The sequence below is a fragment of the Populus alba genome, chromosome 10 (assembly GCF_005239225.2).
Source record: "Populus alba chromosome 10, ASM523922v2, whole genome shotgun sequence".
In the NCBI taxonomy this organism is placed as follows: domain Eukaryota; kingdom Viridiplantae; phylum Streptophyta; class Magnoliopsida; order Malpighiales; family Salicaceae; genus Populus; species Populus alba.
The window spans coordinates 7,690,882-7,761,497 of NC_133293.1; the positions used below are offsets into that span (position 1 = coordinate 7,690,882).

Consider the following 70,616-nt stretch of genomic DNA (forward strand, 5'->3'; position numbering starts at 1 on the left):
TGGATTCGTTTTCCGAAACATGGCTTCTGCTGAAAGACAGTGAACAAGGTACATGGTTAAAAGGATCAAAATTACGACACCATTACCATAAATAAAAGAGGAAATCAACGACATGAAAATTACATGGGAGATGCTGAGATGTCTTGAGTGAGGAGACAAACAAAATCCAAAACGATCCATCAGAGAAAATCTCTTTGCAATTAACCCCATTCAAATCTATCGTTATTAATAAAAAAGCAAAATTCACACCCACAAAAAAGTTTCACTTTTACACAATAAAACATATATATGATACATGCAAATAAGAAATGAGATCAAAGTGTTGGTAAAACACGACCAAAACTAAAATCAAGACAGTTCCTTAAATCACCTGTGTGATCTGTAGCTTCTTCATGTGACGCTCTAAATATCAAATACGAATAAAAATTAACAAAATTTACTAGTTTTTCCCTCTCCATTATAAATGTGAGTTCAGCTATTAGCTCTTGGCCTTACCCAGTATATAGTCCCCCCAGCAAACAGCAGAGTTGTCAGCTACATTGCTACACAATGATATCATACCCTGAACATCTTGACGTTGGGAACCAGAAAAGAGAAATCGGGCATGGATCCATGAGAATATCAAACTCATAACACATAATGACCATCTTGCCACTCCGAGACCAGTCAATGAAATTGAATAATTTTATACAACATATGGATAACACTATCTCTAGCCGGAAGATGTTAAGGTGGGTATAGCTCAGGGAACAAGGACTGCTTCACTACTCGCGGCTTTTGTTGCCGCAATCTCTTCTAAGCGTTTCCAGGTCGCTTCTTGTTTTGTTTTGATCTCCTCTGCCTTCGCTTCATTTTCTTGAAACTGGCGTAAGCACTCCTCGAACAGCTCAGGGTCAATATCAGCAAAGATCTTGCGAACATTAACTGTTAAGCTCTGCACCACCTGATTCCAGTGGTTACGTCCATTTTTTTCCAGGGCAGGAAAGATAATGGGGAGTATAACTTTGCGGTTCTGTCTAATTAAGTTCTCAATATGATCATTGTTCCACAAGTACAAAGCCCTTTCTGCCACCTGTAAGAGCAAGAATCAGTAAACTTACCTTTGAATTAGGAAACAAGTGCCATGAAAGATACGCACATTATAAAGAGTCAACCTGAATCTCAATATTTGAAAAAAAAATGATAACAGTAGATAACCAAGACTACAATAAGAGCAGAAAACATTTACAGTAAGCCCCTCAGCCAAGACTTTTATGTATTCCAAAAAATAGGAAAATAATTCAGAAATGAACACCTTAGTTGAATCCAAATTGATTTAATTAATTAAAGTTCAAAGCTTTGGAAGTCATGGCTATAGCATTGATCAGACTGCAATTTATTAAGCCTAATTTAAAAAGAAACTAGACATACTATTTGCATTTGGTGATTATGAAGAGATAATATATGAAGATGGCCTAATCACTAGCAGAACCAGCACTACAGCCTCTTGCCTTAAAGTTGTCCCTGCCAATGATAAAGCAATTCCCGAACTCGAAACAGGGGATCAAAACAGTTCTGTAGAAACTAGTTTATAATATAATGTGACTGATCTCCACATGCATCATTAATCTTTTAACATCCAGACCAATGAATAAACAACAAGCACCACAAGCACAATCTGAAATAGTCACCTTCACCACTAGCACATTACCCTAGTCGCCACTTGCCACTCAATCAACCTAACACCACAAACTATTACCCCCGGCACCAAAATTGCATACACACCTACAATGCCACCAAATTAATAACTCACGCCATCTGGCACCATCACTGGCATCACTCATAATACCATCATTGGCACACATAACATCATCTTTGTCAAGCCTAACTTCAAGGCTGCAACTGATGTGGAACCTATAAATCATATATGGCCTAGTGTTGAAATAAGCACATTTAGTGTGTCTGGACTGCTTGAAGACGTATGCCATGGAGAATGTAAGGCACAAAGCAAAATCCAGACAAGGACAAGGAGAGATCAGAGAATGGTCCCACATCAAGTGCTTCCAAAATTGGCATGACACCGGCACCCTAGGTTAACACCTGCCAATTCCTATTCCTTAAATATAGAGATCCTGAAATCTTCTATTTACTACACTTCTGTTGCAAGTGCTGCAGCTTCTTTTGTTTTTTGATCTACATGTATTCAAACAAATAGTACGTGATAACCAGTAATTGATTGATTCAATCCACTTTATACGGCATTTCATTAGCAATAAAAAATTGGCTTTTCAACTATTCATATTTCATTTATCTGCAACATAAGTTGAAAACCCAAGTCTGACTCGAGACATAAGAGCAAAAACAACACTCCACGAGAACAAAAACAGCACCCTAGGATGACACCTGCCAATTGCTATTCCTTAAATATAGAGATCCTGAAATCTTCTATTTACTACACTTCGGTTGCAAGTGCTTCAGCTTCTTTTGTTTTTTGATCTACATGTATTCGAACAAATAGTACGCGATAACCATTAATTGATTGATTCAATCCACTTTATACGACATTCCATTAGCAATAAAAAATTAGCTTTTCAACAATTCATCTTTCATTTAAGCGCAACATAAGTTGAAAACCTAAGTCTGAAACGTGACAAAAGAGCAAAATTGGCACTCCATATACAGTTCTTAGGAGCTGGGACCAAGCTGCCAGAGCATTCCAAAATATTGGCTACCCCTGAGTAGCACATGGGTCCATCAATCATCCATGGGATGAGAGACATGCTATGGAAGACTGCATAGGCTACAATCCCTTTAAATATCTGCTAAAGAACTGCCCTAAGAAGCAGCATGTCCCCATTAGGAAATTAGAAAAACAATCCTAACCCATAAGAACTGCCTGAACTAACATTGAAGTAGCAGTGTTCCCTCTCAACATAGGGTACTAATTTATAATATAGCTTGTGCACAGAGGAAAACTGACTCAACACAGAAGAAAAGGCTTATATTCACTCCTATGTTTTTGGTTCTCAACTACGGCATGTTTAATTATAGGTGGTTAAAAAGAGAATATAGCTCAACAGTCGAGAAGTATTGCAGTACACACCACATGAAGACACGCACAGAAAGGAAAATCTTGAGAACAGCTGAATATGTTTCTTCAAGTCTTAGATGTTAACAACATTCATAGTCTCATTCTTGATAGGCTATATTTGTTTACTTGGCAATACCAGTTTCGCAACCAACCATTGTATCAGCTTAAATTTTATTTAAGTTTTGAGTACAGCACCAAGTAACACAGCTTCTGCATGATTTGCAGTCACCACAGACAGTTTCCTAAGAACTATACGCTTCTAGAGAGGCCATCACCCCATATTGAATGCATGTGATTCCTTATTGGTGGCTATTATTGGCAACTAGATTTTTTTATTATAATTACTTGTCTTGAATGTTTTCAGAACCAGCACCATCATCAAACAAAGGAAGGAGAGGACAAGAAACAAAAGTTGAACCAAGGTTAAACTAGGATTGAAAAACTATATATATTTATTAAAATTTGTCAGAGAATAAGGTAAGTTTTCGGGAACAAATCCAGAAAAAAGAAGTGTGAAACTTGGATTCAGTTCAAATGTTATTATAAGCCAAAGACCAACCTGCAAGTGACCAACAGTGTAAATGAAAGAGTATCCATCTTACTATCAAATATAGTCTAGTCAAGGAATTAATTCCTTTATTTTCCTATTATACCAGTTAAACTTCTAAATACAACTACTTCTCAAAAAGAACAGAGCAGTTTTTGAAAATGTGCAAAAAAAAAATGCACTGGCATTGTGTTGTATTTATTGAGATTTCTAAAACTGTATGAAAAGTTAAACAAGACATTCTTCGTGGCACAAAGGGAATAAGTATTACTTACCATCATACTTGTCAAGCCCAGGCCATTTACCGATTCATGTCAGCCAGTTTTTCACCCAATTCGCAAAATGGTTATTAAATTCAACTAGAACTGTAACCCAATGACAAATTCCCGGTTACAGCAGCTCCAATTGTGGAAAGCATGCTTTTATAATTCCAGTTTCTATATTTGACAGGTAAATACAATTATAGCCCATGTGTTTTCATAATTTTCTATTTGCATACCACTAGTTCAACTTTTGTTGATCAATAACATGAAAATTCTTTACAAAACTCGCAATGAGAAGCCAAATCATCAACCAGTTAAGAAGTCAACCTATTAACTAATAGCATAAGCATTTGCCCAGTAACACACATCGCACCAAAGACATCAAATGGTACGGAATCTGGTCACTACATCAGTGGCTAACATGAAATAGTTGCCAAGTCAACTCTTTTAAAACCTTAAAAAATTAAATAATTTATTGAAGATAAAATGGAAATAGTTACAAAAAAAACTGAGGCCAAGTACAAAATTCTTAAGCCTACCACCAAAGCAAAAGAAATAAATCTGGCTCAAAGTTCTGAAAATTGCACAATTGTATCATAACAAAATTACGCTGCATAAAAAAGCAAGATGAAGAGAACTTTGATATTTGAAGACTGGACGACAGCAGTAAAAACAGACCAGAAGCTAACCGATGCAATAGGCAGATACCCTAGAAATTCTCAACAACTCAACCATGCTTCATCATGGCTTGAATAAAACATTAAATTCTTGTCAAATCAAAGATGAGAACGAGATAACTTTAATTGTTCTTCATGGAGAGGTAACTTTAATGATCCTTTATCTAGCATAGAGAGAGAGAGAGAGAGAGAGAGAGAGAGAGAGCGAACATATTTACAGTATATTACCTGGAAGTGTGAACTGCTCAAGCAACGAGCTATTTGACGAAACAGGGGTACCATACATCTTTGGAATTCTGCTGGTTGAGTTGCTTCTAAGACTTCCTCCAACTCACTTAGGAACATGACCTCCTTGGAACTATTAGTAATTGGCCAGTACTTTGATAAACCTCTTATAACAGTGTCAGCAAGCTTGCAGTCTTTCTCCACAAACTGTGTAATGCAGTATGATAATTGCTGATGGTACATAGGTAAACACTTTGGCTTGTGAAGGGGGATCAGTGCCCGAACAAGGAACAATTTGTGTTCTTCTTTTAGAGGTAAAGCAAACCCATTGATTATGCTACCCAACACCTCTAAAAGCTCAGCAATCCCATTATGCTTCTCCGTTTCAAAAATAAAACGGAAGAAGATATTATTGATAGCCTTCCTGATGAATGGGCGATGCACCATAAACTTTCCATAGATGCGATGTAGAATTGTCTTCAGATACTCTCTCTCCCTTGGATCCTCAGAATCAAAGAGATCTAACAACTTGAGAACAAAAGAGTGATCGACATACCTCTTAGCCAACTTTGCATCTGTCTCAGGTGATGCAACAAATCTAAGAAAGAATTCATACACAATTTGCAAGTGAGGCCATGCTGGGTCCATCATGGGCTCCTCCTCTTCCAAATCAAAGGCCTCTAATACCTTATTCTCCCGGGTCTGTGGAGTACGCGGCCTAAATAAATTAACAGATACCACCTTTATAACTTCTTGCATGACAGTTTCCGTGAACTTCCCGTTTGCAGAAGTAACATAATCCACGAGCTCAAGCAACGTCTGGCGCTTGATATCCTTTTCTTTCAAATTTTTAGTGGGGTCAGAAAAGTCAAACACCACACAGCACAAGTTGAGCTTTCTAATAAACAAGTTTTGCTTCTCAGAATTCGGGACATCCCTAAATGTAGGCAATGCTTCATACGGTGGAGGCACTGAACTGCCATTCAGCTTTGGATTCCCAGCCTGGGTAGGCTTCATTCCATGACTAAAACCTAAATGAGGAGCAGAATCAAGACCAGGAGGAGACGAGTTGTTTAAAGTTCCAAGCCTGTTGCTCTGGAAATCACTGGTGCTTTTAGAAGCTGAGGAAGTATTTGAAGGGGCAATAGATGGACCCCCAAATTCACGATTCTCGGATGACTTGGAAGGCTTCTTGGGAAGCCTACCAAGTATTTGTTTGATCATAACTTTAAAAAAAAAAAAATTCTACGCGCACAAGGATCAAAGTTGCTGTTAAACCCACGCGCATACAGATTGTCCCCTAAAGCAGATTTCAGTCCATTAAAGGACAACACAAACCCAACTTCAGAATCAGAGAAGAGTAACCAGATGCATAGAATCCATATCAAAGGAAACCACAGAAGAAAACAAACCCAGGATTGCTATCAGAAATCAAACAAAACCCAGAAGCATTTTTTATTGCAGAAATCACCATCGACTTGGCTGTCCTTTATGGCTTTTTGAAAAGCTAAAAAATTCCAAAGATGGGAATCGAGAGAGACCCTTTAACTTGAAATTCAAAAAATTAAAGAAAGCAGATGCAGAAACTGAAGCAATAGAAAATCATGCATACACACACCAGTAGTATCTCCTTCGTTGAGTTCTTGTAGACCAAAAACCAGCTGATTCAGACAGTGATACGATCTCATCTGGGCTTGATCACAAACAACAACAAAAAAAAAGTAGCTTTTTTATCATATTAGACAGAATCGAAATCAATAAATTATGGGGATGGGAAATACGAAAGTTAAAACAGAAAAACAAAGAGGAGAAGAAGAAACAAGAATGTTTAATATTACTTACAGAAGAAGCAGAGACTTCAAAAAGAAGAAGCAGAGCAACGAAAAGCTTTTATTTTTATTTTTCTTTTTCTTTTTCCTCGATTACTTTGGGCCAGAGAAGAGACAGGGAGAGAATGAGACCAAAGTGACCAAACCAACCCTCTAGACATTCACAGTTTCTAATCCTAAAGCAATGCCACTCTCTCCATCCATTCGGACAACAGTTTTAACTTTTAAGGATAATAATTATGATAATAATTACGATAAGATATCTTTAACTTGCGTTATGGTTGATATTAAACGGGGAGGAGAAGTAAAATAAATTTATTTTTAAAATAATTGTAAAGTGAATTTTTATTTTTTTTAAAATAATAAATATAAAAAATATCTCATTTTAATCTTTTATATTTTTATCTCTTACGATCTTAAACAATAAATTAAATATTATCTAAATGTGTTTTTATTAGTATATTGATAAAATCATGTTACATTTAAGCCTCTTTAGGAGTGTGGTTACGATTATTTTTTAAAGTATTTTTTACTTAGAAATATATCAAAATAAAATTTTATTACTATTTTTTAAAAAATAATTTTTGATACTAGTATATCATTAAAATGATTTAAAAATACCAAAAAATATTAATTTAAAACAAATAAAAAAAATAAAAATATTTTTAATTTTTTAAAAAAATATTTTTAAAATACAAAAACAAACATTACCTAACAAAATTTTTATATTTATCATAATATCATCCTTCTTTTGTGATCTTACTTTTCTTTTTGTTATTCGTCCCTTTTTCTTTCAAATTATCGGTGGAAAATTAAGGCCCCAGCCAAAAGTAAGAATCTATATCCGGATTATATAATTTTCCCAGCCAACCAAAAACAATTACCGTATAATAGATGCAGGATTTGAAAACTAGAAAAGAGTACTTACAGTGGTTTTTTATATGTATATCAATATCCTAAATTATCACAAATATTTTAGTTCTAATCTAATTATGTTCTCAAAATAGTAATGTGTTCAAGAAACACGGAAAGATGTTTTTCAAAATGTATTTTTATTTTGTATACATATATTTCTCTTAATAATTTTATTATAATAATGTGGAGATCATTAGAAATATTTAAGATATTGGTCAAACTAAAACATATTTTTGCGCGAGGATTAATAGGAACTCAAGCTCAAAACTATATATCCTCTTACTGAGGATTCTTTTACTGCTAATATTTCAGGATAATGATGGACAGCAGAGTGACAACTGTGTTGTGTATTGTTTTTATCTAGAAATGATTTTTAATTTAATTTAGAAATATGCTTGAATTATCCATAACAATGGTAGCTAGGTCTGTCAAACCCAACCCAGGTGCCAGTTGCAAAGGCGAGGAGGGAAGGTTCGAGGACTGGATCCAAATTCGTGTGGAATCAAATTACCATTAGTTATGAGATGATATTTACCCTTTTGTGTCTGTGATTAACACAGATGATGACAATTCCTACAGTCATATGGTGGATATGGCATCATTGCACCTTCATCGAAAGAGGGTATTTCCATCATTGCCACCCTACTGTTTCACTATCTATAATGATGATAGCTCCTTGCACCAGAAGAATTGGCTAATCCATGGAAATGGGATTTCTTTCAGCATTTTCTGGCTAGCATTTCAAGCTAAAATGTAATTTGGGAAACTATAAAGTAATTTGCCTTTCAACTTTCTACCAGAGGCGATTACGTTTGACTTTTTAAGCTAAAAAAAAAAAAAAAAAGAGCAAGACTTGGTGAGAATGGAAGGATCAATATACAAAATGTTTATTAGGCAGTAAAGGAATTTTAAACCATATCAAACACCTACGAGAAGCATTATCAATATAATTAATCCATCTCAACAAAAATTGACAGTCCATGTTGATACCAACAAACATCTAAGCTTCAGCAAACAGCTAACCTGACGCGGTGCAAGTGATTGTTTAGCAAGGAACAACCACCTTGTCATCACTTGCAGTTTTCTGAGCAGCAATCTCTTCTAACCGTTTCCATGCAGCTTCACTTCTTGCTTTAATTTCAACTTCCTTCTTTTCATCTTCCTGAAACTTTAGTAGGCATTCATTGAACAGCTCATGATCAAGATCTTCAAAGATCTTGCGTACATTTAAAGTCAAGCTACGGACAGCTTGATTCCAGTGGTTTCTAGCATTTTTCTCCAGAGCAGGAAAGATAATGGGCAGTATAACCTTGCGATTTTGTATGATCAAGTTCTCAATGGGATCATTGTTCCACAAGAACAATGCTCTCTCTGCCACCTGCAAAGCATCAGTCGCATATACTGATTTTAACAACTTAAATAGAAGAATGGAAGCTATCATATCACAGTGAAAAACTAAACACCATAGATTAAAGGAAAACCATTCACTTGTATGGAACATGTTTCCACAATAAATTTAGTGATTCAATCCACAACAGCTTTGAACATACTAATGGCAAGTTCATCATAATGGCTGGCATTTTTCTCAACAGTTATGGCCATAGTTGTATTTCAACATTTTATGTCTAGCATGTAGAACTGAACATAGCACATTATCATGTGCATCATCCTAGGGCAAACAAACACTCAAACATGACCAGAAATGGAATTCAGAATATAATTCTGGATGGGATTCACATTCTAGTCTTATTTTATTCAATTACTTGTAGTAGGGTCTCAATATTGCCAGAGAAACAGGGTAATTTATCACTGTTAAAATACCAAATCTCACTACATACAGAATTCTAATCATTTATTGCAAAACAAACCATGTTACACAAGAAATGGAAAGGCCCCAATCAATTCCAATACTAAAGTTATCTATTCTTTAACTTCTTTTTTAACCTAAAAAATAAAAGGAGAAGGAAAAAACACAATAGGAAAGATGGGGGGGGGGGGACAATAATGCTGCTGAAACTTGAAACAGAATGTCATCATACATGAGGATGCAGGTTACCAGACTCAGATTTAGAACCAAATGAATGATTAACATCCAGGGAAGAAACATTTGGCCATTCATGACCTCTCATTCAAGCAAAAAAGAGCACACCTTAATTTTACAAATTTAAAATTTTACCATATAGTTGTAAACCAATAAAATTGCTTGATTTTCTCAGAGATACTTTAGCAATCTATTATGAGCCAAAAAGCATGATAAAACTCTAGAACCTATATTGCTTTTGACAAACGGATACTAAACTGTTGCTTCACCATCTGATGTATGTTTTCAATAAGAACATATAGAATTAACAAGATTTAGCATCGACCAACTTTGATAGTCTCCAGCAATTTTCTTACTTTGACATGGGCCTAATTTGAACCTCCTACAACCAAGAAATAAACTATCAGTTGCTTTAATGGATGGCTAAGCACCAAATTTTTACATCCAGTTTTACCCTCTATATAGTTTTCCTTTTTGTCTCAGATAAGTTTCCTGATGGAACACTCATGTCTAACATCGTCTTCAACATTCTGTTTCTTTACAGAAAACATAAGAAACCTTTATACTTCTCTCTTTTCATATCTGCCCAGCCAATTTAACAGGTGATGATAATATTATGATATGAATTCTGAAAGAAAAACATAACAAGAGCAACATACAAATTCTAAGTAGATGAGACTTGAGAGAATGATTTGCAACAACACTAACCGACTTACTAAACAAAGAAGAGAGGAAATAGTAGTAAAAAAAAAAATCACACAAACTTCTAGAATCTGACTGCAGAGATTTCTTCGCTGATATAATGACTAAAGCAATACTGAAGTTAATAACAATCTTGCTGATACGAAGCATTTTCACAGAAGTTCATATTTTTCCATAAATAAATAATGGGAAGCATGTTACAATAGCGAAATGAGTTGTGCATTTATGAAGTATTAGGTATTAGAATCTTATTACCTGAAAGTGTGAACTGTTCAAACACCGAGCAAGTTGCTGAAACAAGGGCACTATACAGCGCTGGAATTCCGATGGCTGGGTTGCTTCTAAAACCTCCTCCAGCTCATTTAGGAACATGACTTCCTTTGAACTATTAGTGACAGGCCAGTACTTCAACAATCCCTGTATTACAGTATCAGCAAGCTTGCAGTCTTTCTCCACAAACTGTGTAATGCAGTAAGATAATTGTTGGTGATACATCGCTAAGCATCTTGGCTTGTGCAGAGGAATCATAGCACGAACAAGAAACATTTTATGTTCTTCTTTCAATGGCAGAGCAAACCCATTAATGATACTGCCCAGAATTTCTAAAAGCTCAGCAATACCATTGTACTTCTCAGTCTCAAAAATAAACTGATAGAAAATGTTATTGATAGATTTCCTGATGAATGGACGATGCACCATGAATTTTCCATAGATGCGGTGAAGAATTGTTTTCAAGTATTCCCTTTCTCTGGGATCTTCAGAGTCAAATAAGTCCAGCAACTTAAGAACAAAGGGTTGATCGATATATCTTTTTGCCAATTTTGCATCTGTCTCAGTAGATGATACAAACCTTAAGAAAAGTTCATACACAATTTGCAAGTGCGGCCATGCTGAATCCATTGAAGGCTCATCCTCCTCCAAATCAACACCATCTATAACTTTGTTCTCACGTGGTTGAGGGGTGAATGTCCGAAACAAGTTTGCAGACACCATTTTCATAACCTCTTGCATAGCAGTTTCAGAGAATTTACCACTAATGGAAGTTACATAATCCACCAACTCCAGTAACGTCTGTCGCTTTGTCTCCTTTTCCTTGAGGTTCTTTGTAGGATCAGTAAAGTCAAATATGAAACAACACATGTTCAACTTTTTAATAAACAAACTCTGCTTCTCAGAATTCGGAACATCCTTGAATCCAGGCAGTCCTTCATACTGAGAAAACCCTAGAGTTCCATTCAACTTCGAATTCACTCCATGATGAATTGCTACATCTGGGACAGAACTATTTACTGCTATGGATGAGATGCTTGAATTGGCGGACTTGCCACCACTGCTTCTAGAGCCACTAGAAGCATTTGAATTGGCAGCATGATTACCACTGTGGTCACGATTTGCAGTTGACTTAGATGACTTTCGCGGAAGCTTACTAAGTATTTGTTTGAGCATAATTTATAAATACAACACAGAATGCCTCCCCAGCCTAACACAACAACAACAATGTTTCCCGAAATATCCAATCCAAAATATATCAGAATTCATCAACCGAAACCAAAATCTGCAATCCCTAGTATCAAAAAAACCCACTTCAAGATAAGCTATAGAATAAAACCATTGTGTTGTACCCAACCAAAGGCCCACTCTATCTCCAATCTATACTTCCAAAAGTCAAGGAAAGAACAGAGATGAAAAGCCCTCCCTATTTACAAAATCAAAAGCAAACACACAAAATCATTTAATTCCCCAATCTCAATCAACCAATACAAAAAACCCTTATTAGTAACACTTTTTTACTTCTCCAAAGATCTGAAAACCCCTCCTCTCTCTTCGCCAAAAGCCCAGCACCGAAAATCAAAACTTTTTTACAGCTATTACAAAAACCCAAAAGTGAAAAATAACTCTAAAAACAGGAGGAGGAACAACTTTCTAAATTGAATTCAAGAAAGTAGAAGGAGAAAAAAAGAACCCTTTTCTTCTCTGAACGTATTCCTTTCTCTACTAGAAAAGGAGAAAACTATATAGCATACTCAACACTTTCCGTCATCAAATTATATACTTCAAAACCTGAATTAAATGCAAAAAAAATAATAATCAGAGTTCTGCTCTTGAACAAAATTCCAGTAAAAAGAGAGTTGCGAGGAAGAGAAAAAGAGAAACCCAAATCTAGAAACCAAATAAAGATGCAGATAGTATGAACCTTACAGAGACGGGAGAACACAAAATTTTGCTGCTTGATGTTCTCGATGTTGTTTGTTGACTGGGAAAATTTCTTTCACTTATTTTTCTCGCTTATGAGATGGGATGGGCTGCGTATTTTAATTTATTCTCTTAATACACAGTTATTTTTTATTATTATATAATGTATATTTCTACTTTGGGGTACAGTCAAAATACGAACATACGCGGTCGCTGCAATTTCAAAACCGAAGGCCCGTTTTTCTCCATAAACGTCACTGTGTCATGTCGTTTTAGGAAAATTATCCTAGGCTGCTTAAACCGAAAGATAATTAGGCGCATTTGCGATCGCGAGAGCCCCTATGTTTTAACATCGCAGCCGTCCCTAAATTTTCAATTATGCATATAGTTAATTATAAAAAAATATATATATACAGGGTTTTTTCATAAAAATAATATATATATACACACACACGCTTGCTATTACTATGCTATAGAAATATTAGATGGTGTTTCAGACAGCAGTAATAATTATTTGTTAAAGTATTTTTTATTTTAAAATAATATTTTTTTAAATTTATTTTTAATATCAGTACATTAAAAAATATATAAAAATATTATTAAAATTAATTTAAAATAAAAAAAATCAAAATTTTTAAAATCTTCAGTTGAAATACTGTCCTGAACGTACACTAATACTAGCCATCATTCACTAGGAAAAATCTTCTTTCAAGTCCCCTGTAACAAAGTGTTTTTCTAGTGTAGAATTACCTGGTATTTTTGGTTAACTTGTAGATAAATATGTAAGTAACTTCATATATCTAGGTTTGAATCTGGGCATTTATTTGTTCTGGTAAATTTCAATCACAGGAATTAATTTTTTTTTTTTTTTTGGGTACGGCACAAGAAGCTTGTTTGTGTCTGTAACAAAGAGATTATGCTATCAATGATGAGCCTTGCCATGCCTGAACATTATAAGATGGGGAGTGGCCTTATCACATGCAACGTGTGAAGATAATACAGGGATGAGAGAAAGTAGCCTATTTGAATTTAATTAAAAGTCAATAACCTTCTGAACAAAGGGTCACATGAAAGCATGGCATCCAGCTTAAACAGGTGTCAGAAAAATAAAAATAAAGAGGCCATTGTTGTATTAAGTTTTTAATGAAAGTCTTTAGTGATTTAAGAATGAGATGTTTTTGAAAAAAAAAAAAAAACACGCTTTTGCTGCTGCTGCTAGGGATGACTGGCCAGGTCTAAATTTTTGTTCGCTTTTATGGTTTGGTATATCCATTGATTTTTATGGAGCTTGTGGGAAATTAACGAATTGATGAATTAATTACGATTCTGCTTCTTATTCGACAGCTCATTCTACCTACTTCAATAGCGTGTTCCTTCCCTTGCTAATATATTTAGAAAACACAACGTTTAAGGTCCATTTGACAGCCTTTTCTAGCGGGAATGTTCATTAAAAATATCCCAAGAAAATACCACCATTAAGGAAGTAGCAGTGTGTTTGTTTATTTTAATTATTCCGTTCAAAAACCCTAAAACTTGTGACCACCAAACCAAGCAACCTACTACAAGCCTTTAAATAATTCTGACTTGCCATTACAAAGGCATCATTACTGCTTATCGGGCAGGCAAGCGCGAACGACTTGTTTTTTCTCAAAAATTAATGATGAACAGCTTAGCTGGAGTCCAGGTACTACAGCACAATTGATTACTAGTAGCGATAAAAATTTATATACACAAATAAAAAGTGGTGGCATAGATTTATGAGAATCTCGAGTGCAAATCTAAACCTGGTTTATGAGAATTTGGCTTCATGGGCTATATTTGGTCTTGCTGTCAATAAAAGCATCAATAGATGGTTCTCTTCCAAGAAAATCTGACAAAATTTCAATGGGCTCCTTCGCTCCTCCCATGGCCAATACCTGGTGAGAAATAAACAACAAAAAGGTTGCAAAATAATTGCCATCAAATTTCAATGGACAAGTCCTTGGAGACCCGCATCCTTCTATAAACAGCGTCTTCCGGGGAACAAAGCAAGACATTAATGGCAAACCTTCTACAATAATGAGTGTCAACATGTCAAACAAATGAACATAATCACAAGATTGCAAAGATTACCTTGTTCCTAAACTGCATGCCGACATGGTGGTTTACGAGATCATCACAAAACTTTGAAGCAAATATGTCAGTTGCGAAGACCTAAAAGGCATTCAAGGAATCAGTATTCAATTTTGTCTGGTGGCACCCTTGCTGGGGAAATGAATTCTCCATGACATAGCGCAATTAAAAATGCAATAATTTAAGACCATACTAATGTATTGTATATGGCACTCCATGGTCATGCAGTAGACAACTTAGAAAAAAGAGTTATTTAAACCTCGCTCCAAATTCGGCTGTAGCAAGCAGCTTCAAAACCAATAGCACTGCGTGGGAAACATGAAGCTGGATTGGTTCCTTCCAACATTGGCAGGCCTAACATGACCTGGAGAAACAAAGGTAAATAAATTATTATTAGTATTATTATAAACATAACTTTACAGGGGTGGTGTGGATAAGATTCCCCATCCTCTGCACCAGATTCATTTGTTGCTCTATATGCTAATGGAATAGTGGGGTAGTTCTTACCTTAGGATGAAGATGCTTGAATAATTCGACAATGTCAACATTGTCAGTTGAATGTATAATTTGATCAAAGAGACCTGACAACATAATCCCAGAAACCTTTAAGCTATACTCAAAATACAGAGAATGGTCTTCATAAAATTATCCAGGAATAGGCATCTTTTGTGTTTATATGCATAAGTGCAAGAGTGGATTTGAAGAAAGAGGAGAAAGGAAGTAAAAGAATATCAAACACTCAATATCCCGCTAAAAATAAAATATAACTAGATTACATGTGTTTAGACTTTAGACTCATCGACTCTTACTTGTCCTATTCAAATCTTGTTCCTGAATAGGAAGACCCTGATAATAAAAAACTTCTATCCTGAGAAAATTTGCCTAAGACTCTAAACACGCTAGATTTGACTCAAGTTACCAAAATACCAGTATGTTTTTTTCCTGGTATTTTACAAACTGATTCTTCCCCTACTTATAAATTCAACTGTCACTCAAAATGAACCCCCCAATCAGACACTACCTCTAACATAATGTAACATTAATTCAACTTATAAAACTGCAGTACTACACTGAACAATATCCTTTTATCACAAGATCACGCACAACAAAATCCCACCATATGAAATTATATAAAGAATATCTACCAATATCTTTTTTCTCATAGCTGTGTCGGAAATACCCAACACATAAAAACAATTGACATGAAAGGAAAAAAAAAAACTTTGGATTGCTAATATGATATAAACAACTTTAAGGATTCTTACATTTCAAGGATGTCTCCAGTAATTTATACAACCATGTTCACAAAACAAAAGATATTGCGAGACTTACAATAAAGAATTTCCTGCTTCAATTTAAGCGCAGAAAAGGAATTTCGCCATCTTTTAAGTGATTTGCATATTTCATCATTGATGGGCTTTGTGATATCCTACAAATCATAAATATCATAAAAATAATCACTAGCAGTGTCAGCAGATCTAAAGGGATGACTTAAAATTCCATTCAGTAAGAGTTAATAAATGACCACCAGGTATATTCATATGAAGAACCAACCAAAATAGAAGATAAGAAATGTCTTTTGCATGTTGCACAATTATGAGACCATATACACAAGCACACTTATTTAAAAAGAGGGAAGGAGGAAGGGAGAATATGGTTGTCATCCCCTATCCTCCCTTTCCTTCTCCTTTGTGAGTGTTGAATAGCACAAGACCATGTTATCGGTCAAGAATTTACTGAAAAAGACAAGCATGTCACCTGATGGAAACCAGAAATCAACTTCAGCGAGAAGCTCTCGTAGCACCTAAACATTCCACAAGCATCAAAAGGTAAAGGTAAGTCAGTGCCCTGACAGAATAAGAAGGTTCAATGTCATAAAGTTGCTTACCAGTTTTCTAGCACCAACGCAGGGATCTCCACAAAATCAGGATCAACTCGCAACCCAGAGAATCTGGCGAAGGATGCACGATTGCAAATATGTTGGACCTAGAACCTCATTATCAATAAAAGCCAAGTTACTCATCCTTGGCATCAAACCACCTCAACATGTCAAGCTACTGACAGAGATTTTGAAATGAAACAAATGGCATTAACAGAATGTAACGTACCACGTGGCCAAACTCATGGAAAAGACTAACCACTTCAGGGAATCTTAATAAACCAGAGTGCCCACCATTGCCTTTTTGTAATTGGGAGATAAGCAATGCCACTGGTATCTAGTTACAGAAAATCACGGTCAAGTCAGTATAACAGCTATTTTTAAGGACAAACAAGTGCTTATGGGACTTTTAGTTTATTAGATTGTAAACTTGAATGAATCCAAGCAAACAAACAAAGACAAGGAGTCATAGCAACTCAAAGAAGAAAAGTCATCAACTCCTTTAGCTAATTTATTTTTCAAATAAAAAATCTTTTTTAGTCATTGAACCAATGGCTGACTAATGATTACTCTAGTTCAACCAAACAAATCTAAGAAGGATAAAAGAGTCATTCAAACTGATGAGAACAGGCATAACCATCTGAAATAGCCATAGGATATCCACATGACCACAAAAGAATGAAACAATTTGTTTAACAATAAGATTCTTGAAAGGAGCTGTCAGAATTGAGTTGAAATTGTCAGGGATTAGAGACATGAACACTTGTTTACAAAACTCACTTGTCGTTCACCACTGTATGATAATGCACCATTTTGAAGAGCAACTACACATGTATGACCATATTTTCCTTCCCTGTCATAAAACAATACCATTTATTTCAGAAAAGAAACCTACAAGTCAAAACTAGATTTAGAAACCCAAGTAAGAAGCAAACCTTGTGTATATATCAAGGTAGAAATAACCCAGGAGTTCACCTGAACTTAAGTCAAAAACAGAAAAGACACTAACATCACCATGCCAAATCTCAGCATCTGCAACTTCCTGAAATCTTAATCCTGCATGAAGCAAGATGGGGCACTGATCATAATATACTTGACATCACTCTTCAATGGACTTCATTAAACAAAAGGCAAGCAAGAAAATAGGAAGACTCTAAATTCTAGTGTTGTAAATAAGATAATTACCAAAAAGGTCTTGGGTTATTTTGAGGATTCCAGACAGAACCACATCCACAGGAAAGTATTGCTTAAGAGCTCCAAAGTCCAGATCAAACTGTGCTTCTTCAACCCTCTTCACATAGTACAGTAGATCTTCAATTCCAAATGGAAGCTCTCCTTCTTCTTTCTTCTGATGCATTGCCACAGGAAGAACAGTAAGAGTATGGGACATTAGAAAAAAACTGGCATGGGTGAAAGATGTCAAAACAAGATCCAACCTTCAAGTCTTTCAACAAGGCAAGCTCCCCCGTTGCCAAGTCAGTTAAACTGGCAGAGATATCCTCTAAGAACTCAAATACCTGAAGAAAATAGGGATACTGGCTAAATGAATTTAAGCATAAAAGCATCATTCAATAGAACATATAATAAGATGTGCTGGCTAAACAGTCAATGTCCTAACATAATAAGTTTTATACAACCAATTCTCAAACAGAACTAACAAACAATTCAATCACAGTCCTCAACTCATCAAATCTATTCAGACCAAGATTCACAAAACAGCTAGGAAGACAGCTTGTGAGTAGTTGGACACTGACTTGGCTGATTTGCAAGCATAAACAGGACTATAAGAGGAATGACTTAAATGTAAAACAGTTTAAGACTCTCTTATTTAGGTAACTACTATTCTTGCTATCCCATGTTTACAGTCCATGTTTGAGTTTTTGTTGGTTTCATTTTCAAATTTGAGCAGTTTAGAACATAAGTGTTATTCGATTGCTCATGGTACCATTTTATATTTCTTTTTCATATGTTCCATGCCAAAAAAAATGTGATTGCATTCTAAAATAAAACGTGATGTTGGTTTTGTAAACATAAGAGGTGAAAGTTGGATATTTAATGCACTAGCATAAAAGATGTGCAACTATAAATTTGGCTTCTTTATGAGATAGACGGAGTAGATAAAATGATGAATCTAACTCAAAAGAACCAGTTATGCACCTGCCAGCATGTTTTATCTATGGTTTTCTTAAAAGAAAAACCGCTAGAGGGAGAGACCATTTCAACGTCACAGAGTTAAAATAGCAACGGCAATCCACTAGCCAACAAATATAAGGAAAATAAATAACATCAGCTAATGATATAATTTGATGTTTTGATTATTAAATGGTTGTGGTGTATATGGAATGAGCCTAGGCAAAAACTGAAAGCTAAATCAGCATAAGAAACATTTTTTTTAGCCTCATCTGTATTTCTAGAATGAACATGATACATAACGTTGCTTTATGGAAATGAAATCGCACAAACTCATGTTTTTAGCCTTATCCATTGTTCTTAATGAACATTATATGTAATATTGCTTTAAGGAAATAACATCACACTAACCTTTGTGGATGTCTTTGCCATTCTTAGATCAACAGCATAGTCAGCATAGTTCGAATAGCCAAATAACCGAGCATATTTATGGCGCAACTCAACCTACAATACGAGAGCATAAAAATGCATTTGAAATGATATATAAAGCGGTACAAGTAAATGACAACTGCAGTTATAAGATTTGATATACAGATACATTCTAGACTTGGCAAGTAACAAACTGTTGTGCTAATCAAAACTATACCAAGAAGTTTTTTGTCCCAAGGAATCTTAAAATTAAAATAAGAATCACCTCAATGCTTCAAATGTCTTAGTTCTGTCCAAATGACAAAGCAGCACATAATTGTGCGGTTGCAACTAAAACTATTGACACTAAATTTTAGGGTTTTTACTGCCAAAATCTCAACATCGTGTACTAGATTAATAGTCAAGTAAAAGGTTCTCTACTTGAAAAATAGAAGATTTTAGTGTAAAGACAAAAGAGCGCAGCTGTGGACCATATCTTATAAAACAGACACATTCTGGCAATTTCAAACAAAATTATGATCCCGGAGAGAAATATATGCAATATTTACCAAACTTTCCAACACAGAAAGATTGACTTCTCCACACCTCTTCCCATATGCTGCAGCAACCATCCTCCTCGTTGTTCCTACCTTCACAGGCTCAAAATAGATAATGCAAGCATTCATATTAATATTCCAATATATATGCTCAAGTAAAACTGCATCAAAGATACGTAGTAAGTCCAAAAACCAAAATTAAAAAGTAGGAGTAATATGAAAACACTTTCTAGTCAAAAGTGGTAGAGCAGTAGATGATGCAGGCTTTACACAGGCAAGCAAAAAGTTGGCACCAGCTGGTGACACAAGACACAAAATAATGAACCCTGTAAGATCATACCTGGCAAAGCTCCAGCAGTGCTAAAACATTATGACTTCTCAATGTGATCTTATATTTTCCATTTCCAGCCTTGTCTAAGCTCTGAAAAACAAGTGAAGTAGTTCCAGTATAACAAGACAAACATAAGGGACGATTCGTCTGACTTATAAGAAGACAATGCAGAACTCATACAACAATTCTCATTTGTTTCTATTTGCTTTTTCCTTGGGATATAATTTGCTCATATCAAGGTTTAACCAAGATCAAAAATTTACTTTCCCAGATCAAAAGCTTCGCATATAAACTGTGGATCTGTTTGTGATGGAGGAAGTTTCAGCACTCTGAACATGGTGAGTCAATATCGTTTTTCAGGACTTGAAACCATCAAGTTATATAATTGAAATATTCACTTAATTCCATTTTCAGCCAGACACCTAGTTCAAGTTACTTCGTTTGTCAACCGAATTCCTCACATCAATTATCCAAAAAACTTACTAAATAATTGCGGTTCTGACACTCCATAGTTAAAAGAGATATTGAAATTCTTCTTTGAGAATTGAAGGAAATATTATTTCAAATTACTGTCTGTAGACTGCAGAGAATCCTCCATTGATAAGGTGAAATCACATGAGACGGTTAAAATTCAAGGAATGAAAAGCAAAAAACCAAGGAAACAAAACGAAAAGTAAGAGTACCTTAAGGTACTCTGTTGGTAATCCAACCAGCTCTGCCTCGCTGAAAAGAAGACAGCTGCTATCATCATTCAAATTGCGAATGTATCGCAAGCTTAGCTCTTCAATTTGAGCTCTCAGACGCTGTACTTCCTGTTTCTTGGTAACAGTGAGATTCAAACCATTCTGCTCAAAGTCTCTGACCTGTCACTGATCAGGAAAAAAATCAAAACTTCCATTGAAAATTTATGCTGTTTAACAAGAATCTTGAGAAAGCATCAAATAAATGATACATATATTCCTAAGAGCAATGCCAATCATTCAGTGGATGCAAGTACTAATAAACAGAGCACTGTAAGTCAGGTTCCAAGCCTGGAAGAAACTAAAAACATATAAATTTCCTTACCAGGCACTTAATGTAGTGTTTAGCTTCAGGATTCATCCACTCCCCCTTTGAGGCAAAGGCCTTTACCACGCGGTATACATCTTCACGTTTGCTGATCAGCATGAAACAAGACAATGTTCATTTCTGTATGCAATCAAAACTATTGGATTTCAACACTTTAATTTAGCAATGTCACATTGTTGCTTTTACAACCACAGTAAGCCAACATATATGATTATGGGAGCTGCTCTAACACAAATGCTAAGAGCATCACTACTAAATTTGTTGACAGGCCGACTAAAAAGGACTTGCACCAGCTAAAAGCAACTGATTTCAGATTTATCCTGGTCTGGTCTCAACCATGCACTGCATCAAAACAACTCCACAGTTTTCCTGAGAAGCACTACTTGCAACCTTACCGATCACCATTTCCTTCCATGGTGATCTTTCTGACTATTTTGAAGCAGCCATCATGAAATCAAGCCACCTGTAGAACACCATTAAAACGCTTTCTGCAGCTACTTTCCTTTTTTTTCTAACAGGCTCCATGCATTTTAACAGCCTGAACTAGGTAAAACAGTAAAGAACATCCCATAAGAACCTTTACATTGTTTCCATGCATCCCAACCATCCAAACAGGATAATCTGGCATTTCGGTTGTATGAGTGAGGTCAAAAACTGAAAAACAAGAATCAAAACCTAGATTCTAAACTATAAACAATTTAATGATGGACACTTGACATTGTTTTTGCCATATGTAACCCGAACACGCATCTATAGATTGACCATTGTCTTCAGATTCAACCCGTAGCGACATCATGCATGCAACAAAACCTTCCAATATTTGTTACTTTTCTATAACTCTGCCTCTCCTTCGCGATCACCGATAAAAGCAGCACCAAACTTTTCTAAAGTGCATAAAAATGAGAATAAATAAATCAAACCTGCACATCGAAACGTGAGCATCGATTCTGCGTTCTGCTTCCGCGCTCGCTTTCCGCACATCTTCTAAAGTGGAAACCAACTTTGGAAACACGCAAGACTGGACCCGCGGAAACTGATGTGCCTCCAAATCTGCTAGGGGCGATATTACATTCGCATATGTAACCTGCAAGTTTTAACCGACCGAAGAGAAGCATGAACAAATCTACAAAATTAGGGCTTTAATTGCATGAAAAAGGAAAGAAAAATGATAATACCTTGTCAAGAGGAACTGAAGCAACGGCGTCGTGAACCTCTTTCGACTTAGCAATGATTCGGTCAGCTAGTTTGAGAATTTCAGATGCCGAGAGATTAATGCGAGCATTGGACCCGGAAAGATCTAAATAACCACAAACAAACAGCAAGTAATTAGATTCAAGCAATGCTGAAGCAGGCTAAGACGAGTGAGCGATAAATGTAAGAGCAAAACCTTTCTTGTTGGACTTTTTGCGGCGGGAATTGAGGGCGGAGATAGCCAAGCTAAGAGCGAGAGCAGCGAGAGCAGCAGCTCCAGTGAAGGCCAGTAGGTTTCGTTCTCTCTTTTGTTTACTCGTTTTGTCGCTCTGATTTTCTGTCATTTCCATCTCTCTCGAAGCCAGATTCAGATTTTCAATTGGGAGGGAAATTTTGGGTAGCTGAAGGGAAAATGACAATTGAGTATTGACCTTCCCTTGATTTTATTTCATATGGAGGACCGGAGGAGGAGATGGTGACTAGGATGATGATATCTTTGCCGGCCTGGGCCACCTTCGTTGATTGCATGGTATCTTGGGCCTACATGAGGCCTGTAGTGGGTAATTCCACGAGATTTTGGGTCGATGGGCCTCAACAGTCCAGCTCTATTTTTATAGAAAGAATGTTCCATATAAGTTCTACAAAATTTAGCTTGTGATTCATTTATGATATATTAATGCATTGCTTAAGACCAAACCATCACGAACCTTTTTTTTTCAAACATTTATAATATTTAACATCAATTTCTAGAGCGTTAGAAAAACTAGTAAATTATGCGTTTATCTCGTTGAGATCTAAATCTCAGGTCAAGCTAGCAGAAAATGAATCATCAATTTTCTTCGCACTTACTATATTACTTCTTGCGCTGTACTAGAGGTAGGTTTGATTAATTTTTAAAAAACATTAAAAAAAATTAAGTCACATTAAATTCTTTAACATTGTCGCTTAACCTAGTCTAGCAAATTAAATTTTAAAACTTTTGACATGACTTTTTCTCTAGTTCAAGTTTCAAATTCAATCTTGTAGGAGTTGTTTTGACATGATTAAGTTAACTTGACAAATCCAAAAATAAATAAATAAAATATCCAAAAACAACTTAAATGATTATAAAAAAAGAATCTAGATTTTTTTAAAAATCAACATGACATCTTTCTTTTTATAAGAATCCAAACAGCTACATATTGAAACAATTTAAGTGAGTTGTGGTTAACTCGTAAACTCATGATGTGGGTTATGGAACTCTGGTAGGTTCAATAACATTTTATTATCTAATTATATAATAAAAAACAAGGACCAACTTAAAATCCATCAAATAATAAATGATAAAATTTAAAAAATAAATATCAAATGATTAAATTAGAAGAAGAAAATATCATGCAAGGTGTGTAGGTTTGAGTGATCCAATGCCCAAGGCCCTTGAGAAAAACCTAAGCATGTTAGGCAAACTTACACCACGATATTATTTTTATTTACTTCTTTCATAAATTGTTCATCTTTTTTATAAAAAAAAAATGAATAATGAATTATCTAGGGCTGCCGAGTTTGCAATAGTTATTAGTGCGGTGACTAGAAAATTAAAAGTGAGATTTTTAGATTGAAAATCTATTTTTACTTGAAAACATCTAAGAAAACACCACGAGACCTATCTAAGCCAATATTAACTTTAAAAAAAAAAATCAGCTGAATAAAAATAAATTAAAACGGAACTCAATTTTTTTTTCTTGCATATTTATATATAAAAAAATCATTTTTAATCTCCTCGTAAAAAAAAAAAAAAAAAAAAAAAAAAAAACTCGATGATACAAGGTGTGGCCATTCCAATTACCGGAATTGTGTCCACCGACTATTTTCCGTCATTGACCTTTTTCACAACGATTTTATTTGTCCTCTCTAATCCCAAGAAGACCAAACCATCATGACTCCTTTTTTTTCAAAATAAAAAATAAATAAAATATCTGACATCAATTGCTAGAACGGTATAAAACAATAATAAATTATGTATTTATCTGCTTGTCTACAAATTTCATCCGCTCTTTCATCGAGAGCTTGCGTGTGAAGCTGGTAGCTTTGGCTTTCAAGACATGCGATACTTCGGGGAGGATGCTTCGGAGAACTTTGTCACGAAGGATTCCCTCGGTATCTTCCAATGTTGGAAGACAAAGATGTCGTTTCCTGTAGCCATCCCATTGACGTATGTGATGACATTCCATCCAAGTTTAATCTAATAATTTTATGTAAATACTAGGTTATACTTAGTCTATTTTTTTGTTTTGAAAGTGTTTTTGTATTATTTTGATTTATTACAATGTTAAAAAAAAAGAATTTAATATTATTTTAATGTATTTTTAGGTGAAAAAACTTTAAAAAATAATCATTACCACACTCGCAACACCCTCTTAAACCAATAAAATATATGAATTTTCTTCTCAATAATTCGTGAATTTGAATCATTTAAGAGTGTTAATTTTAGGGTTTGTGGGATTAGTCGATGTGTTTGTAAATTAGTCCAAACACCCTATATTAATAAATAAATAAAAATTAAAAAATATATGAATTTGATTAAAGGAGGCAATGAACCAGCCGGCGAAACTAAAGAGTGGTTTATATTGGATTATACCCTGAGCATCTTTGAAACCTCCATTAAAACCAGTAATTGCTGATCGAGTGAGGGATAGCCTTGCATGCCCGCACCCGGCACTGCATGCGTTCTCGCCACTCGCACGTGGGACAAATAAAACACCTTTGGTTAGTCGGTGCTTCCTCTACGAGGTTGCTTAAGTGTTAAGACACAACTTGCACTTTTAAAATGCTTACAAGTCTGGTTTCTTCTAGCTCACCAAATCCAAATATTCCATAGTCAAAAGAGAAATCTACCTTCTTTCATTCTGTTGGCAGTTGTTTTCACAATAAACAGGAAAAGCTACATATGAAAAAAAAAAAAATAAAACTGGATATGAAAATATATATATATATATATATATATTTATTTTAAAAAAAATAAACAACACATGTATTTTACTCAATATGCTAAAATATTAGATTTTTAGTTTTAAAATTGGTATAATAACAATTGGAATCAACAATATTACCTAAATCCCGTTTATTTGCCGGAAAGTAGTTTTCTTTTGGAAAGTGAATTCCGGAAAACTGAATTCCGATAAAGTATTTTTTGATGTTTGACAGTGTGATGGAAAAATAAGTTGGAAAACATTTTCAAGTGTTTGATTATGTCATGGAAAATGAATTAAAAAATAACTTATTAATATTTTATTTTTCTCAAGTTTATTAAAATAATGAGGAACAAATCTTACAAATTAAAAAGTTAAATGAGAATGAAATTGAAAAAAATAGAATCTCATAAATTATCTCAAATAAAATAAATAATAATCAAAATAATAGATATCAAATCTAAAAAAATAAAAAAAATAAAAGATGAAGAAATTAAAATAATAATAATCAACATTTTATAAATTATTTCAAATAAAATAAGTAACAATCAAAAGAATGAGGACCAAATTTGATAGATAAAAAATTTTAATAAAAAAATTTTAAGGAAAAAGCAAATAGCAATTATAAAAATAAGGACCAAAGTTAATATAAAAATAAAATTTTAAGAGATGAAATTAAAAAATAATTCAAACAAAATATATATAGCAATTAAAAGTTTGAGGATCAAATTTTATATAATCAGCAAATAATGACATCTCTAAATTTTTCACAACTTTTGGAAAGTGTTTTTCGCCCAAATTTTTCAGGAAAACACTTTCCTAAAAACCAAGCCAAATTTTTCTTTTACTGGAAAGTGTTTTTTGTTAATCAACTTTTCTAATGGCAAACAAACACAAGAAAGTTTGGAAAATGATTTTCCGGAAACCACTTTCCGAAAAACAAACACAGCTAAAGGAAAACACTTTCCTGAAAACCAAGCCAAAATTTTCTCTGACTAAAATATTTTTCCTTTGACCAGAAAGTGTTTTTCATTAACCGGAAAGTGTTTTCCAATTAACTAGAAAGTGTTTTCCGTTGACCAACTTTTCTAATGGCAAACAAACACAAGAAAATTTGAAAAATAGTTTCCCGAAAACTACTTTTCCAGGAAACAAACATGGCCCTAGGGTGTTTGAATTGTTAGAGAATTATATAAATTATATACTGAGACATTACTTAACAGTTTAACATATTAGATTGAGATGATTTTTTGATATGATATCAGAGTCTTGATAATTAAGTGGTTATGAATGCAAATCTTATCATCGTCATTTATTTAATAAAAATCAAGCATAAAGTGATGTGGATTTGTGCAGATTTCAAATCTAATAGTAATTGTTTTTCAAAGTTTTTTCACTTTAAAATGCATCATCAACATAAATTTTTTTTATGTTTTTTAAAATTTATTTATAAAACTTGCAAATCAAAATAATAAAAAAAAATATATTTTTTTAAAAATTAATGGAATTTGCAGCGAAAACTGAGGATAGCAGTCTCTTGCCCACCTAAAAATTCATGGAATCCCATTATCACAAGAATCATAGAAGAGCACCCAGCTACACCGCGCCGCCAGACAAAGCAGACCGATAATATTCGATATAATGTAGCCAATAAAGTACGGACGACACACACGCACTCATCCATCTCAACTATCTCGTCAAACCTCTAACCCATTTTCCACTCCCAATCCAATCTGGACCCAGCGCCGCCCACAAAACCACATACTGCTCTCAAAACATCTATCTGAATGGCGGCGACACCGATAACCCACCCATCCACCCTTCCTTATATTTTTGCATTTAAAAAATAATTTTTTTTTTTTCGTTTCATACTAATTTTTTCTATATTTTCATATTATTATTATTTTGATGAGTTATGTTAGAAATACATTTTTAAAAATAAAAAAATATTATTTTAATATATTTTTAAATAAAAAATATTTTAAAAAAGTAATTGCTTCTACAGTAATGTAGTATCAATTCTTTTAACCTCACTCAATGACTCCAAAATAAAAATCACTGTTTTTTCATAGAAGTTCTTTTTACCTGTTATTATTGTTATTTTTCTTTATCCTCATTTATTTTATCAATATTTTATAAGATGGCAGCTTAAAGATGGACACTTGCAAAATTGTTTGTTGAGTGTTTTTGCGCAGGAAGAACTCTCTTTTCTTTTTTCTATTTAATGATAAAAAAATATTTTTAAATATATTATTTGCAGTAATGTTTTTATTTTTAAAAAAATATACCAACAAAGAGCACTGGTAATAGCATCACTAATTATTTAAAAATATTTTATTTTAAAAAATTATCAAACAAGAGTATAGAATAATTAAAATAAAATCAAATATTTATTATAAATTTAAATATTTATAATTTCAATTAATCTGTAAAAATAGTGGCGCTCGAGACGGGGGCAGGTTTTCGCATATATACCCTACCCATTCACGATTTAAATTCCAGGGAGAATCGGCGGAGTTGAAGGTCAGTGATATTCTAAGCTATTTTTCCTTTTTTTTTTTTTTTCCTTTCTAGATTCCTATATTTGCTTCATAGTTTACTGATTTATATTCCGAAGTGGCTTTCAACCGGCTATTAATTTTAAAATTAATTCAAAACATATATAAGCTGGTTCGGTACTAATTATATCAAAATTTTCTTTTATATATGTGATGTGACTAATTTCTTGTGAAATGCATTTAGTGGTGTTAGAAAATATGATAATAAAAAAAATTTAAAAGTGTTTTTTTTTGAAAATATATTAAAATAATATTTATTTTTTAAAACAAAATTATTTTTAATATTAGTATATCAAAAAAAATAAAAAATTAATTTGAAGTAAATAATTATTTTTTAAAAATATTTTTAAAACTTAGAAACAAAAGTGGATCTTACCAGAATACTTGGCAACAGATTTTGCCATCAATTGATCACGAAGTGTTTAAGGAAAATATTTTTTAATTCATCTTTTTATAGCATAGTTGAATATTAAAAAAATCAATTTATTTTTTTATAATATTATAAAACATAAAAAATAATTAATTTTAAATGAAAACAGCTTCCAAGAATAAAAAATATTTCCTGATAAATAGACGGGCATAGCGAAAATTTAATTTTTGCTAGACGAGTCACAGGAATACAGCCCATATCAATCTCGTGCATTTATTTGGAGGTTGACTTCAAGATTTGAATCTAGAAAGTCAATAAATAAAACATGCTTCCTTAATATAACATCAATCTCTTATAGTTTTTTTTCTCCTCATAAAATACACCTTTCCTTATCTTATGATATATTTAATTCGATAGAGTATTGTTGTTGACCTAGATAATTTGAACATGGAAAGCTGATAAATAAAACATATTTCTCTATCGTCACACGATCTCTTAAAATTTCTTCTTTTTCCTCGTAAAACACACTTTCACTTCTCTTATAAAATATTTAATATAATGGAGAATTTTCAATTCGTTTGATTTTTATCAAAAAAATTAATAATTAAATTATATATTTTTTTAAAAAACTAAAATCTATTAAACCGATCGGTTTGGTTTGGTTTTTTTGGATAAAACCAGTTTAAACTGGTTCGGCTCGAATTTTTTAGTTTGTGTTCGATTTCAAAGCTTATAAAACAAAAATTAAACCGGTTGGTTTTTTTTAAAATTTTAATTAATTTAATTATTTTTTTTTCACGGTTTGGTTTTTTTAGTTATTTTTTTTAATTTTTCAATTTAATCAATTTTTCTATTTTTTTCTCACCTATATAATTAAAGGAGTGCTATTATTGAAAAAAAAAAAATTTATATAATTTTTTAATATTCATTTTACCATCAATATTGGTGACACGTGTCAATATATTTACGCACCGATAATTTCAGCGAATGTGAAAAGCCCATTATTCCTATCTAGATGCATAGCAAATCCATTCGTGTCCTTATTCTCTCCTCCTTCCTAAAATACTCTTTCCACTATCACATGCATAATTATTCTAGCACTATTATTAACAGCAATAATTTTGCCATTTCAACATTTTTTTTTATTAATACTACAACACATGCTAAATCTATTTATAAACGAAATAATTAATTTACATTAATTGCAAGAGAAATACATTAAAAGATATCTCAATAACTAAATCGTAATAATAATAATAATAATTTACAAAATCATATAGAAAAAATTATAAAGAACTATTTTAAATTGTTGTGTTTGCTTTATTTAAAAATAAATTAAAATAATTTTTTTTATTTTTAACATGTTCATTAAAATCATTAAAAAATATTAATTTAATATATTTATAAACTAAAAATAAATTTTAAAAAACACCTAAAGCTATGATAAATATCACATAATTGAAGAATGAGATAAATTTTATTTGTTTTTGTATTTTTAAAATTTTTTTTATTTTAAATTAATATATTTTTAGTGTTTTTAAATTATTTTAATAAATTAATATCAAAAATAATTTTTTAAATAAAAAAATATTTAAAAAAACAGTTACAACTGCATTCCTAAAAACATATTCATACTGTTTCGAAAACTGTGGACCCGATATTAAAACCCCAAAAAAATAAAAAAAGTAGAATACGGGTGTGTTTAAAAAGACACACGTGACACGAAAGCGGGGGCGGAGGAGTAGGGAGGTGAAACCAAGGCTTCTCCCGCCACGAACATTGCGTGCGAGGAGAGAGTACAAATTTACCCTCCCCAGACCCCAATAAAAACTACCAGGTACACACGTGTCAATACTATCACTCCATCTCTCTCTCCTCCCTAAAATTGGGACACTTTCACCGTTACCCTTCACTTTCTAGATTTCATTTTTTTTTCCCCTATTTTGTTCCTGTTAAAACTCTCTCTCTCTCCCCCTCCCTCCCTCTGCTCCGTCGAGAGACACCCCCTCCTTCCTCTCCCTCTCTGGATCGAATTCCCCACCAGAAAAAACCTAAGAAAATCCTCAAAATCTATCATATTTTCTGGTTTTAATTCTTTATCTTTATTTGGAAAATAAAAAGGAAAAAGGAAAATCTTCGTTCTTTCTTGCTCTGTATCTCGAGGATTCGATACCAAGAGACTGTCGGTTGCGTTCTGGGAGAAACCAATTTAGGGTTTTAGTTCTTTAATTTCCATTCAATTATCGTCTTCTCCTTCATCTTCAGGTTCTTCTCTTCAATTACGTTTATTGATTGATCTGTCTATTCGTTTTTTATTTTCTATTTATCGCAAACCCTAATTAATTAGGAAAAAAAAAGAAAAAAAACTTTGACTGGTTTTATAGATAAAACATCGTCGTTTCCATTGGTTATGGTTTTTCTTACGTACAACAAGAAACTCTTTGAAATTTTTGGTTGCGTTGTTTTAGTTTGCTATCCGGAATCGAGGATTTTCTTGTTGGGTCCGTTTTTCTTAATCCTCTTCTTTCTATCTTTGATTTTTTTGGTTTGATTAGATTTTTTTTTTTTTTGCGTTTTTGGGGTTGCTGAGTATATCTTGTAAACATACACCAAAAAAAAATTTGGGATTAGGTTAACGTAGAATGGCGTTGAATTTTTCGCATAGACCCCTCTTTCCTCCTCGTCTATCTGAGGATAATTTGGTTTCACCGATGAGGATTTCGATACAGGAGAAAGTGGAGGATTGTTTTGATTATGGAAGGGATAGGAGTGGCTCACAGGAGTCTATGCATAAGGATATTCTTGATCTTTTGCCCTCGGATCCCTTTGGCATGGATATAAGTACGACATTTACTGCTATTACGGGGTGGCTTGAGGATCTGGAGGAGGATTATGGTGTTTATGGTAGGGATCAGGTTTCCACGAGAGATGGAAATTATCAGTTGTTTGCTGACTTGAATTTTATTTGCAATAATGCCATGTTGTTTCAAGCATTTCCTGGGAACATGGGGTTCGATTTATCTAACGTAGTGGGTGGGTATGGTGATGAGCGTTTGGAGGCGAATGAAGTTGGGAATGCATCTCATCAAGAGGCTCCTGGATCAGATTGTGACATGGAGGATGTTTTGAGTCCGGGGAATGAAATCATAGACAATGAAATTGTTGGGGTTGTGGATGAGAGCAGTGGAGAATTCCAAAATGGTCATTTGGTTTGCTCTGATGGAGATAAAGAAGCTCCCCATGCAGCTTTTGCTTTTGCTCTTGGTTATCTGGGTGTGCGGGATCTTCTTGTTGTTGAAACTGTTTGCCGATCCCTGCGTTCTACTGTTCAAAGTGACCCGCTTTTATGGAGGAGTATCCACATAGATCAACCATTGAATGAGAAGATCACTGATGATGTTCTTTTGCAGTTAACTAATAGGGCTCAAGGCAACTTGCAATGTTTGAGCCTAGTGGAGTGTCCAAGGATTACTGATGACGGGTTGAAGCATGTACTCGAAAATAATCCAAGGCTGACCAAGGTGAGCTCACATTCATCTAACGCTGTTTTTTGTATTTGTTCCTCAATCCCAGTTATTGATTTTTTTTTCATTGTTTTCTTTTCTCTCTCCTGACCTAGAAATTAAAGATAACCCATCTAAAAAAAAAATGTCTGCTCAAGTTTGTATTTCCATCAATATTATTATAGGAGTTAAATTCTGTGTTGTTATCTGTTTATCATTCTTTTAATTGTTTTATCTTTTTTTTATTTATTAGTTTTTCAATTTCATCCATGATCATTTTATTGCATTTATTTTTTTCTATCTAGTTTTGGTCCTCTTTTTTCATTGCTATTTTCTTGTCCTTTTTTTATTTATCTTCTTTGAATTTTGTCCCTCAATATCTTATTTTATTTTATTTTTTAATTTGATTTGGGTACTTATTCTTTTGATTATTATTTTTTATTCTTTTCTTAATTTATTTTGTTTTTCAATTTATTTCCTAATTATTTTCTTTCATTTGGTTATTATATCATATTTGGTCCTTATTGTTTGATCTCATGACTCGCATTTGATCCAAGTTCATTTTTTTGTCTTTTATTATAAATTGATTTTTTTTTCAAATTCATCATTTGATATTTTAGTTTTTGGACCTTGAACTTCATTATTAGTTTCATCTGTAATTCAATTAATTGCCTTGTATTTATTTTAATTGTTTTGACTTAAAATGGATCGTGTTTTGTTCTGCTCTGAATTTTCTTTTTGGTTTTAAAACATCTATATGGATCTTACAATCAGTACGATTCAGGTTTTAACTTTCCTCCTATTCTAGAGCCAGATTTACTTTCTGGTGCGTGGTTATGATGAAGCACGATTGAGCTCTTTTGGTTGGTGAATCCCCTTTGATTATTTCTTATATACTGCAAATGCTGATTATTCTCCCGACCTTGTTTTAAAAGATTTGTGTCTGTTGTTATAGACATGGAAGAAAATTATCCGTAGTTAATTCAGAAGTAGAAAAGCAATTCAGAAGTAGAAAAGCAGATGAAATTATTTGCAGTTAATACAGTAGAGCAGTGATTGCATATTTTCTGCTCACCAATTTTAACAGTCAGGATGCAACATCTCTGGGCATGTCATATGCTCTATCAACTGCTTGATAAATATATTGTAAGAAAAAAACAGGTTGAGCTTGTCTTATGAAATAGGCAACTAGCAGTGTAGAGCTTTTGCTGGTTCGTTCTGATGTTTCATCACCCACTTGGTTTATCCAGTTTTAATGGACAAGTTGTGCAAAATAGTTTCTTATGAACAATGTAAATCAACAATCCCTTTTCTCATGTATGGCAAGCAAAAAATGCAATACAAACAGTGAAAAAAAAAGGATGCAAGACTAAGATCTTACTCTCACATGCTATGCCCACTTTATATTTATAACTTGCCCCTATTGTGACATGATTCTGGTCATTGGTGCCCAGACATTGAGATTCATTGGAAGCCAGTTTATTGCATTTTCCGTAGTGCCATCTTTTGATTAGTGGTTTTTGGGCACCAGTTTTTTTATGATCTTTCTATAAATTTTTGTCAACCCCCCCCCCCCCCAAAAAAAAAAAAACCCACTGTTACATCCATATTGCTTTATTTGATTTGATAAGATGCTTATATTTCTTTCCTTCTCCCCCTTTTTTTTCTTCTTTTGTTTATATGCAGTTGAGTGTGCCTGCATGTACAAGACTCAGCATCGAGGGCATTGTAACTAGCTTAAAGGCATTCAAAGCTACGGGGACTCATGGGGTGAAGCACTTGCGCATTGGTGGGCTCTATGGTGTGACGCAGAAGCATTTTGAAGAGTTAATGTTCTTGTTGGGCCCAGATAGCCACATCCAACAGAATGCTCACAAGCCACATTTTTATCACAGAGGAAATCTTTATCTGTCATGTGAGGATGATCGTGCTATTGATATTGAAATGTGCCCAAGATGCCAGAACCTGAGGCTAATTTATGATTGCCCTGTAGAGGGTTGCCAAGGAAAAGAGCATCCCTCTCAGGCTTGCAGGGCTTGCAGCCTATGCATTGCACGATGTGTTCAGTGTGGCCGGTGTATTAATGACAGTGAATACGAGGAAACATTTTGTCTGGAGTTGCTTTGTTCATATTGTTGGAAACAGCTGCTGAAATGCTAAGAGATGCAGGATAAGAAGATTGGCCCCCTCAAGTCTCTTGAGCTCCATAAATCTTACTGCAGTCTGTGTTCATTGCTAGAGACAGACAAGCCTACTTATGTGTTCTGTTTACTAGTTCAGAATCAGTGGTCATCCAAGAAGAAAATATGAGGCAGCCTTCTAGGATAATGGTTCCCTTTCAATCCCCCCCCCCCCCCCAGGAGTTCGGTGAGCCTCTCTGGTGCAGCTGTTAGACTTCAAGTTGGGATAGGTTCATTTGGAGTCAAGTATATGCGAATTTATTTTATTTTGTGGAAAAGGAGATGCAACAAAAAAAAGTGAAACAGAACCGAAAAGAGAACAGATAGCAACGGATTTTGAGTGGTTGATTAGTTCTCCATACACTGTTGGCAGCTATAAGTATCACTCTTGTCCGTGGTTCATCTTTTTTTTAATCATACTTAGTAAGAGAGGATCAGTTTCACCTCTGTGTGTTGTTAAGAGCTGGCATATGTACCTGCATGGAAGTTGGGGTGTGGCACATTAAGCGCTCTCAGGGTTATGTATATTTCTTTGATGATTGAAATTGTGGTGTCTGTCATTGTTCCTAATAAACTTTTATATTGTCCCCATCAGTCTGGATTTTTCATTATCTGTGAATCTCAGCGTATATCAGTGATCTCTCTGTCGCCGGAATAGAGTGATCAGTTTTCCTGCTGTGCACGATTTCATGTGATGCTGATCTCTGTTTACCGTCATTGTTACATGGTGTGCAGTTTCAGAACAAGCCTTTATTTTGCGAGCGCTGTCAGCTTTGGACTGTGGGACCATGGGATGATCTGCTGCTTCTATTACTGGTAGATTGCTAGTTTGATATGTGATCTTATTCCTGGCACCTAGCTTGCTTTCCTTGTAGAATCTATTTTTCCCAACCATGGTGGATATGCATTAACTTTGATATTAAGGTATTGTATTTTAGTGCTTCCATTGAAAGATTTTATGGGCCCAATAGTGGGTGCCGAACTGTCACCTCACCTTTTCAAATTATAAAAAGAAAAGAATTTGCGTTTCTAGTGGTGCTTTTTTGAATCATATGTTCGAAGGTTGCAAGATGTTCTGTTTGGTCATCTATCATTGTGGTTGTGAAGGGAGGGGAGATATAGGTCCGTTGAAGTTAAGCTCTCCCTCCCTCCCTCTTGGGATGTCCAGATTAACCTATAGACTAATTTTTAAAAATTCTGAAATTAATATCCAAATAAGCCTCAATAACCATTAATTCTGAAATTAATATCCAAATAAGCCTCAATAACCATTAATATTAACAATTATAAGGCTCCAACTTGAGACCATTAAAAAGATAAATTTCTTAGTTTCAATAACTTACTACTGAATCTCTTTCTAAATGGTTTGGTTATCTCTTTTTATTTTTACAATGGCTATAAAATGCTTTTGATTTTTTTTTTAATTATGTTTTTTTGTTATATATTTTGGAATTATTTTGATATATTAAAATTAAAATTAAAATTTTTAAAATAAAAAAATATTATTATTATGTATTTTTAAAAAAAGATAATTTTAAAAACAATAACAGGAGAGCTGAAAAACGAAAGCTGGAGAGCTGAAATAAAGCCCTATCTATTTTCAGGTATACATGGATATGGGTAAATTCAGCTCTGCATTTCCCTCTTCTGCTATTTTAATCCCTTCAACTGGAAATTAAACCATGGATATGTTAAAGGCCATTTGAAACACACAGTTCAGTTGTCTGAAGACGAACAAAAAAAAAAAAAGTATACCATAAAATGAATACTGAATTAGGAGATGGCAGCGTTTAAGTAAACACTTGGAATCAAACCAGGAGAAAACATTCCGAGCGAGATGAACAAAAGAAGTTGCCTCCCGTAAAATTAGTACTGAAATAGGGAACGGTAGAAGCATTCAGCAACAGACCTACAAAATGGTGATGGAATTTGATGTTGGACTCAATTCGTTTCATAAATTGACCTTGTTAGCTTGTAATTTATAATATATTTGTTTTTGTATTTTAAAAATAATTTTTTAAAAAAATTAATATTTAATATTTTTTTATTTTAAATTAATAATTTTTTAATATTTTTAAAATATATTGGTATCGTAAATAATTTTAAAACACAAAAAAATATTATTTTAATATATTTTTAAATAAAAAATATTTTGAAAAGTCACTACTATTATATTTTTAAATATCCAAAGGTTTGGGAGCATAGGATACTGAGATCACGTTTTCATAGACGGCATTAATGATAATATTAGACCCAAATTAATATATAGTTGGTTTTCATGTTCGAGCTTGGTTTTTGCCCTGGAAAAACATCTCTTGAGGACCTGAAATTTATATGTTGTCTAAGCCCTCGGCTCCTAGTTGATATGGTGAATTGGAATCATGAGAATTATTGGAGATATCCTACGTTGAATGATGGCCTACCAATCTGATTGAATGAAAGAAAAAATGTTTAAATTCTGAAGGAATACGGGATAAACTTTATTTTTAATTCATAGATGGAAGTGACAGAACAACACCAGAAGGTATATTGTTCAAAAGGATGCGAACCTGGATGACAATGGATTCTATCAATGGAATGAGAGAAGAACATGATGAAACCAGTCTTCTTCATTTCTGAGATTTCTTACGAATATCTTTCATCCATGCTAAGCTCAATACTTTCTTGCCAAAACTCTTCTTCTTCTTCCCGCCCTTCCCCCTTTTGTCATCTTTGTTTGACGATGACTGCGGCGGAGGGTCGGGGGTGTTGTAATCCCATTGATCAGCCCAGGATAGCCCGGAGTCCATCTCTTTTCCCGTTCTTTATCTCCGCTGAAATATTCCTGCTTGGATATTATCTTTAATTAGATGAGCATGGTTAGAAACTTATGTCAAGGCCATTGCATTTCTTAAATCATCGTTGCTGGCTTCATTCCTTCTCACATGGCGGAGGTATTTTTGGTGGACAGCTAAGTAAATTTGGCTCAAATTCAATGGTCTTTGCCCTTTTTTTACACCAACGTCAGCCTATTCGTTGGGTGCTCGTCAGTCATCTCTGCCCAAACAGTTTCAGAGAGCTGTCTCAACCGCCATTTGCTTTTCTTAGCTCAGTGCTGTTTTAAATTAGCCACCATTTTCGTTGAGGTGGTCATTTTTTACACTTGACAAGCGTGTAATCCTCAAAACGGTTGTGTTTCCGGGAGACGAGCTGTCCATGAATTTGACTGTCCATCTCTAGAGATAACTACAAAAACAGGAATTCCTGATTTGAATTCATAATTGGGAAAGGACCATTACAGTTTCAAGCAGGTCCAGAAAGATTACATAAATAGGTATACCCTAAAATTAATGGGCTTACTATCTTTTAGAGGGGTAAATGATGGATCGTGTCATAAATGGAAATACAAAATAGTGAGAGCTCCATTTCTGCCTGAGAGTTTTCTTTTCACCGGTTCTTATTAGCGAACTGATTGACCATGCTGTCACAACCTCCTCACTTACTTATTTCATCCTGCTGTCCTCCAACTATTCAACCTGATGGGCTCCGAAGTGTTTGATTTCTGCAAATCCTCTTAACATCATACACCATCTTACATAATGAGTGTTCCACTTGTGAGAGCAAAAAAATGTTAGGAATGGTGATGAAACTCTTGCAAACAGAGTCAAAAGAGGGGACAGAAGGAAACCGTCGTTTACGGAGGATCCATCATGCTTGTTGGGGGAATAGGTAGTTCAGGCAAAAATTGAGGGAAGGAAAAGAGAAAAGCGCAGTAGAAGAAAACAGCAAGAAGGGAGGTCCCAGCATGGTCAAGCAGCTTACTTCTAAGGGTGAAAATTGCAAAATGTAATTCAGGAGCCCATCACCTAAAAAACTCAACATGACCTGCAATCTCCCTACACAGCAATTTGGATTCCGTGGCTAACTTCAGGCTCTTAACAATGGCAAGTCCTGTCTGTTTGTGTGTAGATGCTGGCATATATGACTTGGCTTCCTCTTCCCTTCCTATCAACAAAGCTTCCCTGGCAGGAATGACATTTTCCCACCAAAATTCCCGTAAAATCCCATGTATTATCTCCCAATAACCACGGTCTCTGCACACACGAAATATTGTGCTTCCATTTGGTGTCCAGCAATACAAATCCGCCCATTCTCTATCCATTATCTCCAATTGCCCCTGCACTTGAGGCACGTAATAGAAGGGCATAGTGGACCAAGGAAGACCCTTTTCAGGCTTACCCTTGTTATAGGGACACTTAACTTCCAGGATGCCACCTCCAGGAAAGCAACCAAGAAGACCATCAGGGGAAGCACCAAGAAGACCATCAGGGGAAGCACCAAGCCAATCAAATTGCTCCTCTGAATGGATTGCAAATCCCAATGAGCTCACCTCGCGACTTGTGATGTTCTTATACCGATTTATTGCTGCTGCTTCATTGAGCACACCCCACTGCATGGCACTGTTTGCAGAAGCTTCAAGGGTCTGTGTCTCAGATCCAAACACTTTCTCATGCCAGAGCTCAGGGCGACGTTTTCCCTTCCAAAAACCCAAAGCAGTGCTGAAGGTGCTTGTTGTTAGCCTGTCCCTCCTAAGGGCAAACCATTCCTCTGAACGTTGGGGTGCATCAGATCCGGTAACACAGGCAGCCAAAACTAGTGATGAGGGGGGGCGCACTATGGGAGGGACTGTTCGAGAGATCAGAGGTTCGGAGCACGTGTGAAATATTCTGTAAGATCCAGTCCCATGCCTTTTCCTTGGGGACAGTGATGCCACCTTGTTATGATGAATACTGGGAAACATGGTTGAACAGGCCTTGCTCATTTCCAAGAAAATCAGCCTGTTGTTAGTGCCTTTATTTGGTGGATTGGTCCTGCGAAGGCCACACTCTGCATGAAAGATTAGTCAAAAAGTCGGGTAAAAATAGAATAATCATTATAACAATAAATTTTCCGTGCAGGATAATAAACCTACAATAAGAAGTAGCAAGGGTAAATGAGTTCATAAAAATCAGAGCATGCATTTCCTTCATAATATATACAAGCACCCTCTTGGTCTCATACAGCATAAGAAGCTATTGATAAATTACAAATGAAGGTTGTCAGAAGTAATCAACGAGCAAAAAAGATGTATCCCCTTCTCAAGAAATGAAGCATATTCACCTCTTACAAGGTAGTCAACCAGCCTCGCATCCAGAAAATAATATAAATAAATCAACGGAATGTACTGATTTTTCTATCATGGAAAAGAACTGAATTCACTCTTCCTAACGAAAGCCATATCCTTTCACTTTATTCTTGATGCTTAACGAGGATCAAGCTACAACAAAAGTTAGCCTGTTCTAGCAGAATTACCAAACACCTTAGGCACATTGAACCGAAAAATCAATTGAGGGTTTCATTTTTAAACATGTGATCTTCTTTACATCAAGTGCCATTGTTTACTGCAATGATAGGAGCCTTGCGCTTGTAACCATGCTAGCAAGCAGACACTTCATGCAAAGTCAGAATGATAAAATCAAAACTTGCTTTCCCAATTCCCAGAAACAAGTTTAGCATCTACATTCACTGCATAGATAATCCTCAACTATACACCAAACAACCACAAATAAGGAAATCCTTAACTGAAAACCATCCCAAACGCTTACAGCTTTCAACCCCCAGCAAATTTAGCATAGCTTATAAATTTTGCAATCAAATACTAACAAACCCATGCAATAAAATATCCGAGGCATAACGAAAACTTATCACAACAAGCAATAAGAGACACCCAATTCTCTAAAACATGAAAATGCAGCTGCGTTATAAGCAAAGTGTTTGATAATATACCTGAAAGAGAGTTTGAGTTGGTAGCGCTTATCTTTTGACGGGCAGAAACAGAGAGAGTGCAAAAGGGTCGAGCATCAACGGAAAGAAAGGAAACTCTAGATTGAATGGAGGAGAGTTGAACAAGCTTCATTCTTTCACTTCGCCGATTATCATTGCCTTTAGGATTTCAGATACTGTATTTGAAGGAAGGAGATTGAGAGGAGAGGCACACGAGGAGGGCAAGGTATCGGAATTGAATAAAAGTTTGCACAACCACGACGTTTTCAAAAAGATAAGTGAGATTTTGAGGGTATTTCATATTTTGGCCCTCGCTGTTCTATTTTTCTAATTTTATAGCCAAGACTATTATGGGATTAGTAAGAATTGAGTAATTTTATGCTGCAAGAAAGAGAGATTAACATTTGGTACCCGTAATATTATTTTAGCTTTTGGTGGGGTTAGATGTTAATTTCTTTCCTGGGATCCAAAGTAATTATTTTTGAATACATACGATACAGTATACACTATACACCATAGAATTTTTATCAAGATTTCCCTTGGTTAGAGAGTAAAAAGAAAAAAAAATATTTTTTTAAAAAAACATGCTTACATTTTACCTAAATATTAGATCCAAATGACGAAGGGAACACAATTCCTTAATAATCCATCACTTGAGATTAGTTAACATTAAAATTAAGTAGATAAAGAAAACAAATTGTAAATGGTGCTTTTCAAATTGATATGAAAATAATTTTATCGTTCAATTAAAAAATGTTTATAAATGTATCATATATTTAAACTTGAGAGATAAAAATAAAAATTAATTTTATAGAAAAAAATTGGAAGTAAAATGTTTTTTGGTAGTGTTTAGGAACGTGGTCTAAATACTATTTGACAAAAATTTGAATTTTTTTATCTTGTTTAAAGTAAATATTTTTTATATATTTTTTGACTGTTTTGATGTGTCAATATCAAAAATAAAATTTAATAAATAAATAAATAAATAAAATATTATTTTAATATATTTCCAAGTAAAAAGCATTTTAAAAAGTAACTATTATCACAATACTAGACGTTACCTTTATTTCATCCTAAACTTTTACCACATTCCAAGCAAACTTCACCCTCTCTCTCTCTCTGCTTTCTGCTACCTTAAAAATCTTTTCTTATTGTTTGTAAAAAAGAAAAAGAAAAAATCAAATCCAATTTCTACTAATGAACATTGCCCTTGTTGGTCACCTTCGTTTTCTTTCTTTCTCACTCTCTTCAACTCCATTTCACTCTTGTTATAACTAAGTTTGAAGGTGTCTGTTTTTATGGTAGATTGTGCGTTGTGGTGTGACTATAATTTTGTTTTGTTTGGTAAAGATGAAACCACAAGTTTAATAAAGTAGGATCTATAAATGTTTGTGGTCCAACCGTCGGTTCAACAAAAGCATCCAATATATGCTTTTCAACTGATTTTTTCCAAATGATTGTTAGTGGAGATCATTCAATTTGTAACTGACCAAAATATCCCTCTCATATCCTCTTATTTCTATATGTTTGCTTTACTCCCTAACCATCTTTATCATCTCCTTGTTTCCAGTTTTCTTCACAAATCCTTCAATCCTTTATTACAGATGCTCTGGTCCAATATTTTTATTAGGCACAAACTTTTTCAATACCCATAAGATAACATGTCAACAGTAACCAACATCTCTTTCCAAGATCTCCATAACCCTTCACTGAATCTGGTTTCCTCATCTCTTAATCTTGTCTTTATGCACACCCTATTGTATTCTTCAACAAAATTTTGATTTTGGATTTCAATTACTATTCATTAACGACTATGCATGTTATTTAAATTCTCTTTATTAACCATAATATTTAACTTCTTCATCATTTTTTTAATTGTCTCCCAATGTTTTGTCGTAGAAATCCTAGATCTCCTTTATATAACATTAGTTAGCACTCAGAAACCCATAATCTTTTTTATTTGTTTTGTTACAAAATACACAGAACACTGGTAATCATATTTTCAATTTATTTCATCTTCTATAAAGTTTTCTTTATTGTCAATTAAATTCTATCAATTTGTTTATTACCTTTATATGGCATGGTTAACATGTATAACTTGCCATATGCATTTAACTTTCATGTTATTTTGAATTTAATCCTCTCGTAGTTGACTAATAACAAGAATAATATCGAGTTCATCAAGCTGCCAAAACAATGGCATTGTTTATTCTAAACATCAATGTGTTACATATGTTTGGTATACATAACAATATATTAACAATGCTTTGCTTATAAAATAATTAATAATCATGCTCAACATTGCATCCATCCTTCTAAAAAATTATGTTACTGAAGCAAGAATTTAGAATATTGAAAGCTTAACACAAGTAGTGGGTGATAGTAACGGAGTGTATAAATAAAGACACATGATAAATTTCACATTGCATTCTTTGGCTTTCTTAATTTTTAAAGCATTCACAAACTTAATAACTTAATAAATTATCCTTGAGTGGTAATGTAGTTGATAAAGACACAATGTTTGGAGTGCCTATGATACCTACCTATATTTGTTATAGAGTTGTGTTTGGTGTTATTTAGATTACTTATAAAAAGGGTTAAGTCATGCACATCATCCCTGTTTAATAGCTTATTATCTCTGCTACACATCTTGGTTAGAAATCAAGACCATTATTCTTTGATTATGTCATCAATAATTTATTGTCATGTCGTAAACATAACACTTATAGGATCAATTTAAATGAATGAATTTGAATATGTTTGCAATTTTTAATAAGGAAAGACGTAAAATATTATGATCTGATTTCTTTTGATTTCAAATTCAATACAAAACATTAACTGTTTATTTAATATAATTTTAAAAGTAAAAGGAAAAATATCTCATTAACCACATCATTAAAGTAATTAAAAAAATTAATGTTTATGTGACAAATTCAAACAAACACTTTCAAAAAATTTAAGTTTGTCATATGAAATATGAAAGCTAAAAAATGCTTATGGAACAAATAATTGAAATGATAGACAAGATCACATCCACTAGCAGATTAATGAATTATACAATCTTTCTTTAAATGTAACATACATGAATTTCAACATTGTTTTATTAAAATTAGTACTTCATTACAGCTTTATAAATTTTTGACGTACCCTACTGTTTTGAACATATGGTTCTATTGACATTGTTTTCTTCACTATACTAATCAAAATCGTTATTACATTAAAAACCAATTCTCTAGTTCTAGTCCTCAAACATTAAACTTCATTACGAAGTTTCTAAATCTGTACTATATCATCTTCAAATCTTTTAAACTTGCTATAAACAACTTCAACAATAATTTATTAACAATATAACTTCATTAAAACTTTATAATTTTTGACATACCCTATTGTTTTGAACCTATTCCAGCCTTTGCATTGTTTTCTTTACAATACTATGCTAATCAAAATCTTTATTACATTAAAAATCAAGTTTCTAGTACTAGTCCTTAAACATTAAGCTTAATTAGAAAGATTATTAATCCATTCTATATCTTATACAAAGCTTTTAAAAATGTCATAAACAACTTTAACTCTAACTTTTAAATTGTATAACAATGTCTCAACATGCGACACACATGTTATGTCTTTTGAGTTGACTATCCATAATAAAACATAACCATATCTAGATATTATTTAACTAAAATTTAAAAATCTACTTTGTGTATTGTCGATTGAAATTAATATATAGCATCGACAAAATTAATTACTTAATTCTATATTATAAAATTCATTATAATTATGAACATGGAAGAGTCTCAATATCAAGATAAAGCATGTTGGACTAGAGAGATGCTACACATATTATATGACATTTGTATCAAGACAATTGAGAAATGAATGAGACCCAACACTCCTTTCAACAAGGTTAGATGAGAATTTACTACTAATATCTTTAAAGAGCAAATTAGCCTTGCATTCACTAAAGCACGATTGAAGAATAAGTGAGACGAGATAAAAAAGAATTGAAGGATATGAAAAAAGTTGATTTCTGAAATAGAAGTTGGATGGAGTTCAGAACTAGGAACTATTTTTGCCATTGGTGAGTGGTGGAAATAAAAATTCAAGTTAGTTTTTAGTTCAATAACATGTACATTTACTTCAAACACTTTAACTTCTATTTATCAATCCTTCAAATTCATTAATAACAATTATTTTCTTTGTTGTAAGAAATATGAAAAGTTTAAAAGTTTAGACATTCTGATATAAAACCATCTTTGTGTTGTAAATATGATATGATGTTTACAAATATTGTGACTACTGGTAAGTTTGTGTGGGCTTCATCTCAAGGTATGATTTCTGATGATGATGAGGTGGGTGATGGGATAAAAAAGGCAACCAAGGATGATGTAAATATAGAGAAGGGTAATGGAGATTTAGAGGAAGATAATTTACCAAATCTTATTGATGACATCAATAATATGGTTGTTCATGTTAATGTTTCCAACAATAGTAACAACTATAATAGTAGTGGGAAGAGAAAAGCCACTCAACACTGTTTGAATAAGAGTGTACAAAATAGAGAGGCTCCTGAATGAAAGAACAACTTTTCTCATGCTTAGATCAATTGGTTGACAACTTCTCTACTAGGAGTGATTACACATCTAGTTTATGGATAAGAAAATGGTGTAGCATAGAAGAGGTGATGAAGGAGTTTCACTCCATTAATGATGTTGTTTTTGGCAGTGAGTTGTATTTTTGTTGCTGAGTTTTTTTATGGTTACAAGTAGAAGAAAAATGTGAACGACAATGAGAAATAAAGAATGAAAATTTGCATGGCTGAAATTAGTGTTTGAGAGAATATCAAACCTTAAACCATTAGATCTACTTTAAATATAGGTTTCATATTTAATAATGTTTTACTAAAATTATGTCCAAAACATTTAAAACTAGTCATATTGCAATTGATTTATGTGTGTTTGAGTATGTTTGTTTTTAATGTGGTGCCATCCAACTTTTTATGGTTAAATAATTTAAGATCATCTAATAATAATTGATGATTATGTCATCATATATGTTTGTATTTTTATGGTAGAATATATAAATATTATATGGCAGGAATTCTATGCCTCTATAATTACATTTATATGGAATTAATTATCATTGCACAATACTGTATAGAGAAATCCTCATATGTCATTATTACTGGAATTTGAATGATATTCTTAAAATATTGGCTCAAATAATATGCGCATTGCCTTATAAATATATTTTTTAATAAATATATTACCTCAAAAGAGTAAATATTGTCTAAAAAATATGGTTATTATATGAAAATTGATTTAGAAATATTTTTTTTCCTTTAAACTAAAAATAAATGTAGTGATTGAAAAATAATGGAAAAATATATTATATTCATAATGGCAGTAATGTCACCTTATTTTTTTTTTAAAAAAAAAAACAATTGAGTGATCAATGTGCAAATAAGACCTTTGATGCATTCAATCACTTTAGTACTCCCACCCTAGGAAAAACTCTAGGAAAAAAACAAGAGGAACAAACATGAAGGTTCCCTTTGGAAACACCACAAGAGGCCAAATCGACTGTTAAAAGATTAACATGATGTCATAACTTGTGATGAGGATGAGAAGGAAAAAGATTTTTACTCATGATTTGATTTGTATTTTGACATTAATTTTAGAAGTTTTCTAAAGAAAAAAAAATAAAAAATGCCAATTAAATTCAACTTAATTTACACATGCAAACAACAAATTGATAGGATAGGATAAGAAACCTTATATAGTAGGCTAAAACATGCCTTAATTATGAGCATCATTAATGAAGTTAAATATTTATTTATTACAAGCCAAGTGGTTGACAGTTGATATCTTAAATTAACAGGGTCATTAAAAAAGAATAGAAAAGCATGCAAGATATTTCATATTTCAATCATGAAGTTGTTGATTAGGTTATTACAATTTCATTTGATGTTATATAATGATTTGTTCATTTACATGTTACATGCTTTGTGAACCTAATAATTTGTTAATTTATATCTTATATACTTCAACAACCTAATATTAAATGTAGTATTTATTATGCAAAAACAAATTGGATGAGAAATCCCCCATGCTTTATTGTTATGCTTAGAACTATAATGAGAAATAAATTTTCTCTGTTCTTGCAGATGTGGACATGACTCTGTTGATGTATTGTTACTGTCTCTTATATTGTATTTTAATTAATGTGCTATTGTTTTGGAGCTGTGTATGACATTGTATTTCACTTAACTTGTTATTCTTGCGTGTACAAGATACTTACCCTATTTTTAACTTGTATGGTAATGTTAAGGTTGTTGTTGTGTTGTCATGTATTGCAGGCTGCTGTAAGTTAGAATTTAAGGTGAGAATATTAGGTATGGATGCTTGGTAGGAATTAAAGCAATTCTTTGATATTTTTAGATTGAATCTTCATTTTTTTTTTCACCATTGTTGCTTTTATAATTCACACTTACAATAAAGGCTCACTCATCATTTTCAATATATTTTGTACAATATTATTGCTTTCGTTTTCTCAAGGGATTTCATTTATAGTATTTCAGCTTGCATCTATTTAAAAATGTGAGTTGTCTTTCCAATTTATATCAATGTTTTTGGTACAACCATGGCTTAATATGAATCACATTTTTTCCCATCCTCATTGCATCCTAATAAAACTACCAAGTACATAATCATTTCTCATACTGATAAATTCTTGCTGGATAGATGATGGAACAAGTTGTAATATAATTCTTTGTTCATGTTTACAATAAAATTGACAGCAACACTGCAAAACATCCAATGCAAATCAATTTAATGTGTGATTATTAAATTAAATGTCATTTAAATTTATTATAACAGTTCTTTAGTTTATTGAAATGTATGTATAAAGGTTGTAATACCTCTCTCTCTATATATAAGAAATATTATGTGTTCATTGAAGTGAAATATTTCTTTCACATTGTAGATATGGACGCGAATTAGTTTAATAATTTTTTTATAGGGATTATGAAAATATCATTAATAATGTTGTTCAATATGTCTCATATGGTTATTGTCGCACCCGACATCGCAGCGGCCCTAAAAAATAATGCTCTCGAGTTATGGAAAAAGAACAGATTTCTGGCATCCGGTTCTTTTAAGGAAAAATGTCTCGTTTGAGGAGTCGCCACCTAGTATTATGGTCACTAGGAACCCTAACTGGTCAACAGAGATTCTATGGCTCGGGATTGGTTACGTAAAAGGGAAGATATTATCACCCCTTAAACGTTCTGCCTAAGGCAGACTGCATTGCTGGTTTTTGTCTTAAATTGCTAAATATTTATTAGTTTATGCTATGATGATTTGTTTATAATATTCCTGACTCTGGCGCCAGGGAATATTCAAGCTCGAATAATTCCAACTCTGGCGGTGGTAAAAATTCGTAGCTACGAAAATTAAATTAGATCAATATTTTTTATTCCCTACTCTAACATCCATGAATAAATAAATAAAAACAATTTTTTATTTTTTTGCATGCACATATTTTTTTATTTTTCTAGCTAAATAAATAAAATACAACGAATAAAAATAATATAAATTTAAACCGGTATTTTTATTCCTGACTCTGGCGTCAGTGAATAAACCAATAAATTTACATTATTTTTATTAATACATACACATTTTTTATTTTTTCTGTTTTTTTTATTTTTTTATTTTTTCTATTTTTATTTTTTGGGCTGGGCCCAGCTCAGCCCATGGGGGGCTGGGCTGGACCCAGCTGACTTGGTGGGTCACTGGTCTAGACCAGTGACCCGGCTGGGTGGCAGGCGTGCGTAACGCATGTCTGCCCGGCGAATCATAATTCACTTGCTACAGTAGCAAGTGAATTATAATTCACTCTGTAGCAGTGAATTGAAATGCAAAGGGGAGAAGAAAATACTAACCTGGCTCTGGTGCTGCCGGAGGCGAAGATGAAGATCCCACTTGTCGTTCCCCCTCTGCCTTCTCCCTTTTTCTCTTCTGTTTTGGTTTTCCCTGCTCGTTGTTTTGTCTTCTGTTCTTCACGTTCGTCTTTGTTCTTTTTGTTCTCTCAGTTCATCATCCGGTTATTTCGTGTTTTCGTCTGTCCCTGGTGCTGGAGATGGTTAAGGCAATGGTCCCATCCCTATATAGTCTCTGTCTCTCCTCCTTCTTGCGGCCCGTTTGCGTTTCCAGGTCTCCCCGGTTTCCTCCGTTCCTCCTTGTTCGTTCGTCTCCTCTATGCTTCTGCCTGGTGCTGGAGCTTGATGACGAAGACAATGGCGGAGATGTGTTGATTGGCCAAAGCTAACTTCTCTCCTTCTCTGTTGCTGTCTCTGCTTGTTTTTTTTTGTTAACTGCTGTTTGTTCTTTTTCCCCTGTATTCTTTTGGTTCTTCGTCTCTGCCGTGCATGGTTTTTTTTTCTTCCCAGTCCCTTGGTTCGTTTCTGTGTTCCTGTTTTAAGCTGGTATAGGTTGGGAAAAGGTTTACTCCTGGTCTGGGGTTTAACCAAAAAAACTTAGGAGCCTCTCTGGTCTATTTGTATCGGTATCGTTTTCGATTTTGGTTTCCTCTCTCTCTACAACTCTGCCACCAGCCCCTGCTCTTTGGTGCAGCTCGGTTTTATATAGAACTTGGTGGGTTGGTAACGGGTGGTAGGCTGAGGAACGGCCACCATTAAACGCTCATAACTGAGGCCAACAGACGACCATTACTGCTGCAACGTTCGGCCTCCTTTACTGTGGAAAACGGTCGCTGGTTTAAAGAAGAAGATGAACAGCGTCTTCAAAACGACGCCGTTTTGGAGACAACAGTGGCCATTTTTACTTTGACCCTCGAAGTTTCAAAACTTTTGTAATTAAGCCCCTGGTTTAAACGGTAATTAGCCCCCTGCATTTGCGCACCTTTTTCAATGTAATCCTTGGATTTTAATTTCGCAATTTGGACCCCAATCGTTAATATTTCTTCAATTAAGTCCCTGATTTCATTAATTTAATTAAATCCAAGTCCAATTAAGTATCAAAACTTATCAATTCTCCAATTAAACCCTTAATTGGATTAATTAAATTAATTCCAAGCTTAATTAAGTCTCAAAACTTTATCAATTCTCCAATTAAATCCTTGATTGGATGAATTAAATTAATTTCAAGCTTAATTAAGTCTCAAAACTTATTAATTTTCCAATTAAACCCTTGATTAGATGAATTAAATTAATTCCAAGCTTAATTAAGTCTAAAAATTTATCAATTCTTCAATTAAACCCTTAATTGGATTAAACAAATTAATTCCAAACTTAATTAGATTAATTCCAAAGTTTAATTAAACCCTAAAACTTCCAATCATGATGCTCTTAACCCAAATTTTAATTCATTCTTCATTTATTTCATTTTACTTGTTTTTTCATCATCATTATTATTTTTTCATCATTTTTTCTTTTCATAAAATAATAATAATAATTAAAATAAAATGGTTAAAAATTGGGTTATGACAGTTGCCGCCTCTTTATAATATTTACAATGCAAAGATATTGGAAAAGTTCATTTTCTTTTAGTTTTGTGTAGTAAATTTATAAAGAAAAGTAGATACAGAGAGAACTTTTGCTTCTTTTTTTTTTTTTTTTTGAAAACTTCGAAAATAGTAGATTGACACATGACCTTAACAAAGAGATGTAGAAATTAAGAAACAAATCATTTGGAAGACGAACCATCTCCTTTTTTTTGTGTTTTAATGGATCAAATTATTTTGGGCAACCTGCCCGGTGATAAAAGAATGCGAGGAATTTCGTGAGTGGTCTAATTGTTCCAGGTGACCTGCCCGATGATTGAAAAAAAAAAATACAAGGATGATTTTTTTTTTTTTAGGATGGTCACATTGTAATAGGTTACCTGCCCAGTTGGTATATTGTAATGGGTTACCACCCCAGATGGTCACATTGTAATGGGTTACCTGCCCAGTTGGTATATTGTAATGGGTTACCACCCCAGATGGTCACATTGTAATGGGTTACCTGCCTAGTTGGTATATTGTAATGGGTTACCAACCCAGATGGTCACATTGTAATGGGTTACCAACCCAGATGGTCACATTGTAATGGGTTACCTGCCCAGTTGGTACATTGTAATGGGTTACCAACCCAGATGGTCACATTGTAATGGGTTACCTGCCCAGTTGGTATATTGTAATGGGTTACCAACCCAGTTAGTCACATTGTAATGGGTTACCTGCCCATTTGGTAAATTGTAATGGGTTACCAACCCAGATGGTCACATTGTAATGGGTTACCTGCTCAGTTGGTATATTGTAATGGGTTACCAACCTAGTTGGTCACATTGTAATGAGTTACCTGCCCATTTGGTAAATTGTAATGGGTTACCAACCCAGTTGGTATATTGTAATGGGTTACCTGCCCAGTTGGTCACATTGTAATGGGTTACCTGCCCAGTTGGTATATTATAATGGGTTACCAACCCAGTTGGTCACATTGTAATGGGTTACCTGCCCAGTTGGTCACATTGTAATGGGTTACCTGCCCAGTTGGTATATTATAATGGGTTACCAGCCCAGATGGTCACATTGTAATGGGTTACCTGCCCAGTAGAAAAATACGAGGGTTTTTTTTTTTTTTTTTCAAAAGTGGTCACATTGTAATGGGTTACCGGCCCAATGAGAAAAAATACGAGGATTTTTTCAAAAATGGTCTAATTCACATAGATTTGAAGGAGGTGGAAAAAATGACATGATAGGGCTCGAAGGCGCACTATTCCAAAAGATGGAAGCTTGAAGGAAATGAGGGCTCGGAGGTGCACTCGAAAACGCACTCAAAAGGAGGTAGGATAAGAAATGCACTACTTTTGATGGTCGAGGGCGCGCTCGAAAAGAATTGAGGTGAGGGTTCGAAGGTGCACTCGAAAGGAGGTAGGATAGGAAATGCACTACCTCAGGAATGAAAAATGAAATGTGGTTGAAAAATACAGAGATTTTTCTGGTGGCCTAATTCTCATTGGTAGGCTGCTTAGGTTGAAAATTCTAAAAAACATTTCAACAACAATTTCGATCTTTGGCCATTTCAAGTTGGCCTTCCACTTGATGGATTTCGTTGGAATTTTCTCATATGAAATTTGCAAAACTCATTATCCAATGTCTCAAAGTTTAGATGATATGCATGCATCTTTACCTGATTTGAAATATAGGCCCCCCATTTAGTCTTCTCGTTGCTTGGTTGGTGAGATCTTGCTATCTGATTTGAGTCATCTTTGGCTTTCTAGTCCACTCGAGTTAGCCTATGTAAGTCTATTTCCATATTTGTGTGCACAACTCAGCCTTTGTGGTGCCCATCGTGACCCACTTGCTTGCTAAAGATTTTCTGATTCGTCAAATAATTTGAGAGGACCAATCATTACTCCTCGTTTCACTACTAGAAACATTCGGTGTCACTTGCTGAAAGGATCAAACTGTATTTCATAAACCAAAATGCCCCCTTGTCTTGTTGTAGGAAATGTTCCATCTCCTTTTTCTAGAATTTTTCCTTCTAAGCACAATGTTGCCCCCTTGTATTGGTCATTGCCCCTAAGTGTGCTCTGTCAGCGACTTAGACAAATTATGGTTTTAAAAGGCCATTCTTTCATTTCTCTCCTTTTCAGTTTGGTGAAGGAATATGGGTCTAGAATGAATCTTGAAATCTTGATCTTGCATTTTGAAAATAAAAATTATTTTGATGTGAGTCTAAAACAATTTGCTTTTGAAATCTTGCAACTCCTTGGTTATTTTCTTTCTTGGAAAAGAGATTATTTGCTCTTGTGTTTGGCAATGATATCTTCGGTGAAAATACATCATGAGATGACCTTTTTTCAAAGTGAAGGGCTCGAGAAAAAGCTCAAGGTTTTGTTTGAGAAAAATTTGTTTTTTTTTTAACACTCATTTTTATCAGCATGAATAATAATGAATAACTTATTCTTGAGGTCATGAATCTTATGAAAAAAATATTTTTTGCATTTTGAGAGCATTGTTTATTGTTCTAGGTTGCTTGCTTGCTTGATTAGAAAGGACTTCTACAGGTACGTAACGTAGGCTCTGGTTTTTGGCTATGAAAGAAATGGATTCATAAGGCTCAAAGAGTGTTTCAGGGTTTCAAAGACTAAAGATCACGATCAATAGTTTGACTTTTGGCGTCATTCATATTTTCTTTTGCCGCTCTTCTTTGATTTGCCCCTCTTTTTTTCTTTTTCATTGCTTTGCTAGAGCATACTAATTTTATCTTGGTTATCACTTTTTCTTGTGATTTGGGCATGCCCCCTAGCATTTGAGTTTCTTGGACTCTTTTGCCTCTTGGCTTTCTCACGACTTTATCATCTTTCTTGATCATTGAAATTTCACTTGCCCCCAATGTAGGGTGTGATCTTAATCGGGATTTTTTATGAAAGAAAAAAATTATTCAGGCTCAAAAAGGGATCGCAAGGGATGTATTTATTTCAGAACGTGAAAGGAATAACAAAGATGGCCTTTCCTCATTTCAAGCGCAAGCAACTATGATCAATAAACTTTGACCTCATCTAGTGTGATGGTTTAGTCTTTGCAAAGATGTAATTCATGAGTTATAAGCAACAAGTTCACTACATACCATTATTCATACATTTAAAAACACATGATTCAAGAGTCATGGGGTAAGGGTGCTTATTCATTTCCTCTTTTTTTTTTTTCCATAATTTTTTTAGTTTAGTCACCTCTATGAAGGAGTTGCTTGATTCACTTGTCATTCTACAAGTAGAATGTCAAAAATATTATTTTTGAATAAACATCAAATTATCTTTGAAATCAAAATGCCAGATCAATTTTTTTCAAAACTCCAATAGGGAAACTGATTTTTGTTAAAAGAGATGAATTGCGTCTATGAGATCACACAAGGCTTCAAAGATGTGTTTGTGAATCTTTATAAGAAAACTCTCTCAGAAAAAAAATGAATAATGATAATCGTAAACATGATTGAATGACAAACTCATTATTTCATTGAAACTTTGGAAAATAAGTTCAACAAGAAAGAACTTATGACAACATCTTGGGCTATGAATACTGGCATGATAACATATAAAGGGGCTAAACATTTAATGTCCATTGATTGGAATTTCTAGAATCAATCATTCATTCTCCTTGACAAGGGCATCTTTTCAACAATCAATTGAAGTCATTTGTAGATCATTCTTGACCTAATATCACCATAGCTTTATCTTCAAGATAGTTGATTTCTGAGAGTTGGTGTGAAGCAATTAACTATAGGAATGATAAGTGCCTTGGCAACCACCTTCAGTGAAACCGTTTTTTTCAATCGGGTTAGCAATCTTACCTAACCCAATGGCTTGTTCAATCCTCTCAGCTATAACAACCAGGTCAGTGAAATGTTGTGCAGAGCTTCTAACCAAGTATTCAAAGTACGGAGCTTTAAAGGTGTTGGAAAATAAATTGATCATCTCTTTTTCCAACATGGGAGGATTAACTTGTGCAACTATCTCACTCCATCTCCGGGCGTATTCTCTTATGGACTCCTTGTTGTTCTTCTCCATAGCTTACAAGCTTAACCGATCAGGGGCCACGTCTATATTGAACTTATATTGCCTCATGAAGGCATCAACTAAATCTTTTTATTTTTTAACCTTGGTATTGTCCAACCGCATATACCAAGTGAGGGCAGCATCACTCAAGTTGTCTTGGAAGAAATGAATTAACAGTTTCTCATCATCAACCACCTCGGCCATTTTGTTGCAATATGCTTTAAGATGAGTTATAGGGCATTGAGTTCCTGAATATTTAATGAATTCTGGCACCCTAAACTTCTTAGGAATGACAACGTTAGGTACCAAACACATATTGACGGCTTTTACCAGGTCGCACAAATGGTTTCCCTCAATTACCCTTATCCTCTCTTTTAGGGCGGTCCATTTTTCCAAATCCTCTTCTTTCACCATCTTGCCCTTTTGAGATTCTTTTTTGCATAGCTTGTTGAAATTCAGATGACACCCTATTTGCCCCCAGATTCTGTGGATCGAAATGAGTTACATGCATATCTTCAGGCTGAGCTATAAGTATTGCTTTTCCGGATTTATCTCTTAAGGCCTGCTCGAGTAGACTAGTAAGCCTTGTGACTTTTTCCTTAAGATTGTCCACCTCTTTTTGACGTTGGGCTTCCAACTGGGCTCTTTCTTCGTTTTTCATTTGTCTTTTTCTTGAACGAGTGTTATAAATGAGTTTCAATGGGGACCTATATTTCAACCTGCTAAATGTAAATCATGCAATTACGCAAAAATGCTGAAGCAATTAAAAAATGCGTATGAAATGCGGACTTGCCCTTCACGGGGTGACAACCTAATAGAAAGATCCTATTTATTTAGTGCATCAAAGGGGTTGGTCATTATCTAGTCTCAAAGGGTCTCTCGCATGCTCAGTGATCGTCCTTGAAAAGGTCGATATGAGGCTTACAAGTAGTGTGAAGATAGAGGCCCAGAGTAATATCAGTTTGGCATATCAACCACTTCCAAGTAAACAATTAAGCGAGAGTTGGATGGTTTCACGAGTCTTACCCAGGCTAAAGCCATTGGGGTACCGTTACTCCCCCACTTATCCTAGGTTGTAAAGTGTGTGCTCTTAAAGTGATGCATGACAACATAAACAAGGATGCATGCTAAAGAAGTAAATGCAGGAAAAATAAACAAATAAACACAAAAAAATAGCAATAATTAGACAAAAGACAAAGCTTAATCCTAAGTCCCCAGTGGAGTCGCCATTCTGTCGCACCCGACATCGCAGCGGCCCTAAAAAATAATGCTCTCGAGTTATGGAAAAAGAACAGATTTCTGGCATCCGGTTCTTTTAAGGAAAAATGTCTCGTTTGAGGAGTCGCCACCTAGTATTATGGTCACTAGGAACCCTAACTGGTCAACAGAGATTCTATGGCTCGGGATTGGTTACGTAAAAGGGAAGATATTATCACCCCTTAAACGTTCTGCCTAAGGCAGACTGCATTGCTGGTTTTTGTCTTAAATTGCTAAATATTTATTAGTTTATGCTATGGCGATTTGTTTATAATATTCCTGACTCTGGCGCCACGGAATATTCAAGCTCGAATAATTCCAACTCTGGCGGTGGTAAAAATTCGTAGCTATGAAAATTAAATTAGATCAATATTTTTTATTCCCTACTCTAGCATCCATGAATAAATAAATAAAAACAATTTTTTATTTTTTTGCATGCACATATTTTTTTATTTTTCTAGCTAAATAAATAAAATACAACGAATAAAAATAATATAAATTTAAACCGGTATTTTTATTTCTGACTCTGGCGTCAGTGAATAAACCAATAAATTTACATTATTTTTATTAATACATACACATTTTTTATTTTTTTATTTTTTTTTATTTTTATTTTTTGGGCTGGGCCCAGCTCAGCCCATGGGGGGCTGGGCTGGACCCAGCTGACTTGGTTGGGTCACTGGTCTAGACCAGTGACCCGACTGGGTGGCAGGCGTGCGTAACGCATGTCTGCCCAGCGAATCATAATTCACTTGCTACAGTAGCAAGTGAATTATAATTCACTGCTACTGTAGCAGTAAATTAAAATGCAAAGGGGAGAAGAAAATACTAACCTGGCTCTGGTGCTGTCGGAGGCGAAGATGAAGATCCCGCTTGTCGTTCCCCCTCTGCCTTCTCCCTTTTTCTCTTCTGTTTTGGTTTTCCCTGCTCGTTGTTTTGTCTTCTGTTCTTCACGTTCGTCTTTGTTCTTTTTGTTCTCTCAGTTCATCATCCGGTTATTTCGTGTTTTCGTCTGTCCCTGGTGCTGGAGATGGTTAAGGCAATGGTCCCATCCCTGTATAGTCTCTGTCTCTCCTCCTTCTTGCGGCCCGTTTGCGTTTCCAGGTCTCCCCGGTTTCCTCCGTTCCTCCTTGTTCGTTCGTCTCCTCTCTGCTTCTGCCTGGTGCTGGAGCTTGATGACGAAGACAATGGCGGAGATGTGTTGATTGGCCAAAGCTAACTTCTCTCCTTCTCTGTTGCTGTCTCTGCTTGTTTTTTTTTGTTAACTGCTGTTTGTTCTTTTTCCCCTGTATTCTTTTGGTTCTTCGTCTCTGCCGTGCATGGTTTTTTTTTCTTCCCAGTCCCTTGGTTCGTTTCTGTGTTCCTGTTTTAAGCTGGTATAGGTTGGGAAAAGGTTTACTCCTGGTCTGGGGTTTAACCAAAAAAACTTAGGAGCCTCTCTGGTCTATTTGTATCGGTATCGTTTTCGATTTTGGTTTCCTCTCTCTCTACAACTCTGCCACCAGCCCCTGCTCTTTGGTGCAGCTCGGTTTATATAGAACTTGGTGGGTTGGTAACGGGTGGTAGGCTGAGGAACGGCCACCATTAAACGCTCATAACTGAGGCCAACAGACGACCATTACTGCTGCAACGTTCGGCCTCCTTTACTGTGGAAAACGGTCGCTGGTTTAAAGAAGAAGATGAACAGCGTCTTCAAAACGACGCCGTTTTGGAGACAACAGTGGCCATTTTTACTTTGACCCTCGAAGTTTCAAAACTTTTGTAATTAAGCCCCTGGTTTAAACGGTAATTAGCCCCCTGCATTTGCGCACCTTTTTCAATGTAATCCTTGGATTTTAATTTCGCAATTTGGACCCCAATCGTTAATATTTCTTCAATTAAGTCCCTGATTTCATTAATTTAATTAAATCCAAGTCCAATTAAGTATCAAAACTTATCAATTCTCCAATTAAACCCTTAATTGGATTAATTAAATTAATTCCAAGCTTAATTAAGTCTCAAAACTTTATCAATTCTCCAATTAAATCCTTGATTGGATGAATTAAATTAATTTCAAGCTTAATTAAGTCTCAAAACTTATTAATTTTCCAATTAAACCCTTGATTAGATGAATTAAATTAATTCCAAGCTTAATTAAGTCTAAAAATTTATCAATTCTTCAATTAAACCCTTAATTGGATTAAACAAATTAATTCCAAACTTAATTAGATTAATTCCAAAGTTTAATTAAACCCTAAAACTTCCAATCATGATGCTCTTAACCCAAATTTTAATTCATTCTTCATTTATTTCATTTTACTTGTTTTTTCATCATCATTATTATTTTTTCATCATTTTTTCTTTTCATAAAATAATAATTAAAATAAAATGGTTAAAAATTGGGTTATGACAATTATTATTGTAGAAATAGTGGTAGTGGTTTTAGTTGCAATAGTGGTGCTAATGATGATAGAAATATAGATGATGACGACAACGATAATAATAAATATGATGATATGAGGAAGGAGATTTGTTGGTTGAGATAGTTTGATCTTCGTAATCTAGTGTTGTGCACAACTAGAGCACTTACTATGTATTATAATAATTATATTTATAAGAAACCATGTATGATGTCTTTCAACATGCTAATGCAATGGTTGAATGAATTTTTAAATAAGCATCAAATACATTGTGTAAATATATTTAAGATGTATGTAACCATGTTTTGGAGTTTGTGCTTTGATTTAGAAACCTAATATGGATTAAAACCATCAAGGAGGATGCGCGTTATTGAGAAGGTCAACATGTTTGTTTATACTTCAACATTATGTGCTTCAAATAGAAAAGTTTAGGAGAAATTTTAATATTTTGGTGAAACTATTAGTATATATTTCAATGATTTTTTTCAAGTTCGTGCACTCGTTAGTAGTGGAAGTAAACAAACTAAAAGACTTTAAATTTTCAACAACATCAAGAGAAATTGCAATGAATCTAAGATATATGTCACATTTCAAGGTAACATTAATATTGGTTAATGATTTAATAATTATGTCAATTACATAATAATTTTTTTGGTGACTACATTTGAAATTATTGTTTTCTTATGTATTTTTTATGTAGAATTGTATAGGAGCTATTGATGGAACATGTGCTCGTGTATTACAAGAAAATCAAAAACCATTTATTGGCAGAAAAGATGTACCGACGCAAAATGTAATGGCAAAATATGGCTTTAACATGCATTTTATATTTGTTTAGGTTGGATGGGAAGGTAGCGCACAATACAAGAATTTTTTTTTTTAGGCTATCGATAATCTTAATATCAAATTTTCAAAGCCATCGAAAGGTATTGATGATTGAACAATGTAAATGTTAATAAATATCATTACAAATATTTGGTGTTGTGTGATTGGGATTATTTTGCAAAATTTGTTTTTTTATTATTTCAAGAAAGCATTACGTTATTAACTCTAGTTATCCAAATAAGTATGATTTCTTGGCCCATATAGAGATGAGAGATATCATCTTCCAGAATTTTATCGTCAAGGTCACCCACAAAGTCATGAGGAGTTATTCAATTGGGTTCATTCTTCGATATAGTATATAATAGAATGAATTGTTGCAGTGTAAGAAAAAAGATGGAGAATTTTGCAAAACATGTCAATATTTTCGTACAAGACACATGTTTAAATTTCTGTCACGTCAATGACTATATAATTATATAAGAAGGAAGTCGGAACAAGATGTGACATTTATCGAGTTTGATCACCATCCAAATTTTGTTTCTCGAGATATTTTTAGTGATGTGGTTCCATATTTACAAATATAAGCCTACACATATGAATTATATTTGTGATGAGATTGCATCAAATTTGATTGGACAATAGCAAATTTTTTTATAATATATGGAATAAATTTATGTTATTTTTTGTCATTTTATGTGTAACAATAATTTCAACTAAAACACTAATGACATGTTTTGGATCAAACAACGATTTTGATCACAATCTTAACCAAACATATATTTTATTTTAGCCGATCATAACTAAAAATAATTTTTTCAAAATCACAAAGTAAGAGGGAATTGCAGCTCAAATAAAGATTAACCTAAATTTATTTATTTTTGTTTAAAATTATTTTTTAATGCTTTTTAATCCCCAATTGTTATTAAAAATTATTTTTAAAAAATAAATAAATACTATTTTAATATATATTTTTATAACACAGTGACAAAACACACAAACAATCCTTTTTTTCAGACCACAAAACTTACCAGCTAAAACAAACATACTCGCTCCCCTACATGTACTCATCAGATAAGCCTCGTCCTCTAGATTTCTACGAAGAAGAAGTGACACCCTCTTCAAGAGACAACATGATTATGGAAGTTGTCTCTTCCAATGGTGATTTGCCACCTCACCATCTTCCCACCACCACCAATACTAACCCACACCAGATGATTCTCGGCGACAGTAGCGGCGACGATAACCACGAAGTCAAAGCACCCAAGAAGCGAGCAGAGACGTGGGTTCAAGACGAAACGCGGAGTTTGATTGGGCTTCGCAGAGAAATGGATGGTCTCTTCAATACTTCCAAGTCAAACAAGCATCTGTGGGAGCAAATTTCAGCTAAAATGAGGGAGAAAGGGTTCGATCGATCGCCGACTATGTGCACCGACAAGTGGAGGAACTTGTTGAAAGAGTTCAAGAAGGCTAAACATAAAGATAGGGGAAGTGGGTCTGCTAAAATGTCGTATTATAAGGAGATTGATGAGATTTTGAGAGAAAGGAATAAGAATCCTCAGTATAAGAGTCCCATTCCTTCTAAAGTTGATTCTTACATGCAATTTGCTGATAAAGGTATTTTGAGTCTTGTTTTTTTTGCTAATTTTGGTGCTAACTGTAATTGGGTTGTTTCGTTTGGTGTTGGATTTCTCTTGCTATGATGCAAACTAAGACCACAGCAACTGAATAGTTTTGATTCCGAGCATTTCTATTTTCAGGTGATTGGTCATGATATATATATATATATATATATATATATATATATATATATATATATAATTTTCTTAAAATAGAGTTGTTTGTGTTGCTTTGAAATTTTCTTCTTGAAATTTATATTTTTGCTTTCTTGAAATTAGACTACCATGTGATGTAGGACAGAGCTAGCACAAAGAACGCGGCAAAATGTTACCTAGGAATTAGTCTAAGTCTTTGGGGCATGTTAAAATGAATGTTTCATGGTTTTGAATCTCTGGATGGTGGTAGGGATTTACGGTGTATATTTTGAGAGGGCGAGGGTAGGTGGCATTTTTGTGTTTGCTAGGTTGCTGGAGATTCTGGATAGTGGTTAGGGTTATCAAAACATAATTATGGGTTTATGGTTGGCATTAGGAAAAACTATTTTGGCTTATAATATGAAAAACTAGAAAAAATGGTACTTTTAACTTAGGCTGTTCTAGTGAATCCATGTTTGACTTGAAACTGAGGTCTGTGGAACTGACATGAACCAATTTTCTGTAATAATTATAGAAGCTGCGAGACTCTTGGGTCTTAATAGAAAGTGTAGCACTGTGTCACTCTGCAAGCTGCCCAGATTGGGCCTGTTTTATTACTGAAACTGAGACTGGTGATGTAATGACTAGGGGCCATTGAGCCTGTGAGTTAATAGGAGCTTCTTAACTATATTGATGCTTGTGGTTCTGTGATGCTTTAGCAGGTGTTTCTTGTTTCCGTGTCTTTTGAAGGGATCGATCTCTCTCCAATGTACTCCACATGGTGGATTTTAATCTAAAAAGTTAAACAAATGATTCAGGAACTGTGGTTGTGCATTATTGCCATGCTCTCTGACTTCATGTGCTTATATCTGAGCAGGAGTTCATACTTCATATGTACAAATGCATGTTTTGATGATTATTAGATTTTGATTCAAAACCTGTTATCTGGTAATCGTTTCTGCTTTTATTTGCAATGACAGCTGAACTACATAATGTCATACCAAAACTAGATTTCTGAGGATTCATATGCAGTACGTTAGGGAGTTGCATGCTTGCTTTATTCTGAAGCTTGTCATGCTTGATAATTTTATTTCTGATTTTTTTTTTTGTTTCTGGGAGAATAGGTATGGGTGTTTAGCTATTAGGTGTCTTTCCTTTCACTTATTTGTTTATCTTAGCTGGACCTGTGGACGCAACTGTATAATTAGCCTTTTCTTAACCACATACTTGGCTTCTAACTACTGAAGGTTGCCAGAGTGCCACATTCGGCAAAAATACTTCCCGCATCTGTGGCGGTATTTTAATTTTTGGTAGTGTACTTTATTTTACTTACCACTTCCTTCTGATAAATTTAATGCCATATGGTATTTCTAGTTCCAACTGCCATCAAGATACCTGATCCATACTTTACAACTTACACAGAACTTAACTTAATGGCTGTGTCCTTGTGGCTTATGCAGGCTTTGAAGATACAAGCATATCATTTGGACCCGTGGAAGGTATATCACTGTTACTGATCTAAGCATTGTAGTTATCTTTTTGCATGTTTATTTGCTACCCATTTACATGTTTGTGGAAAGCACAAGCCTTTTTTTTTTTTTTTTTTTTTTGGGGGGGGGGTTAATAAAAGTGTGTTAAGTAGCTTTTGTCTTAATCAAACTTAAGCAAAGAAAAGACATGGTCTATAAGGTCAACAAATCATCACGCTACCCTTTTGATTGCAACATTATTGTAGGCACAACTCCAGAGGTCGAATGTGTTCTTGTATAGAAAAACCAATCAAAACATCTTTTACAATGTGCTTGATCATCTTATAAGCAGAAAACTAGATCCTGGCAGTACAGCAGCCAGGGAGCAGTTGGATACAGCCTCTTCCTTTTATGCCGCCATCTCACATGAAGAAAAAAACTGTAAGCGTACATCTTCAGCAGACTGGAAAGCCTCGACTGAAAAGTATTTTTCCCAAAAAGGCTTTTGAAGGAAGCTGAAACCTACACGAAAACTCTATTGTTTATCTTATTATTTTATATAGCAATGCAGGCAAATCTCATCCTCTTGGTAGTAAAACATCATCATTGTTCAGCTTGTTCTGAATCAAAGCTTTGAGAAACGTATCCTGCATTGACTAGATATACTTTCTCCAGAAGTCATTGTGGGAACTGTCTTATTTCTTTGCCTGATAGCAAATCCTGGGCTTTTGATGTTCTTTTATTGACCAACTTCAGGATCTCAAATCTCAATAAGCCCTTGGGATGCTAATATTTTTCAAATAAATGCAAGATAACTAAACTCAATGGAGTTTTTCCCTCTATCTTTTTGCTAGGCATTGTTGCTAAAAAAAAAATTCTCCTGCCCTTAGGAATCAAGATCATTTCATATGTGGTCCTGCTTTCCATCAACAGCAACACCACAAGAGCTTTCTCAGAAGGGGCATCAGGAAGGTGCCTTCTTCCATGTAGTATTCTAAGCCACTAGTGTGTTACAAGGTTTCTTCAGATCCTATATCACTTTGCCAAATTTTAACATTGAATTGGGAACCTGCAACCATACCCAAAATAAGTTCTTTCTCCATTTTTCATATTTAGCCCTGAAGTTTTCACCTAGCCTGCAAACAATCTCCAATGACTTGCAGCTGCAATCACTATTTTACTCATCCCAGGAACCCATATAATATACTCATAATTTTAGCAATGGTAGTCCATTTCAAGAAAATTTAAAGAGATCCTACTGATGTGTAACTTTAGTAATGCATTTTGAAGGGTGTAGTGGAAGATGAAAATAAATAAATAACAGTTCATGAATATTATCATGAAAAAAATTGTAAGTGCAATGCTGTTCTCATTTTAAGAAAAAAGATAGGAATAAGAGTAAAGTGCAAACATGAAAAATGCACCGCAGAACATGCAATGGTAAATAAAGAACTTTCAAACAGTTCACAAAATGGATAAAATTAAAAAAAATTGCCTCACAGTGAACAATCTTCTAATTGAAATACTTAGAAGAGGTAGTCAAGAGAGCAACCTATGAATGCTGAAAGTGATATTGTATGTTGAATATGACAGGCTTTTGGTGTATTGATTGTTTAATTGAAGGCCCTTTATCAGGGCTTGTGCCCTTTGTGATATGATGTTCATGCAACTTCTTCCATTTCATGTTTTCTGCGGTTTTCCTTTTCTAAATGGTGTACTTGCATGTTATAAATCAAGCTTTTTATCAAAGAAAAAGAAGAACTTGTGAAGCAGACCATGGTCTGGCTGTAGAAAGTAGTGCGTAGTTGTTGAGTTTGGATGGCCCAGAAAACATATTAGTGTAGATAAGCTCCTTGGTCAATGAGAATACAATGCTAATGTCTGTTGTTAATCCTTTACATTGTTTGTATTTGCTGTGGTTCAATGCAGTGCCATTTTGCATTCGCTAGAACAGAATTGTATCTATACACTCCTGTATTCACCAAAGAAGGTAGATAAAACCTGGGTTCGTTTAGTAGATCAGCCCTTGGAAAATTGACATAAATTTGTTATAGCCTTTATATGTGTTCTCGATCTCCTTATGAAATGAACAAGTTACTGAGTATTTTTGTGGCAATAATAAGTTTATTTTCTTATGCACTCTTCCAAGTTCAGTTGGCCACTTCATCATTCTACTCGTCTATTATTATCATACTACATTCCTTTTCCTATCAATTCTCTCAAACAGATTTGCCTTTCTCTCATTTAAATTCCTCATTATGCAGCCAGTCCCAGGCCAACACTCAATCTGGAAAGACGTCTGGATCATGATGGACATCCTCTTGCCATCACTGCAGCTGATGCAGTTGCAGCAAGTGGAGTTCCTCCTTGGAATTGGAGGGAGACCCCTGGGAATGGTAAAGCTTTTTAAATTGAAAGTTATTTGTTAACTTATTTCCACTCAAGATGTAATTTTTTCTTAACAACTTGGCCAGATAAATTTGTTCAAGCCTTGTGATCCTGAGCCTGGCTTTCAACTGTTTTGATTGAGATTTGAGATGATGAGATCTTATGTTGACTTTTATATTCTCTCTATTGGCAGGTGCTGAGAATCAATCATATGGTGGGAGGGTGATATCAGTCAAGTATGGGGACTACACAAGAAGGATTGGTGTTGATGGCACTGCAGATGCCATCAAGGAGGCAATCAAGGCAGCTTTCAGATTAAGAAGTAAGCGAGCATTCTGGTTGGAGGATGAAGACCAGATAATTCGTAGTCTTGACAGGGAAATGCCTCCAGGGAATTATACTCTTCACCTCGATGAAGGTAATTTAGCATCTATGCTGTCCTCTTCTTATAAAGCCTGTGCTCTATGTTTAAGTGCCTGCTGGTGGATTGTTAAATCTGTATGCTATCCTTTGTAGGCTTCTATGTTGTGAAATTCCATGAATAATCTTGTTTTTCAAAGACATGTTTAATCATGGAATGTCTATAGGGAAAAACAATCCATATCAACCATAATTATTCAGTTTTTTTTTTTTTTGTAAAGTTATTTCAAGTATATATATACCAAACATAGCAGCAACCAATAGGCAAAATCAATTGCAGCATTATTTAATGACCTTCACCATTTCAATCCTATTCACGGACATTCAGAAAGAAAGTTGCGGAGTTATTGTTAAACACTAATGTAAATCATCTATTTCAGGACTAGCAATCAAAGTTTGCCTGTATGACGAGTCAGACCACATGCCAGTGCATACTGAAGAGAAAATTTTCTATACCGAAGATGACTACCGCGATTTTCTAACTCGCCGGGGCTGGACATGTCTAAGGGAGTTCGATGGTTATAGAAACATTGATAGCATGGATGATCTTCGGCATGATGCTATATACCGTGGTGTGAGTTGAAGCATATGCTACAACTCATATCTGCTAGTTATCCATTTTAATTGCTCACATCACCTCTATAAAGTCACTGTTACCATGCTACTTCATTTTATCACAATGCCACAGCGGTGTGATTGTATCACACAATTGTACAGCATGCTGTAATTTTGTTGAATGGTAGGACTAGATCAAGTTTTTTCTTAATGATAATGCAGTGTTTGTAAATTTGTATTTTCATTTGCAACAAAGTAATTTCATTTATCACTTGGTAGACTGTCCCGATCCAGTCTGGTTGAAAATTCTTACAACGCATATCGAGTAAAAAAACCCCAGCCCTGATTGCTGTTGATATTATTCCCCCTTCCAGTAAATTCCAGTTTCCCTATAAAATCAGAAAATTCCTAGTTTCCCCCTTTTTTCTGGGGTTGAGACATGCATACCACCCCCGGAAGCAAGAAAGATACGAGGGAAAGAAAAGGGATTCCTTCATATTCTACCAGCGTGCATTCTGGCATAACAAGTAATAAGAAGAGCTAGATTTGCAATCCTTCGTTTCAACCTCGACAAAAGCACATATAGATGGACACTTGCAAAAGGTACAAATCATTTTTTGCAATGTTTTTAGAACATGTGAATAAAAGATTCACAGTGACCCGCTGAAGGAGAAATCCATAAACAAGGATAGGGCACCTCTACTGCTCATCCCACTCATCGTTCTTGTACGAAACAAGAGTGTCGACCTTGTGTATCTGCATCATCCAACAACCAAGTCAGTGCTGGTTATCATTTATTCTCCCATTTATCCATCAAAAAGGAAATATTTTCACTAACAACTTGATTTCCTAACTTGCCTTGGTATCAAAAGAATGCAATTTCACCATTTGTGGATTGGCAATAAGTTTAGGGTCACTCTCAATCCAGGTGAATGGGACTGTAACATCTTTATCAGTGTACGCTAACACATCAAAAACACCTAAAGCAGCAAAGAGTCGCATAATTCAGTGATTGTAATCAAGAAATCATCAAAACACAAAACAATACATTGATCAGGAATGAACATATAATTCTTACAAGGTTCATCAAGGCATGGCAGGTAAGTAATGCTTGATGCAATCTGACGCATGATTGCCTGTATCTCTCTCATAATTTCTTTGTCACTCTTTTCCCTTGACAGTCTGAAATCAGTAATCATGCAACCAATCATCTAAGACTTAAGAAGGGGTTATGTTAGAGTGATAAAGGAGCTTGGACTCTAGACAAGAACATACCCTTTCTCCACAACCTCAGCATCAGTCTCAATACTGAAATTCCACCTCTCTAGGACCTCATTCGTGGCCTTACTCATTATCACCAGAACAACCCTCTGTAATTTCCCAGCTTCCAGCCATTCTGTGCAGAATTCAAGAACCAATGATCAACAACAATACTCACAGGAGCATCAATTTTTGTTAGATGCTAAGGAATAACTCAAAATAAAAGAAGACAAAAGTTGTAGACAATTTTTCATTCAGAATTGGAAGCCAACTAATTGCGTTAGGTTTCAATAAAGGAGGGTTTTCACTTCTGAGTTGCCCCTAGAAAATGAGAAAAACTGATTCATCTGCTTTCCTTATCTACATTTTCTAAGCATAAATCTAACATTGCTAACACAAAGAGAGGGAAACCTGTACAGAGATAGATCTCTGGTACCTGATAACTGTGCATTCAGGTTAGCAATGAAGGATTTAACACCTTCATCTTGTGTAAGCAACATTGGGAGCCCATACTTCTTCACTTTCACAAAACTCTCTTCCGGATAAACCCCTCGATTGTAAAGTATACTAAACACCAATCAACCAATGAAGATTAACCTCAAAACACACAATACAAATAACAGAAATAAGCAAGATAAAATAAATTAAAAACCAGAATCCTATAAAATATACCTGTTTGCTGCATATCCTGAAAAGGGGTTCAAAGAGTGAACACAACAGATTAGCCAAAGATTCTGATAAAGACCCAACAAACAAATTAACAAATTGAATTCAAGAAAGGAATCAAATGGGGAGTTTGAGACTATCACATACCAAAGAACTCACTAACAATCGCTGCAGAACCACGGAGAGTAATTATGTCTTTTGCAACCGTTCTGGATGCCATAATTTTCTTTCACCACTGAAACACTGTAAACCTACGGGGAGATAAGAGGGAAAAAAAAAGCAATCTGGGTCTGTTTCAAACAAAAGAATCAAATGTGGGTTTCGATTTTTGAACAAGAAAAGTGGGTTTTGTTTTGTTTGAGAATTGATTGCAAGAAATCAGTGTTTGGTGAGGGAGTTATGAGAGAAACAGATTAGGGTTTGATGAAATGTAAAGACGCTAGGGGAAGTAACGGCTAGTAAAGGCGAAAAACAACGCCACCATTTTAAATTGCGCCTTTGAGCCCGTTTGGCATGGCGGCTTTTCACCAAAATTCAAAATTTTTTTTTTTTTGTTAAAATTGAGTGCAGTTTGTATTTTTTAGATCGTTTTGATGTGCTGATGTCAAAAATGATTTTTAAAAAATAAAAAAATATTATTGGCATGTTTTTCGACACGAAAAGCTATTTAAAAAAATATTATTGGCATGCTTTTATCGGTAAGAAAAAAGGCATGGTTTTTTCCTGATTTTTTTTTTCAAATTTGCGACAGTGCGCTCGTGGGGATTGTCTCAGACGTCACGTCGCTAGGTAAAGCGGCAGTATCTGAAAAAGGTGGACTGATGGGTGGCGGCAATTTTAAAGCAAAAGTAATTGCTTATCAATTTAATAATAATCATGGTTTAAATTTAAAGTGTGTGTTTTTAGAAATGTATTAAAATAATATTTTTTTAAAATTTTATTTTTAATATAAATATATAAAATATTAAAAAAAAAAATAAAAAACTTCAAAATTTTTAATAAAAATGTGCCATCTACATTGCCAAACAAATTATAGGTAGAATAAACAAAAATAAACAAAAATCATAAATTTAAGGGGAATTCTTGATAAGGTTCTCAACCTATTTTTTTTCTTAATTAGGTTTTTTTATATTAAATTATGTCATCAATTTCAGTTTTGAAAATATAAAAATATCTATGTGAAATTCACGTGATTCTCTTTTTCTTGAAAAATATTAATTTTTCTAAAATTATTATTTTGATTCACACATAGAACATGTTAAATAAAGAAATATAAAAATCCTTATTTTTTTATATAATATTATGATGATCAAAAGAATTACATTAAACTATTAGGGAAAAAAAATTCACATGAGCTTCAAATCAATACTTAACATTTTGTTAAACAAAACTAATAAAATAATCTAAATGAGCTTCAAATCAATACTTAACATTTTGTTAAACAAAACTAATAAAATAATCTAAATGAAAGTTAATCTAAATGAAAGTTTATTGAAATATTAATTTTTAAATAAGCAAAACTAATAAAATACATAATTAAAAGTTTATTGATACATTAAAAAATTCATCGAGTTGAAAAGTAGATCTACACTTAATTAAGATTGTCTATGAAACTAATCATTGATTATTAGCTTGTTTTAAAAAAGTAACATATATAATTTTTTTTTAAATAATGTAGATTAACTAGTTATATAAGTAAAAGAAATTAATGAAGTTTAACAATGTGATTAAAAATGAAATAAGGAACATATTAAACAACAATTTACCTTGTAAGATTCATTAAGCCCATAAATTTGTCCTTCTCCATGTAGTGTTTATAAATCAAGGCAATTTATAAGTTTGGAACATTTAAGTTCCCTGATTATTTAATTCATGTTTCGTTGTAGGTTAGATATTTTTTTTAATATAAAAAAATTATATATATATATATATATATATATATATTATTGTTAAAAAGATTCTAAGTAAAAATAAAATAAAAATTATACATGCAATTAAATAAATAAATAAAAACATAAACAATAACTAAAATAAAATTAGAAAAAATAAAAGACAAGTGTAGATTAACATATTTAATCTAGCAAGATAAAACATTTTATCCAGTTGTGTTTGCTAAATGTATTTATTAAAATAATTTTTTTTATTCAATCAAATAATAATAGAAATAGATACACATTAAATTAATTGAATAAAATTAAAAAAAAATATTATGCAAGATTTTACATATTAAAAATATTATCTAAAAATAAAAAAAAATATTTTAAAAAATAAAATTTAGATATACAAAAGATTAAAACAACAATCATAAAAATCTCTTCAAAAAATTAAACACATACAAAATAACTAAAAAATAATTATTATCTAAAAGATGCTATATAAACAAAATAAAAAAGAGAAGATGTATTAATTTAAATATAAATAAAAAATAATTTTGAAAAAAAACACATAAAAAAATATTAATTTTTAAAAAAAAATACTAGGTATTGCTGGCTAGAAGCCTGTTTGGCCCATTTAATTAGGCCCGTGCTTGAGCCCTTGTTCTTTTTATTATTACTAATATGACGAGGTAAAATGTTATCTACCCTAAATTTTGTTCAAGGATACCCTTTACCATTAATAAAGGCTGCCGGTACATAACTAGCTAAGATTTTTTAATCTTTAAATATGTCTTTTGGTGGCTCCATGGATAATTTCTTGAAGGCAAAGATAATTATCACCGTGTTAATTCTGATCAGCCCTTGACTAGTAATCGGAATCCGAGTGACAATATCGGTGCTTGGTGATTGATCAGACCGTGGATGATCAATTGATCATGATGATCAGAAGATCCAAGAAAAGAAAGAAAGCAACAAGTCTCTGTAGAGATCTCCAGAGGATGGGCTACAGGCATGCATGAAAGTAAAGCTGCCGGCGCTTGCTGTGGATATTCCATGGCAGATATCATCAGCTCAGTTGAGGAGTGGTCCTTTCCATGTACTGGAAGCTTTCAGCATGTAAAATGAAAACTCCAAGGTCTTTGGAGATGTCGTCATTTTGTGTTCATGGATTTCCCCATTTTCGTTAACAATGTTTCATAATAGACAAGTACTTCTATCAGTAATCAATCAATATCATAGGATGATGAGGTTAGAAAACTCGAGAATATTGTTGAAGTTATTTTTTAAATTAATTTTTGTTTGAAAATATATTAAAAGAATATAAATTTTAAAATTTATTTTTGATATAAATACATTAAAATAATATAAAAATAATTAAAACAAATCTAATTTAATACAAAAACAAAATTAAAATTTAATGAAAAGCTTGTTCGACCATAGCTTCAAATGAGATTTTATTATGGTAAATAAAGTGATTGAAAATAGAGAAAAATAGCTGGTTCACTTAAACACTTGCATTTAGTTTTGTGTTTTAATTTTTTTTAACTACTCATTTATTTTATTTTAAATTTTTATTTTAGTTTTTTAAATAATTATATATATATATATATATATATATATATATATATATATATATGTGCATTAAGCTGAGATCTTCAGCAAATTTTGATAGAAGAGAAAGATCCGACTGGCAAGGGTTTGAAAATCTAGGAACCGAATTAATAAAGTAGTTCTATTATTGGATGAAACTGAAAATTAGATAGTAGATTAGGGATGAAATTGAGACTTTCCCAAAAAAAAAATATAGTGATTAAATGAATATATATTACTGTTTAGCAGATTTGAATTCTATATTTTTCCTTTTTATCAAAGTATATTCAAGCTTTAATTATGGCATAAAATTCAACAAAAGGAGCTTTTCTTGTTCTAGACAAATTTCAGTAGTTGATTCCATTCTATAAAAAAATTTAGTTTTAAAATCATATTTATATTGATTAAGAATTTATTTTCTTTAAAATGACTATTTTTTTTATAAAAAAAATAACTACATATTCATGATCACTCTCCTTTTAATTCTTCAATTTTCTCTCTTTCATCTTCGCTAATCAATAAGATAATTACTTAATTTGGCTATGTAACTTTACAAAAACATATTAGACTTTAATATCAGCTAACACAAATAAAAATATAATATAGACAACAAATACATGAACATGAAATTTTATTGAATATAGTAATCACACAAAAACTCTAATTTGAGATTTTATTACTGAATACTTTTTTCTAATCAAAACTCAATGTTATAGTTTTTTTTTCAGGATGTTTATATAGTAGGAAATATGTCCTTTAAAAAACTCAAAAAATAAATAAAAAATTCTAAACTAGACAAAAAAAAAATCACAAATCAATTATGAAAATATTGTAAATTTCATAAAGTAATTCATAGATCTTATATTAAAGATTTTCCGATCTCAAATGACTATAAAATTTTAGCTCATTAGAAAATAAGGCCTCCAAAACCTCTTAACGAAATTTTAGCTCAACGCAATAATTAAATAAAAAATTATGCACATAATTAATTTAATGTAAGGCCGATTGTTTTGAAAAAAATCTCCCTATGTACAGGGAAGATTTAATAATAATTACGCATTGCTTGGTTTCAAACCAAAATGATAAAGGTTCAGCTAACATGGC

The 70,616-nt window shown here is 33.7% G+C and overlaps 8 protein-coding genes across 14 annotated transcripts; 2 read left to right on the forward strand and 6 right to left on the reverse strand.

Moving 5' to 3' along the window:
* Positions 1-611: 611 nt before the first annotated feature.
* On the reverse strand, positions 612-6,805 carry LOC118048833 (serine/threonine protein phosphatase 2A 59 kDa regulatory subunit B' eta isoform). 5 transcript variants are annotated; one of them, XM_035058657.2, is made up of 4 exons: positions 6,625-6,805; positions 6,401-6,470; positions 4,786-5,813; positions 612-1,072 (listed from the first exon to the last, which is right to left on the reverse strand). In XM_035058657.2, exons 2-4 carry the CDS (start codon positions 6,468-6,470, stop codon positions 743-745), a joined length of 1,428 nt encoding a protein of 475 aa, XP_034914548.1. In that variant the 5' UTR covers positions 6,625-6,805; the 3' UTR covers positions 612-742. The 5 variants fall into 5 exon arrangements, with proteins under 5 accessions (XP_034914548.1, XP_034914547.1, XP_034914546.1 ...); XM_035058656.2 differs by having other exon boundaries at positions 6,401-6,475; XM_035058655.2 differs by having other exon boundaries at positions 4,786-6,470.
* Positions 6,806-8,389: 1,584 nt separating this feature from the next.
* On the reverse strand, positions 8,390-12,610 carry LOC118048832 (serine/threonine protein phosphatase 2A 59 kDa regulatory subunit B' eta isoform). 2 transcript variants are annotated; one of them, XM_035058652.2, is made up of 3 exons: positions 12,469-12,610; positions 10,525-12,330; positions 8,390-8,904 (listed from the first exon to the last, which is right to left on the reverse strand). In XM_035058652.2, exons 2-3 carry the CDS (start codon positions 11,713-11,715, stop codon positions 8,572-8,574), a joined length of 1,524 nt encoding a protein of 507 aa, XP_034914543.1. In that variant the 5' UTR covers positions 11,716-12,330; positions 12,469-12,610; the 3' UTR covers positions 8,390-8,571. The 2 variants fall into 2 exon arrangements, with proteins under 2 accessions (XP_034914543.1, XP_034914544.1); XM_035058653.2 differs by having other exon boundaries at positions 12,464-12,610.
* A 1,210-nt stretch (positions 12,611-13,820) lies between these two features.
* On the reverse strand, positions 13,821-22,584 carry LOC118048831 (probable thimet oligopeptidase). 2 transcript variants are annotated; one of them, XM_035058651.2, is made up of 20 exons: positions 22,335-22,584; positions 22,123-22,244; positions 21,868-22,031; positions 20,945-21,035; positions 20,563-20,742; positions 19,889-19,969; positions 19,561-19,641; positions 18,995-19,087; positions 17,890-17,970; positions 17,639-17,798; positions 17,389-17,509; positions 17,234-17,306; positions 16,683-16,790; positions 16,463-16,560; positions 16,333-16,378; positions 15,907-16,003; positions 15,082-15,155; positions 14,834-14,938; positions 14,575-14,655; positions 13,821-14,378 (listed from the first exon to the last, which is right to left on the reverse strand). In XM_035058651.2, the coding sequence occupies exons 1-20, from the start codon at positions 22,486-22,488 to the stop codon at positions 14,268-14,270; spliced, it is 2,121 nt and encodes a 706-aa protein (XP_034914542.1). In that variant the 5' UTR covers positions 22,489-22,584; the 3' UTR covers positions 13,821-14,267. The 2 variants fall into 2 exon arrangements, with proteins under 2 accessions (XP_034914542.1, XP_034914541.1); XM_035058650.2 differs by having other exon boundaries at positions 17,639-17,801.
* Positions 22,585-29,891: 7,307 nt separating this feature from the next.
* LOC118048830 (F-box protein SKIP14) lies at positions 29,892-34,729 on the forward strand. The gene is made up of 2 exons (XM_035058649.2): positions 29,892-31,535; positions 33,204-34,729. The coding sequence occupies exons 1-2, from the start codon at positions 30,657-30,659 to the stop codon at positions 33,675-33,677; spliced, it is 1,353 nt and encodes a 450-aa protein (XP_034914540.1). The 5' UTR covers positions 29,892-30,656; the 3' UTR covers positions 33,678-34,729.
* A 1,442-nt stretch (positions 34,730-36,171) lies between these two features.
* Positions 36,172-36,791, reverse strand: LOC118048829 (uncharacterized). Its single transcript, XM_035058647.2, has one exon. It carries the CDS (start codon positions 36,484-36,486, stop codon positions 36,307-36,309), a length of 180 nt encoding a protein of 59 aa, XP_034914538.1. The 5' UTR covers positions 36,487-36,791; the 3' UTR covers positions 36,172-36,306.
* A 132-nt stretch (positions 36,792-36,923) lies between these two features.
* LOC118048828 (uncharacterized) lies at positions 36,924-39,820 on the reverse strand. The gene is made up of 2 exons (XM_035058646.2): positions 39,503-39,820; positions 36,924-38,563 (listed from the first exon to the last, which is right to left on the reverse strand). Exons 1-2 carry the CDS (start codon positions 39,630-39,632, stop codon positions 37,539-37,541), a joined length of 1,155 nt encoding a protein of 384 aa, XP_034914537.1. The 5' UTR covers positions 39,633-39,820; the 3' UTR covers positions 36,924-37,538.
* Positions 39,821-58,528: 18,708 nt separating this feature from the next.
* Positions 58,529-64,391, forward strand: LOC118048825 (trihelix transcription factor GT-4). The gene is made up of 5 exons (XM_035058644.2): positions 58,529-59,150; positions 60,748-60,786; positions 63,021-63,152; positions 63,338-63,562; positions 63,945-64,391. The coding sequence occupies exons 1-5, from the start codon at positions 58,595-58,597 to the stop codon at positions 64,145-64,147; spliced, it is 1,155 nt and encodes a 384-aa protein (XP_034914535.1). The 5' UTR covers positions 58,529-58,594; the 3' UTR covers positions 64,148-64,391.
* A 196-nt stretch (positions 64,392-64,587) lies between these two features.
* LOC118048827 (mitotic spindle checkpoint protein MAD2) lies at positions 64,588-66,539 on the reverse strand. Its single transcript, XM_035058645.2, has 7 exons — positions 66,193-66,539; positions 66,052-66,067; positions 65,816-65,946; positions 65,395-65,515; positions 65,198-65,301; positions 64,978-65,099; positions 64,588-64,875 (listed from the first exon to the last, which is right to left on the reverse strand). Exons 1-7 carry the CDS (start codon positions 66,263-66,265, stop codon positions 64,819-64,821), a joined length of 624 nt encoding a protein of 207 aa, XP_034914536.1. The 5' UTR covers positions 66,266-66,539; the 3' UTR covers positions 64,588-64,818.
* Between the last annotated feature and the right edge of the window lie 4,077 nt (positions 66,540-70,616).

Excerpts from the sequence above, each read along its gene's own strand:
- LOC118048833 (XM_035058655.2), bottom strand. The coding sequence starts at position 6,006 with ATGATCAAACAAATACTTGGTAGGCTTCCCAAGAAGCCTTCCAAGTCA. Across the intron at positions 1,073-4,785 it reads TGAGCAGTTCACACTTCCAG|GTGGCAGAAAGGGCTTTGTA; the intron begins GTAATATACTGT and ends TTGCTCTTACAG.
- LOC118048832 (XM_035058652.2), bottom strand. The coding sequence starts at position 11,715 with ATGCTCAAACAAATACTTAGTAAGCTTCCGCGAAAGTCATCTAAGTCA. Across the intron at positions 8,905-10,524 it reads TGAACAGTTCACACTTTCAG|GTGGCAGAGAGAGCATTGTT; the intron begins GTAATAAGATTC and ends GATGCTTTGCAG.
- LOC118048831 (XM_035058650.2), bottom strand. The coding sequence starts at position 22,488 with ATGGAAATGACAGAAAATCAGAGCGACAAAACGAGTAAACAAAAGAGA. Across the intron at positions 17,510-17,638 it reads AATAACCCAAGACCTTTTTG|GATTAAGATTTCAGGAAGTT; the intron begins GTAATTATCTTA and ends TGCTTCATGCAG. Across the intron at positions 15,156-15,906 it reads GAAGCAGGAAATTCTTTATT|GTCTCTTTGATCAAATTATA; the intron begins GTAAGTCTCGCA and ends TTATGTTGTCAG.
- LOC118048830 (XM_035058649.2), top strand. The coding sequence starts at position 30,657 with ATGGCGTTGAATTTTTCGCATAGACCCCTCTTTCCTCCTCGTCTATCT. Across the intron at positions 31,536-33,203 it reads ATAATCCAAGGCTGACCAAG|TTGAGTGTGCCTGCATGTAC; the intron begins GTGAGCTCACAT and ends GTTTATATGCAG.
- LOC118048829 (XM_035058647.2), bottom strand. The coding sequence starts at position 36,486 with ATGGACTCCGGGCTATCCTGGGCTGATCAATGGGATTACAACACCCCC.
- LOC118048828 (XM_035058646.2), bottom strand. The coding sequence starts at position 39,632 with ATGAAGCTTGTTCAACTCTCCTCCATTCAATCTAGAGTTTCCTTTCTT. Across the intron at positions 38,564-39,502 it reads CAACTCAAACTCTCTTTCAG|AGTGTGGCCTTCGCAGGACC; the intron begins GTATATTATCAA and ends TCTTTCATGCAG.
- LOC118048825 (XM_035058644.2), top strand. The coding sequence starts at position 58,595 with ATGTACTCATCAGATAAGCCTCGTCCTCTAGATTTCTACGAAGAAGAA. Across the intron at positions 59,151-60,747 it reads CATGCAATTTGCTGATAAAG|GCTTTGAAGATACAAGCATA; the intron begins GTATTTTGAGTC and ends TGGCTTATGCAG. Across the intron at positions 63,153-63,337 it reads GAGGGAGACCCCTGGGAATG|GTGCTGAGAATCAATCATAT; the intron begins GTAAAGCTTTTT and ends CTCTATTGGCAG.
- LOC118048827 (XM_035058645.2), bottom strand. The coding sequence starts at position 66,265 with ATGGCATCCAGAACGGTTGCAAAAGACATAATTACTCTCCGTGGTTCT. Across the intron at positions 65,100-65,197 it reads GCCATGCCTTGATGAACCTT|GTGTTTTTGATGTGTTAGCG; the intron begins GTAAGAATTATA and ends TTGCTGCTTTAG. Across the intron at positions 64,876-64,977 it reads TGCATTCTTTTGATACCAAG|ATACACAAGGTCGACACTCT; the intron begins GCAAGTTAGGAA and ends TGGATGATGCAG.